This window comes from Schistocerca nitens, chromosome 1 (assembly GCF_023898315.1).
Source record: "Schistocerca nitens isolate TAMUIC-IGC-003100 chromosome 1, iqSchNite1.1, whole genome shotgun sequence".
NCBI lineage: Eukaryota > Metazoa > Arthropoda > Insecta > Orthoptera > Acrididae > Schistocerca > Schistocerca nitens.
The window spans coordinates 978,649,288-978,721,376 of NC_064614.1; the positions used below are offsets into that span (position 1 = coordinate 978,649,288).

Consider the following 72,089-nt stretch of genomic DNA (forward strand, 5'->3'; position numbering starts at 1 on the left):
ACTGGTCTGGGCCGCCATGTCTTCCAAAGGAATCATTGGCCCATTTTTCAGATCCTAAACGATTACTGCATCACGCTATCTGGACATTCTTCGTGAATTTGTGGCGGTACAAACTGCCTTAGACGTCACTGCGAACACCTCGTGGTTTATGCAAGATGGTGCCCGGCCACATCGCACGGCCGACGTCTTTAATTTCCTGAATGAATATTTCGATGATCGTGTGATTGCTTTGGGCTATCCGAAACATACAGGAGGGGGCGTGGATTGGCCTCCCTATTCGCTAGACATGAACCCCTGTGACTTCTTTCTGTGGGGACACTTGAAAGACCAGGTGTACCGCCAGAATCCAGAAACAATTGAACAGCTGAAGCAGTACATCTCATCTGCATGTGAAGCCATTCCTCCAGACACGTTGTCAAAGGTATCGGGTAATTTCATTCAGAGACTACGCCGTATTATTGCTACGCATGGTGGATATGTGGAAAATATCGTACTATAGAGTTTCCCAGACCGCAGCGCCATCTATTGTTGAAAATTGTAACTACTGTAATTTCGAAAGTTTGTCTGCCTGAAAAAGTACTGTTGTCCCAAGCATATTGCAACAAATGGTGTATTTCTATCGCTGCTCGTTTAGTTTTTATTGCCGTTTCAAATATACCGGTCATTTTTGAAACACCCTGTATGTTTTATAAGTTTTTTGTGCAAATAGCTTGTAAATCAAAGAACATTGTGCATTATGGACTAACCGATTGAGGCTGTGCAGAGTTTGAAACACTGGTCTCATATTGGGGAGGATGGAGTTTGCCCTGATCGCCGATCCGCATTCCGTAGATTTACTAAATGATTTCAGGCAAATGCTGAGATGCTTCCTTCAACAAGGCTACTGCCGACCACCTGCGATATCCTAATAAAATCACACTTTTATGTTGTATGTATATTTTGACCTCTTTATTTTCACTGTATTACGATGACAAATCTTGTATCATTGGGAGATGGTCCCTGGATGAAGAAACAAATTAAATCAGGAATAAAATGCTCATGGTGGCACAAGTGTTTCGAAGGACACCGTTCAGCGAACACTGTAGAACATGAGGTTCTGCAGCAGACGACCCCTACGTGTTGACCTAACGGTGTCGGTTATGATTGTAGTGGCCACAATATCATAGAGATTGGGCCGTGAATCTGTGAAAACGTGTAGCCTGGTCTGATGAAACACGCTTCTTGTTACGCCCATGATCGTGTCGGAATACGCTGTCATCCAGGAGATCGGCTGCTCGAAACTTCCACCACAAAATGGATGAAGGCCGGTGGGTGCAGTATTATGCTATGGGTCATATTCGCCTGTTTCTCCATGGAATCTGTGACAGCAGTCGAAGGTACAGTGACGGCTGTGGTTGATGTCTTGACCGTCTACTTAGCCTGATCTAAACCCGATGGAACACATCTGAGTTAGTATCAGGCGGCAACTTCGCACCCATAAACGACCGCCCTGCAGCTGCGCGACTTGTACATAAACATCTCGTGCCACATGCCTCTAGAAACCTAGCAAGAAATTGTAGAGTCTATGCTATGCAGAATCGCTGCTGTACTGCGTCTCAGAGTTGAACCAAAACGCTATTAAGCAGGTAGTCATTATTACTTCGGATCATCGGTGTATGGCATGGAAGCAAATGGAGTGTTATTTTACACATTTGTACTTCCGTATACAGGGTGTTACAAAAAGGTACGGCCAAACATTCATGAAACATTCCTCACACACAAATAAAGAAAAGATGTTATGTGGACATGTGTCCGGAAACGCTTAATTTCCACGTTAGAGCTCATTTTACTTTCGTCAGTATGTACTGTACTTCCTCGATTCACCGCCAGTTGGCCAAATTGAAGGAAGGTAATGTTGACTTCGGTGCTTGTGTTGACATGCAACTCATTGCTCTACAGTACTAGCATCAAGCACATCAGTACGTAGCATCAACAGGTTAGTGTTCACGAACATGGTTTTGCAGTCAGTGCCATGTTTACAAATGTGGAGTTGGCAGATGCCCATTTGATTTATGGATTAGCACGGGGCAATAGCCGTGGCGCGGTACGTTTGTATCGAGACAGATTTCCAGAACGAAGGTGTCCCGACAGGAAGACGTTCGAAGCAATTGATCAGCGTCTGAGGGAGCACGGAACATTCCAGCCTATGACTCACGACTGGAGAAGACCTAGAACGACGAGGACGCCTGCAATGGACGAGGCAATTCTTCGTCCAGTTGACGCAAACCCTAGTGTCAGCGTCAGAGAAGTTGCTGCTGTATAAGGTAACGTTGACCACGTCACTGTATGGAGAGTGCTACGGGAGAACCAGTTGTTTCCGTACCATGTACAGCGTGTGCAGGCACTATCAGCAGCTGATTGGCCTCCACGGGTACACTTCTGCGAATGGTTCATCCAACAACGTGTCAATCCTCATTTCAGTGCAAATGTTCTCTTTACGGATGAGGCTTCATTCCAACGTGATCAAATTGTAAATTTTCACAATCAACATGTGTGGGCTGACGAGAATCTGCACGCAACTGTGCACTCACGTCATCAACACAGATTTTCTGTGAACGTTTGGCCAGGCATTGTTGGTGATATCTTGATTGGGCCCCATGTTCTTCCACCTACGCTCAATGGAGCACGTTTTCATGATTTCATACGGGATACTCTACCTTTGCTGCTAGAACATGTGCCTTTACAAGTACGACACAACATGTGGAGCTCCTGCACATTTCAGTCGAAGTGTTCGAACGCTTCTCAACAACAAATTCGGTGACCGATGGTTTGGTAGACGTGGACCAATTCCATGGCCTCCACGCTCTCCTGACCTCAACCCTCCTGACTTTTATTTATGGGGGCATTTGAAAGCTCTTGTCTACGCAACCCCGGTACCAAATGTAGAGACTCTTCGTGCTCGTATTGTGGACGGCTGTGATACAATACGCCATTCTCCAGGGCTGCATCAGCGCATCAGGGATCCATGCGACGGAGGGTTGTTGCATGTATCCTCGCTAACGGAGGACATTTTGAACATTTCCTGTAACAAAGTGTTTGAAGTCACGCTGGTACGTTCTGTTGCTATGTGTTTTCATTCCATGATTAATGTGATTTGAAGAGAAGTAATAAAATGAGCTCTGACACGGAAAGTCAGCGTTTCCGGAGACATGTCCACATAACATATTTTCTTTCTTTGTGTGTGAGGAATGTTTCCTGAAAGTTTGGCCGTACCTTTATGTAACACCCTGTATGTAGAGGAGGAGAGGGAGCCGTGAGCCGTGCGTGGCTCATCTTCGTGCCGTATCTCATTTGAGATCCTGTTTTTACTGCACTACCACCTCGTTCAAATGGCTCTGAGCACTATGGGACTCAACTGCTGAGGTCATTAGTCCACTACCACCTCGTTATGTTAATTTCAATTACTGGTGTCACTGAGTTGCCGCCTTGCCTGCCCGTGATTGGCAGCAGTGGCGCTTATTGACATAAGCCCTGGAGTGTTATCGTGCTGACTGCTATTACTTCCCGATTGTCGTGTGTTCGGAGTTAGTCCGGATCTGCCTGGAGTTGGGCGGCTCCAGCAGTGCAGTTCGGACCTGGTAGTGTTTGACTTAGGACGCGGCAGAAGTTCAGTCGGGACGCGGCTGCCAGTGAGGTACGGACAGCCGTGACTCTCCCGACGGTTGCCGATGCGTATCACTTGATTGCGGACCACCTTGGTTGGTCGTCGGTCGGTCGTCTTGTCGGACGACTTGTATGTTGGCCGGCGATCGCTTATGGGTTCCCTGCGTGTACCGACTCGTCATTCGTCATTGTTATTGCACAGTCGCTGCCTGCTGTGTCCGTGCTGATGTGTGGCTGTCGGTCGGTCGGTGTGGATCAGCCAGGAAATCCGTGCGGCGTGGTGGGCCGGGCCCGCTGGCGGTCTCTACGCAGTGTCGGAGTGTGTGGGAGCTGCTCCGATTGCTACGAGGTTCGAGGTTCACCGACCCAGGATATCAAATTTGAGTGGTCATTTAATTACCGAAGCCAGACTGTTCACATTGTGCCGTTGGTTTTCATGGTTGGCTCTTGGGGGTATTCCCGTGAGCAACAGCGAGTGTTCGAGTTGGCAAAGGTTTGGCCACCAGCCGGTGGAGTTTAACTGTATTTTGGTTATTTGAAGTCCAATTGCACCAGCGGAATTTTCTGCCTTGTGGCCGTTAGCGTTCCGGTTACCTGCCCTGGCCGCTGACGTAAAATTCAGGCAGTGTCCTTAGCGCCGGCCGAAGTGGCCGAGCGGTTCTAGGCGATACAGTTTGGAACCGCGCGACCGCTACGTCGCAGGTTCGAATCCTGCCTCGGGCATGGGTGTGCGTGATGTTCTTAGGTTAGTTATGTTTAAGTAATTCTAAGTTCTAGGGGACTGATGACCTCAGCAATTAAGTCCCATAGTGCTCAGAGCCATTTTTTAGTGTCCTTAGCGTGTTGTCGCTGTCCAGCACGTGTGTGTAGTTTTGACATCTTTGGTTGTGGGTGGCTACGCCTTTTACGTTTTGGCTTTGCAGTTCCTTGTGCACTGGTCGGTGGAAAGCAAGTCGTCTTGTCGGTGGGTCCGTTGACTGTTTCTTGGTTGGGATTCCAGCGGATCGGATACAGTTGGGCCGACTACCTGTCTCCCTTAAGAGAACGTTAATATTTCAAGTGCACACCGACCCCCGGCAACTTTTGAGCACCGCTGGCTGTACTGCGTTTTCTTATTGGTGTTTGATTGCGTATTTTAATGGCTTATGGCCGATGGTTTGAATTCGTATGCTTTTAGTTGGGTTTTAAATAATGGGCCTTCAGCCGCTTTAAATTTAAATTGCTTACTTGTTAAATCTTAGATTGTTTGGGCCTTCAGCCTGTGTAAAATATTGTTTGAAGATAAAGATTTGGGCCTTCTGCCAACTAAAAATTATTTTAGTTGTTTTAAGTAATCGGCCTTCTGCCGTTTTTAAATTAAACTTGTTTGATTTTCAAGTGTTAGGTTTGTTGGGCCTTCAGCCAAGCTATAGAACTTACTTACGTGAGGCCTTTTACCTTCTAAATATTCTGTTTTGAGTCTGAATTTTAAGTTAATGGCTTTCAGCCGTTTTTAAATTTAAATGGTTGTGCCCTTAAGTCATAAATTAGTGTGGCCTATTCAGCCGATAACTAACAAGGGAACCTCCCCATCGAACCCCCCTCAGATTTAGTTATAAGTTGGCACAGTGGATAGGCCTTGAAAAACTGAACACAGATCAATCGAGAAAACGGGAAGAAGTTGTGTGGAACTATGAAAAAAATAAGCAAAATATACGAACTGGGTAGTCCATACGGAAGATAGGCAACATCAAGGATAGCGTGAGCTCAGGAGCGCCGTGGTCGCGTGGTTAGCGTGAGCAGTTGCGGAACGAGAGGTCATTGGTTCAAGTCTTCCCTCGAGTTAATAGTTTAATATTTTATTTTCAGACAATCATCACCACACGTACTGTTTATCAACAAATGTAAGAAATAATCATGAAAATGTTCGACAATTGTTCGATCCCTTAAGAAACTTTCCGATTCCATACAGTTCGGAAAATATTCATTGACCTTGTTATTGAAGTCGCGAGCTATATTTGCTGGATTCGTATTGCCCAAGGAATGCATCTCACGTATTTAATGCACTCTCATCCAAAGTAGCGAACAGTCAACTTCCAGCCAGGGAACCTCGTTAGCAGGAATACTCTCTCTTCCGTGCGCTGTAGTCGACTGACGTCGTGTGTTTCGATGTTTGTTTAGGTGTAGCGTCCCCATACTACGGCGCAGTTACCTAGCATCGGACGAACGGACGGACAGACAATAATCGTCTGAAAATGAAAAATTAAACTTTTCACTAGAGGGAAGACTTGAACCAAGGACCTCTCGTTCCGCAGCTGCTCACGCTAACCACGGGATCACAGCGCTCCTGAGCTCACATTATCCTTGATGTTGCCTGTCTTGCGCATGGACTACTCAGTTTGTATATTTTGCTTATTTTTTTCGTAGTTCCACACAACTTCTTCCTGTTTTCTCGATTGATCTGTGTTCAGTTTTTCAAGGCCTATCCACTGTGCCAACTTATAACTAAATCTGAGAGGGGTGCGATGAGGATGTTTCCTTGTAAGTTCAAAAGTTTTTGCTGTATTGTTTAAACAAGTAAATGAAGTTATATTCGTTTGAGTGTAGCTGACAGACCCCCTTTTGGCCCCTTTCCACAATTCCAACTACCTGTTCTGTCCTGCGGACTTAAGCAGGGCGTCTCAGGCCGGAAGGATTCGACTCGATTCTCGTCGCCTTTCCTTGGTCCAGAGAACTCCTCGGCCGGAAAGTTCAGCTTTATTTAGCTCCGAGGAGACCGCAGCCGGCCTCTAGCAGGCGTCGAAGGATATTAGTAGGGACAGAGGCTGAGGGACGGGTGGTTTCCGCTCTCGTTACGCTGTCCGCGTGAAGCGACTCGCGAGGCAGAGGCGGACCCGGCGCCGGCACCTGCGCAAGTGGGGCAGCAGGGGATGTGGCGCAGTGGAGCGCCGCAGCGCGCAGCCGCGGACGCGCGCGGCCAGTTCACTGGCAGAACCAGCCCGGGCCCCACGCCGGTGGCACACTTCGCCGCAGAGCCTCGCAGCCACCGGACGCTTCCCGCACGGCCGAGCACCGCGCACCCATCGCTCGCCACCTCTCCAAAGTCCGCTCGCGGGCTGAGGCGATACCGCACAGCAGTTCGCAAGGGTGCAAAACCGACTGTGACGGCTGAAAATTTACTCATTCCTGTTGTCGGTGTAGTCGTACTGGAATAAAATCTAGCTCTCCAATAAAAGGACAGTTTTGCATGAATCGATAAATTGATAACTGAACTGAACAGCGATTGCAGACTATAACCGTCTTGTCTCTTTCCCCTTTCCCTTTGTACTGCACCGACTGAATAACTGAAGTAAGGTACACCTGTCTTCAAGCTGTAGGTTGATATGAAGACTGCAGTGAGTTACTAGACATAATGCTAATGAAGGTGAAACGTTCTTGCCTTCCAGACCTGAGAACTGGTCCGTAATGTTATAGAAGAACCTACAGTTCAAAGAGGAACTGAAATCCGGGTTTTTTTTTTTTTTTTTTTTTTTTTTTTTTTTTTTTTTGCACATTCACAAGCAATTTTGTAGAGAACCTCACGTTAACTTCAGATGAAATGTTAGGACCACTGGTACTGAACCCCTTTGAACACTACATAGCTATCGTCACCTTCTGCTATTCGATGTGAATGTGACGATGGTTCTTCGAGACAAACGCAGCTTCTCCCTTTTTCCTATTTGCAAAGTGGTTCAGCATTAATGAGTTTGCTGATCTATATCTACATCTACATACATACTCCGCAATCCACCATACGGTGCGTGGCGAAGGGTACCTCGTACCACAACTAGCATCTTCTCCCCTGTTCCACTCCCAAACAGAACGAGGGAAAAATGACTGCCTATATGCCTCTGTACGAGCCCTAATCTCTCTTATCTTATCTTTGTGGTCCTTCCGCGAAATATAAGTTGGCGGCAGTAAAATTGTACTGCAGTCAGCCTCAAATGCTGGTTATCTTCATTTCCTCAGTAGCGATTCACGAAAAGAACGCCTCCTTTCCTCCAGAGACTCCCACCCGAGTTCCTTAAGTATTTCCGTAACAATCGCGTTATGATCAAACCTACCAGTAACAAATCCAGCAGTCTGCCTCTGAGGCCGGCCGGTGTGGCCGTGCGGTTCAGTCTGGAACCGCGTGACCGCTACGGTCGCAGGTTCGAATCCTGCCTCGGGCATGGATGTGTGTGCTGTCCTTACGTTAGTTAGGTTTAAGTAGTTCTAAGTTCTAGGGGACTGATGACCACAGATGTTAAGTCCCATAGTGCTCAGAGCCATTTGAACCATTTAGCCCGCCTCTGAATTGCTTCTATGTCCTCCCTCAATCCGACCTGAGAGGGATCCCAAACGCTCGAGCAGTACTCTTATGCTTTTAGACCTAAAAATTGGAAGCAACAATTCCCCAGTATCTTTCTCAGTTCTGACGACAACTACTTTGATTTGACAATAAAAAAGGTTAACCCTATGAAGTTATCCTGTAAAAATATGCGAATAAGCAAACGATAATTTCATCAGATGTGTAATAAACACAGGATATCAGTTATCTCAGTTGAACTCTTATGTTTGTTTTAAAAATATTTTCGTTGATTACGACAGAGGGATTTATCGGACTTCGCGCAACAAACGTTCATTTCGAAAGTTGTTAAGAAAATGGAGATTTACTGTACATTGTCCCCATGTTGAAGACTGCAGGAAGTGTACCTACTTGGAGTCATTATCTCATACAATGCAAGACATGGTGATTGACTACGTCGACCCGATTATGGTGAGCTTCAAAATATGAGCACAGTCGTCCTTATTAACAGACAAGCTACACGGAGACAAGTGAAACTCTCGTTTAATGATAGTCATACACGGAACGCTTGGAAGGTCGAACAGACATATTATTTCGTTGTTGGTATATGATAGTATAATGTCAACAAAAAATCTCCTCACAACAACGCATATTCGAAACCGTTGTTTCCTTCGGACACTGAACTTCGCGCTATAGATGAATAGAAACTGTAGTTTTCTCCGATTAAGCTTCCAGTTGATACTAGCTAATGTTAGAGTGTTAGCTAAATAAGAGTGTCTGCCATATACAAACGATATGTGAGATGTGTTGAATCAATGAGTGAAAATGGCTACGTTTTAATTGCATCGCGACGATGGACATCATTTTATGGTCTCATTGTGCCTTACCAATAACCAAATTTTCGAGAATTATAGTATTTCCTGACATGACAGAGATAGTATAGCATGGGTTTGAAGTATTCTGAACGATATGAACGAATCATTTGTCCATCATACAGGTCGAAACACGAAAGCGCGTTTGGAACATAAAGCGAGCCCATTGTTACCAGAATCTTCCAACGGAAGCAATGGGCGGCGGTCACGACAGTATGTACGTAATTACTTTTCTAAGCGTCTAGAAACTAGTGGAACCCACGTTACGTTGAAATATTGAGCTTTGGCGGACTAAAGAAGGTTCAAATCGTAATTAAATGCCTATGAATATTATCTTCATTTGAAGATAATACCTTCTAGGTGGTTAGGCTGCGCCAGTTTCTGTTTACACACCTGACGTTTCGACCTCTCTGTTGGGATATTCAGATTCTTATAGTGTCCCTGGTTAGCCAATACTATCATTTGATTTACTATAGGAGCTTTAGCTCTTAAAGATTACCATACAAGCGGTACTTGTCAAAATAATTCGCCACGAAATAATTCGCCTAAAAGTATTTGGCTCTTCACGTACTAAACACGACATTGTCTGCTTTTACTACTATGTATGTGCGTTGCAACTGACTATTGGCAGAGGATAACTGACACGGTACCATCGATTAAGTTCTCATCACCGTGCTATTCATGGATAAATTGTAGGATGAATGTTCTTTTGTACTGTACGGGTTAGAGACTGGAAAAGGCATTAGTGATCATTTCGCGATTATAAGATTTATGTCATACTGAATTTCATGACCACCAGACGTCGTTAGACTAATGTGTTAACTGATGACCAACTACGCTGTGTTCTACCAACTGCGATCATGAGTCACCTAGCTATACATCACTCCTATAAAGCTTTATGACAGACATAGAGCATCCTTCCTTCCTTTTTCCTGATTTTGATGTATTTCCCACAGTAAAGTGTATTGTTCATAGTCAACTCTTTTAAAAGTAGTCCTGCATAGTAGTAAAGGACCGTAAAAAGTCACAGTGCAGCAAGCTTCGACGCTGAAAATAATGTCATGTATATACCATAGCAGATAGCAACCAAGAAGCGAATTAATGGCATCTCATTTGTTTCCGACTATGTCATCCAATGTTCTAAATCTCTTTCTCTTTTAATCCAGTCTTTACCTCAGTACTAACTGTAGAATTAAGAATTTTGCCTATTTATAATGGATTATATTATACCTTTGAAGAACAGAACACTAACTATATGAGCGATGGAAGGTTTGAGTTTCAGCTTCCAGTCGTCTGCGACGGTGAAACTGGATTTTGGTGGAAGAAATTTCTAGTGTCCGCATCAAAGGAGACACTCAGTTGAACAGATTTACAGAAACCACTGACAATTTAAACCAGAAAGGTAGACGTTGATTTGAATCAAACCCATCCTGAATACGAGTTCAGTGCATCTACCACAGTCCAACTTCACTCCATACCTTTGTTTTCTCACCGAGACCGAAAATGAAGTTTTTGACAAAAATCACAGACACCCTGTCATCGTCACCTCTCTCAACACAATAAACATTGAAACTGTTTCATCTTTCCAGTTTAAGAATTATACAACACTCGTGTCTCAGGCACATTTAAACATCACCTTTTCATACAAAAAGTGATGTTACCTGGGAACAAATTCAATGTTAAAACTTCAAGTAAGAGTCATGGCAGTAGAATCAAGTAAGAGCAGGAACATGATAGATATAAAAGGAACATTAGACTTTTTGCCGTCTAAAAGTTGTTTTCATGTGACAGTACTAAAAGTAAACACACAGATTCTTCTGGTTTATCATATAATGCGGAGATGACTTTTGTTTTCCTCTTCTTGTTACAAATAATCAAGGCAGTTACATATCTGCCAAAAGTGCTTTATTTCAACGCATATTCTTTTATATCCAACGCACATTCCTCAACTGATAATACTGACTTAATTCAACAGAGCAACATTAAAGGTAAACTTTCGTAGGGAAAACACTGTTTCCCCACACTATAATTTACCGAGCGTTGTTTCTTTTGTTTAGTTACCTTGTAACTACAGTTTCTTCCTTTATGGAAAGTTAAAAAATGTTAATATTAATTACACACTTGGATTAAACTGTACAAAAATGTATTTTGATTAAAATAGTGGACACTGACTATTACATTGGTCCCTTCCTGAGAGATTTCACATTTGAAAGGCAAAGTTTTTTCTAGTAATAAATCTCACAATAAGAAGTATGTCCGGAATCATACATAATTAGATTCTTTTCAGTAATTATTACGGGAATAATTACTTTAGGAAAGCTAGAAAATTTTTAACGAGAGAGTGCTAACCTTGTATCACTTTGGTCAATAGGAGAACAACAGCTGGACACTGGAGTGTTTTACTGAACTGTTCTGACTTATATATAATAGTTGTGTCATTAGTTACAATTAAAATATAAATAACTTAAATTATAAATGATAAATTATGTTCATATAAATAGGAGCATTGTAATGATTTACATATAATGCGTGTAAAAAATGACGTGTCATAGTGGCATGAATAACATCAAACGAGATGGAAAAAATCTTAAAGAGGAAGCGCAAAGAATTCAAGTGCATCCAAAGATCGATGCACTTTCGTATTTTTTTCTTTTTTTGGAAAAATGACAGAAGTTCTTTTTTCTCGGTGATTAAAACAAAAGAAAGAATGAATTCTGGCAGCACGTAACAGAAGCGCTGTATATAACTATTATTAAGAGTCTGCAATATTGACTTACTGAATATCTCGCTTTTCTAACTTAAAGTAGAAAAGGTGTCAATGACACACAATTACGAATCATTTTGAAAAATGAGGTTGTGCTTAATTTTAGGATAGTCTTATATTAAATGACTGATCTGCCGTTAAGTCATTTTAAAGTCCATTAAAATGGCCTAACTGCAGGTAAAATGCTAAGACTCTTACAAAAGGTAGGGCAGTTGCAACAGGTCAGTTCAGTCTTTTCAGACCTAGGCCGAAAGGATTTCGCGTCTCACGACTGTAATCCTTTCAAGGAAGTCACGTTTCCGAAATGCTGGCGAGATACCTCCCGTGCTATCCGAGCAGCACACTTCCACGTTTCCCACACATCTCACTTCCCTATGAGTTCGTAAGGGATCTTGCTGACACCTCAACGTCGTAACTGAAATCTACGTTGAGTTACTCACTTCTTTCTAAGCTGCCAATGTTTTGCTTTTACAGTGAACTAAACTGGAGCTACAAACTGCTATGTACCCTGAGTTATTTAAAGAAAGAAAAACGCTGTATTTGTGGACACACCGCTAAATATCCCAAGAATTTTGCTTGCCCTGACCCTAACACTGTGTACCGTACGGACGGGAGCCCAAAAACTTGTTACCAAAGAAAGAAGTGAGTACTCAGCACAGAAAACCATCGCGAAACAGCTGAACACAGTCCGTCGCACTTGTGGTCGTCGTTGTAGTACCTGACTTACGGCGGAAGTGTTTTATTTTTATCCAGCAGAACCTTCAGTAGTGCACTCTCTTCTTGAGGTCACGTGTTCTTCAATTGCTGTAAAGTGCTCATTGCCAAACAATTCTCAATGAGGCTTTTCGTACAAGGCAGACGAGACTGGCGATGGTCCATTGTGTGAGGTGTAAAGTGGTCTGCAGATGGCTCGTCTTCCAGTTACGACGTTGCCGGTTTCCGGTGATGGACAGCGCGGTCGATTTACGCCCACAACGGCGCTGCCCCACTTGCTCACTGCATCAGAACCGGTGAGGTGGGCCAGCGGGTGGCGGAGACGTGGCGGCAGCGAGGCTGCGGTTACGCCTAGGAGCAGGCTAGAAGGGCTCAGTTGGGACAGGGGCCCGCGGCGACCTTGACGAATTCCGCGGCGTGCTCGAAGGGTCCCGCAGGTGCGGAGGGCCGGTGCAGGAAGGCGGACACGGAGGGCACGAAGCCCAGGCCGGACGAGCCGGCGCCGGCGCCGGCGCCCTTGCGGTCGATGGCGCGCACGCGCACGAACAGGAAGGCGGCGACCAGCGAGGCGACCACGAGCAGCAGCAGCAGCATCACCAGGCCGCCCACGAAGCTGGGCACCGACATGCAGATGTGCTCGCCGTCAGCCGCGCGCGGCGCCGCCTGGATCACCACCGTCTCGTTGGCTGTCGATCCCGAGCCGCCCAGAGCGAAGTTCACGTCTCCCGGAGCCACAACCTGAGACAGAGAACAAAATTATTGCCCAAATCACATCTTAAAGTGAAATATACGCATCACCATCGTCACCATCAGCGACCTTGCCGCAGTGGTTGCACCGGTTCCCGTGAGATCACCGAAGTTATGCGCTGTCGGGCGTGGTGGGCACTTGGATGGGTGACCATCCAGGCCGCCATGCGCTGTTGCCATTTTTCGGGGTGCACTCAGCCTCGTGATGCCAACTGAGGAGCTACTCGACCGAATAGTAGCGGTTTCGGTCAAGAATACCATCATAACGACCGGGAGAGCGGTGTGCTGACCCCACACCGCTCCTATCCGCGTCCTCCACGGAGGATGACACGGCGGTCGGATGGTCCCGGTAGGCCACTCATGGCCTGAAGACAGAGTGCTTTATCATCATCACCATGAGCATTATCACGAGGTGGTGGGCCTTTTGGTCTGTTCCGTCTCTTTCTAAACTGACCAGACCATCTATCGATTAGTGTTGCTTAAGATCTTTTGGCACTGGCTTTATATCGTTTTACTTTTTAGTGATCCTTGCATCTGGCATATGGCTTACGTGTCCTTTCCATCTTATCTGACACTGTTTTATTTTTGTCAGTTATGTTTTGCATGTTCACGTCAGCTGGAATTTCGTCAGATACTAATCAGACAAAAAGTTAGTCAATTACTACTTTGAATTAACAGTATGCTCAGACTACTGGCGGCTAGTTATCATGTCCTAACGTGCTACGGCACACTGTGAATACTGTACTAAAGTTATGCCATTTCTCTTTGGTTGCGAGCTGGAAATTGAACTAAGTTTACTCTGTTTCTGTTCGAACGCATTCCGGAACGCAAATAAAATGGACGAAAACATGTTTTGTAGCTTTCTGTCCACGATAATTAGAAACCAGTGTAGAGTCCTGAATTGTGGTCACCCGAACTGCAGTCAACGCAGAGAAAGCTACGCAGCTCTCTGTTTTCGGCTACACGTGCTCTGATGTGACGTCATTCATGCTGGCTCTAAGGCCTTGTGTAAGGTATTGTGCAAGCAATATGGCGAATTCTGTAGATGATCTGCTGAAATGACCCTTTTCAAAAAGCTTTGGAGGAAAATGTGAGAGTAAAGAGTTAGGTCGATCTACTCCAAATTTAAATCTGATAGGTTGAAGGCGTGGGTTCGGGCTCACTGATTTGGCTTAATCCGTGTGAGCAGGAACAAGTAGATGCCCTTTTCAAGGTCTTTGAATATTTCGCTAAGTGAGCCACAGAAAAAGTAAAACGCTCTCTAAGGATTTACAAGTAGAGTATGGTGGATTCTTGAGCAATACTTCATGTATTGGCGCCATTGTGCAGTGGTCAAATTCACTAACAGACAGTTTGTCGGCTCAGGCTCCATCCTCACTGATACAATTTTTTTGATCTTATTTTATCCCTCACAATGTTAAAATAGTAATTATAAAATTATTCTGTATAACGTAACCTTTTATTTGTTCTTTTAATTCAGTTTCAGCTTTTTATTATTCCTATGTACTTTTCAAAGTGTCTGTAACATAAAGCCTTTGAGATCTTTGGACTTTTTTTTGGTTAGTCATGCGAAGCTGGGACACGTTTTGTAAATGTGGATCACAGTGGGTGCTGTCTCAAAACTTATAATGGTTTTCATTAAACCGATAATTGCACAGTATTTGAATGGTGCACACGTAACACTACGAAATTTAGGAAGATACAACAGAAATGTTGGATGGAAGTATTGCTTAGGACCATCCATCACGTTAATTTTTGTGAAATTACGTGTTATTTGATCATTTTCCCTCACCGGTTCCGCAAACTACAAATGCCTTTTATATACTTAATGAGCTCTAAATAAATAAAATTAATATTTCTGTAGCACCAAACAGTTAACAACTACAAAGCGAGGCCTCAGAATGAAAGCTTGTAAGAAGCATCTGATGATGGAGTTTTAAAAAATCACAAACTGTTAATGGTTACAAGTAAATGTAAATATATTTTGTGAATAGAACCATCTAGACTATTAAATATATTTCTGTAGTTATAACGACGTTTCGGCCACTGCCATCATCAGATAAAAACTTAGAATGTGTTAAAACAATGTTCAGCGTCAATCAATAACATCTGTGCCTAAGTGGGACGTCAGCCATAGTAGAGGAATGGGCCGCTCACTAAGCAGCTGGTTTTATTGATATAAAATGAAATTGTTTTACAAGTTCTAAGTTTTGATCTGATTATGGCAACAGCCGAAACAACGCTATAAATACATAAATACAATGAGAGGACAAAAATCATGGGATAGAGATATGCACTTATACATATGACGGTATTATCGCGTACACAAGGCATAAAAGCGCACTCCATTAGCGGAGCTGTCATTTCTACTCAGGTGATTCATGCGAAATTGTTACCGACGTAATTGCGGCCGCGCTGTGGGAATTGAGACATCGAAGGCGAAATGGCAGTTGGAGCTAGCCGCATGGGATATTCCATTTCGGAAATTGTTAGGGAACCCAGTATTCGGAGATCCACAGTGTCAAGAGTGCGCCGAGAATAACAAATTTCAGGCATTACTTCTCATCCGAATAACACAGTGGCCGATGGCCTTCACTTAACGGCCGAGAGCAGAGGCGTTTGCATAGAGTTGTCAGTGCTAACAGACAGCAAAAACGAGTGAAATAACCGCTTGATATCAATTTGGGACGTTCGACGAGCGCACCCGTTAAGACGTTGAGGCGAAATTTGGCGTTAATGGGCTATGGCAGCAGACGACAGACGCGAGTGCCTCTGCTAACAGTACGACATCGCCTGCAGCGCCTTTCCTGGGATCGAGACTGTATCGGTTGGACTATAGACGAACGGAAAACCTTGGCCTGTCTCAGTCTCAGTTGGTAAGATCTGATGGTATGTTTCGAGAGTGGCGCAGGCTCCACGAAGCCACGGACCCAAGTTGTCCACAAGTCACTGTATAAACTGGTAGTGGCTCCATAATGGTGTGCTCCTTGTTTACATGGAGTGGACTAGGCCCTCTGGTCCAAATGAACCGATCATTGGCTGGAAATGTTCGGCTGCTTCGATACAGCCATTCATGAACTTCACGTTCCCAAACAACCATGGTATTTTTATGGATGACAATGCGCCAAGTCGTTGGCGTGATTGATTTGAAGAACATTCTGGACAATTCGAGTGAATGGTTTGCCCACCCATCGAGCATTCATAGTACATAATCTAAAGGTCAGTTCATGCAGAAAATCCTGCACCGAAAACATTTTCGCCATTATGGATGGCTATAGAGGGAGCATGGCTCAATATTTGTTTAGGGGACTTCAAACGACTTGTTGAGCCCACGCCACGTCGGGATGCTGCACTATGCAGGGCAAAAGGAGGATATTAGGAGGTATTCCATGAACGTTTGTCAGCTCAATGTATATTAAAGGATTAGAATATCCAGAATGATAACAGACTCAATAGCCATTTCACTGCCAATTTTTTTCGGACTGGAAGACGTTGATGTGTTATTATTATAATTAATGCCGTAGACAGAAGTAACAATAGGAAAAAATATTCCCCGCTGTTTTGTTTCGCGATACGGGGAGGGGATGCACTTACATGACATGAATATTCATAAGTGCCGCGCAGGGTTTCAAAAGTTGACCGTGCAATAATTACAAGACATACAGAAAACAGACACACACCTTTCCAAGGTTTCAAATCGAATTACAGGTGCTCAATGTAGGCTCCGTTTGTGACGGCGCAAAAGTCAATAATTGCGAGCCGTTCACTGACACGAATTGTTCGGGTGGGCGTGACAGCAGCCCGCTTTGCAAACCTGTTCATTGGGTTGCCTATTACAGACGCTAACTATTTCCCTGCGACAATTCGGAGCGGAGCAGGTGTTTACAGTGAAACTTGAAGACAGCGACAACCTGCAGGTGTAAGCTGTAATTGTAAGACTTCTGCAAGCCATTAGTAAGGGTTGGGTTGGGTTGTTTGGGGGAAGAGACCAAACAGCGAGGTCATCGGTCTCATCGGATTAGGGAAGGATGGGGAAGGAATCAACCCGTGCGCTTTCAAAGGAACCATCCCGGCATTTGCCTGGAGCGACTTAGGAAAATCACGGAAAACCTAAATGAGGATGGCCGGACGCGGGATTGAACCGTGTCCTCCCGAATGCGAGTCCAGTGTAAACCATTAGTAAGCTTCCCTTTACCAATGGGTTATCGATTCATAGCAATAACTTGCAGCAAATTCTCACTGGTTCTGTAATAACCTATCGTTTAAGACATACATCCCAGTGGTAGCGGAAGTGTTAAGGAAATGTATTTCCGTTATTGTTTTCATCGTACTTGTGAGTGGTTGCTGTGTTCAAGTCACAATCCTTTTCAATATGGGTGACACTGGTCGGAGGCAAATTGGGGGCGAGCGCACCTGTATGACGCGGCTGGTGTTGACGTCGAGCTCCTGGGTGGCGGCCCTGCGGCGACGCGCGCCGTGCAGCAGTTCCAGCTCGACGGAGCGCGGCCGGCCTCCGAGGGTGGCCAGGTTGCCCTCCAGCTCGTCGACGACGCTGCCCCCGGTGCCCTTCCTCTTGACGGTGGTGTAGGCGTTCTGGTAGCCGGGAGGCGGTGGCGGCGGCAGATGCACCTCGTTGTCGTTGGGCGCGGGCGACGACGGCGGCTGCTGGTTGCCGCCCGAATTGGGCTGCTGGTTGCCCGTGGTGGCCGGGTTGGACGTGGAGGAGGCGGGCGCACCCTGCTGGGCCGACGCCTGCGGCTGCGGCGCGGGCACCACGTCGGGCTTGGGCTCCGAGAAGGCGCCGGCCGGGCCGGAGGGGTGGCGCGGGTCGGGGAAGGCGGCGGCGGGCAGCCCGTACTCGCCCAGCGACGGCGGCAGCGGCGGCGGAGGACCGTACTCGGCGCCCGGCAGCGGCAGCGGCGCGCCGTACTCGGCGCCCAGCGACGGCGGGCCGTACTCTCCAGACAGGCCTCCGCCGCACTTGGGCTCGGGGCAGTTGTAGCGGCACACCTGCGGAACAACAACGTGTAGATGCAGACTTCCTGAAAGTTGTGTGAAACCGAGTAAACATACAACTCTTGGGGGAAAAAAAGGAGCAACAGGGGCTACCATACCAGTATCATGCACGTGTGATCGTCTCATGCTTTAAAATGTTCATGTCACTCTTGGTACTGATATTCCACATGGTCACACGATACACTAAAATTCTGTAGTCTGGTCAAAAGTATCTACATCTACATTTACGTTTATACTCCGCAAGCCACCCAACGGTGTGTGGCGGAGGGCACTTTACGTGCCACTGTCGTTATCTCCCTTTCCTGTTCCAGTCGCGTACGGTTCGCGGGAAGAACGACTGCCGGAAAGCCTCCGTGCGCGATCGAATCTCTCTAATTTTACATTAGTGATCGCCTCGGGAGGTGTAAGTAGGGGGAAGCAATATATTCGATACCTCATCCAGAAACGTACCCTCTCGAAACCTGGCGAGCAAGCTACACCGCGATGCAGAGCACCTCTCTTGCAGAGTCTGTCATTTGAGTTTGCTAAACTTCGCCGTAGCTCTATCACGCTTACCAAATAACCCTGTGACGAAACCCGCCGCTCTTCTATGGATCTTCTCTATCTCCTCTGTCAACTCGACCTGGTACGGATCCCACACTGATGAGCAATACTCAAGTATAGGTCGAACGTAAGCCACCTCATTTGTTGATGGACTACATTTTCTAAGAACTCTCCCAATGAATCTCAACCTGGCACCCGCCTTACCAACAATTAATTTTATATGATCATTCCACATCAAATCGTTCCGCACGCATACTCCCAGATATTTTACACCTGCTACCAGTGTTTGTTCCGCTATCATATAATCATACAATAAAGGATCTTTCTTTCTATGTATTCGCAAAACATTACATTTGTCTATGTTAAGTGTCAATTGCCACTCCCTGCACCAAGTGCCTATCCGCTGCAGATCTTCCTGCATTTCGCTGCAGTTTTCTAATGCTGCAACTTGTCTGTATACTACAGCATCATCCGCGAAAATCCGCATGGAACACATATTAGTGGACATTAATTTTTAGTGGGTCCATCCTTCTACTTTAAGACGGTTTGAATGCTTCTGGGGTCGTTTTAAGTGGGGTACCTGAATGCCTGTGGAAGAATGGCAGCCCATTCTTCTCACCAGCCGAAAACAGTGATGTTGGGCGCTGGGGTCTGGGGCGGAATCTAACCCATCCAAAAGGTGTTCCATCTGATTCTGGTCGGGACTCGGTGCAGGTCAGTCCATTTCAGGGATGGTACTGCCCAGAAGCCACTGGCTTAATGTTCAAATGTGTGTGAATTCCTAAGGGACCAAACTGCTGAGGTCATCGCTCCCTAGACTTACACACTACTTAAACTGACTTAAACTAACTTATGCTAAGAACAACACACACACACCCATGCCCGAGGGAGGTGATGATGATGATGATGATGATGTTTGGTTTGTGGGGCGCTCAACTGCGCGGTCATCAGCGCCCATACAAATTCCTAGCCTGTACACAGTCCAATTTAGCCACTTACACGATGGGAGCCCGACCCGAGGGAGGACTCGAATCTCCAGCTGGAGGGGCCGCGCTACCCGTGGTATAGCGTCTCAAACTTTACGGGCACCCCGCGCGGCCGCCACTGGCTTACAGATGCTGTTTTATGACGTGGTGCCTTGTCATCCTGGTTCAGACGGGTTTTCTATTGCTTATAGTACACAGTGCTGTAAAATGATCTCATATCCTTCCGAATTTAGTGTATTTACGAACACACCTTAACCATGAAAACACATCCATACCATAACATCACCACCTCTCTACTTCCTTGCTAACAGTACACGTGCTGCCAGGTCAAGCTCTCCAGGAATTCGCCAAACCCAAACGCTTCCACCGGATTGCCACAGGGTATAGCTTAATTCGCCACTCCACTCGTTTCGAGTCATTCTCTGTTAAGTAACGTTGCTCTACGCACTACCTCAGCCGTTGCTTAGCAGCGGATGAGGAACTGCTCCACCAGTGTGCCCCATTCTTTTGAACTCCCTGCGCAGTGTCTTTGTGCTAGCTGGACTGCTGGTGGTACTTTGGAATTCACAAGTGATTCCGCTGATTTAATGCGATTTATTACAACCACCCTGGATTGACCCTCTCCGTCATGAGGTCTGTCTAGTCTTGATTTAACTGTCGTTATTCATTCGGGTTTCCAACTCATAGTCACATCACCAACTGTCGATGTGGGCAGCTTTAAGCATTGTAATGTCTCCCATTTCTTTGTTACTCAGGTAGCAACCAGTGACTAATCTGCATTCGAAGCCACTAAGCTATCCTGTTTGTGTTGATGCTACTTCTCTACTGACAACACTTCTCACCTCCTTTTATAGTGGCGGGTTCGGCTCAGGTGACATCTAGTGGTGAATTCCGCATTGCATAAGGGTGCCCGAATAGTTTTGGTCAGATAGTATGTACAGGACGTCCCGTTTATCCCGACCATTCCGATTAGCAAGAGCCTTTTGTCCAAAAGCAAAATGGAAAATGTGTCAGCATTTGTTGTTTACCTACAAGGGAACATGAAACAGCATAATTACCCTTCCCGTAACTTTGTAATGAAGATCTGAGGAGCAGTACTTATTTTTAAACAGCACCCTATTTTTTTCGGTAATGTAGTTCCTCTCCTCAAGACGTGTTGAGAAACGTATCAGAGTTTACCATTCACGTAAACACGACATCATTAAACACGTAACACAAAATTTAATTTGACTCTCCTGTACTATCACACATTTCGCTGTCCGCGGTGATATAACTTGTCCAGTTGCTGGAGTCTACAATAAACATCGGAAAACGAAGAATTTGCAGTCCAGTCACTCAGTCAACCGTCTTCGGTTGAAGCTTTGTGTGAGTACATCGTACACCAACGAAGAGAATATACAAATACAACATATATAAAATTACTACAGTAATGTTCTATATATGCAGACTGCAGCGAAGAACCAAAATTTGTACCAAGGTCAGAATTCGATCCCGGGTTTCCTGCTCACTAGGCAGATGCACTAACCACTACGCCACCCTGGCACAGTGGATTTGCACAACTGCACAGACTATCCTAGCACGAATCCCTCCTCAGTCCAAATTCCCATTCACTCCTCAGCCCACTTGGTATTTCTTCTAAACTGGAACATCATTGCAGAGCTCTCCGACTACACTGGAATAGCACCTCAGCATCGAACGAAATGGGGGATCTTGCTGGAAACCCAGGCATAGCTGCTTTGATCAAATGAAACTGTATGGTTTCAGAGACATTTTCAAGTCCCAGTTTGGTCTGAGGAGGAAGTATGCTAGGATAGTCCGTGCAGTTGTGAAAAGCCACTGTTCCAGGATGGCGTAGCGCATCTGCCTAGTGGGCAGGAGAACGCTTTCGAATCCCGGCCTTGGTACAAGGTATATTGAGCGACGGGAAAACTGGCTGAACACTTCTCTACATGCCATAATCCCCCTTATATTATTCTCATGATCCCGGCGCAGATGTACGATGTTGGCACTGGCGCTCTCCGAATAAAGGTTCAATGAATTTATTTACCAATAGGGTTAGGCGAGAACTACGTCTTCTTCTTCTCCCAGGGATCGCCATTTAAGCTCCCCGAGTAATCTACGCTCAGTGTACGAACAGATTTTTTTCTACAGATGTCGGCACAATTTTGTCTCTAAAAGTGTTCCCATACCTCGGCAATGCCGTTCTAAAAACACCGAAAAAACTTTGAGTAAAAGTGTTACCCAGAAAGGGCTTGTTTTTGTTGTTATCGGAAGAAAATATTTTGCTTGCATAGTTTATGCACATGTGCACATGAAACGTTTGTAATGTTCAGGGAATCAGTAATAACAACTCTACAAAAGTAACATGTTATTAAGGGTATATTCGATTAAACTTGCAACAGATTTTCAAAAAGTCTGCCCTTCTGCCCTGAGGTTCATTACATGCTTGATACCTTCGCAAGAACGCCCGTCCTACACAACAGAATATGGAAATTTGTGATAAGTTCCTATGGGACCAAACTGCTGAAGTCATCGGTCGCTAGGGTTACTCACTATTTAATATAACGTAAACTAAGTTACGGTAAGGACAACAAACACACACATGCCCAATGGAGAACTCGAACTTCCGAACTTCCGACGGGGGGGGGGGGGGGGGGGAGCAGCTGCGCGAACCATGGCAAGGCGCCCTTAGACCGCATGGCTACCCCGCGCGCGGCAGTCGAGTATGTCACGACAGTGATTCACATTGCAAAACGTGCCACTTATTCAGGAAATAATCCCAGCCGTCGTGACAATTGAGTTAAGGCATACTGCTCTTGAGATACCTCAAAAAACATCGAAGCTTGTTAAAACAAACGAACGCGCTGATCACACAACTGGTCATGGTCGATCTATTCTACGTGCTAGAATTCGCCACTAATCTGCGCCACGTCATCGATGTTAAAACGTTCTGTGAACAGAGGTTGCAGTATACAACAAGCAGTACTGAAACCAGTACTGATTAATGTTTGTTTTTAATTTTTTTGCCTAATTTGCGAAACAGTTTCGTTATTTTGGCGTCCCAAGCGTTAATAAGACACCAGAGGACCTGAAGAATCACAAAATAAATGTAAACAGAGCCCAAACTCATGAATGAAATGACATAAGCTGTTTTGTCTTTAAAGGAAATACTCTCGAATTTACATATAATTGCAATTTATTTCACTGAAAACAAGACAATACAAACACAGCATTCCATCCTTAAGAAGACTATATTTCTGTGGCTGACTATTCTTAGGACAGGCACTTTCCTTGACACGCACGAAATAATTCTACAAGGAGTCTAAAGATTTGTTCATTGTTACCGTCCACTCGACTATACATTTTACGAACATTTGTTTAATATAATTACCTGTTCTTCAAAAGACTGCTCTATTGAAAAATTCTGCCGATTGTGGCTATAATGTAACAGAAATTGTCGGACAGGTTCACCTTGAGTTCGTTTCATTACGAAATCTGTGTTGTAGTTTTCTCTTCACCTACAGCTACGATGGCTTATCCGGACACTAAATAATGTAGGTATTTTACGCATTCATAAGCTGTATTGTTTCCAAGCACAATGAACAAAACGCCGTGTTATTGTGTAAATATACGACGTCTTTCTTCAGTATATCGTATCTTCTGCTGTTTGCTGTTTATTTCTTATTCTTACAAAGCAACGTTATTCTTCAGCAATCGTCTGTACCTAACAAGAAAATGGAAACTAAACAACACTGTAATGTGCTCATTCATCTCCCTTGTGATCTTTTGGATGTCCATAGTATGAAAATGCCATATCTTCTATTTGTTATTTGTACAATTAATTATGCTATAATTGCACAATGATCCCTTTTTTGCAAACCATGTTACAAATCGAAATAAACGGTACTATTTGCATTCAGTAGTGTAGCTTATTCCCTGTTTGGCGGGCTTCTATCGCAGTGTAAAATAAAAATGAGCAAGAGTGTCGCAACTGTATTTGTTAAACGGTGGATCGCCTATAAAAGTCCAGTTGTTAAACATTTCGCTACATGTCATAGTAAATCTGTATCGCTGCATATTATAGCTTTTACAGCTGTCGAAAGTGACTGAAATGGCAGCAGATACTGCCGTATTACCCACCTGTATGACGCACTGGAAGTGCACGTTCATGGAGTCAGGGAACTTGAATGCCTGGAAGTAGGCAAAGGAGACGACAGAGGCGGACGGGCCGAAGTTCTTGATTTTCTGGAAGCGCGACATGATCTTGGGCCTGACGACGCAGCCGTACTGATCCACCAGCTGGATGGGGGCGCGTTTGCCGTCGTGAGCCACGCAGTTGCGCACCAGCATGTCGAACTTATTCTCGTCGTCCTTGATGGCCAGCACCATCGTCATCGTCTGGCCGATTTTGACGATACCAGACACCTCTGATGCCCATGGGCCCTTTCCTACCTGGATCTGCATCCAGCACTGCAGATTGTCGCCCAGGAAGTTGGCTGTCACGGCGTGCAGCATATCAACCTACAAATACCACAAAACAATAAAAATCTGTACTACTATATAAAGACGAGGTGTTGTTTAACACTGTTACCAAAAATCCCTAAAAATGTTTGACCGATTTACTTCAAATTTTTACATGATATTCTACCAAACACTCCTATGGACATAGGCTACGTACATATATTTTTTAACGAACATTGTGCAGGTTTTCTGTTAGAACATAATGCGAAAAAGTAAATGTTGTGCTGTGCTATGAAAATGTGCGATCAGTTTTAACCACGATAGAAGGGCATTTAAACCACTTGACAGATTGTTTCTCCCACACATCTTCTCGTTCCTTATGTATAATTTTAAACAAAAATTGTATACTCAACACTGGACTGTTTTTTTTCTTTCTCTAACCCGTTTTAACAGAACACGGGAAAGTTTTATTTATGGCTTAGCGGCCTATGGTTACAGTAGTCCTACAGAAACAGAATCGTCCGAACCTTTGTAATCCCAAGCGTCCGCAGATTAAAACCATGCGAAATACTGTTACTGAAGCCACTATCCTTAAAGATACAGCAGCTACAGAAGTCTTTCTCATGCCCCATATATCAATGATAGCCAAGCAATTTATCCATTCATTTCAAGCGACTCAATCAAGAGTTCTTTAGCGATACCATTAAACAAGGTCAGAGAGAGGGAGGGAAATGGATGACTAGATGAACAGAAGAGGGGGGGGGGGGCGAGAAATTGATATAGAGAGGAGGAAGTAGGAGATGGACAGGGAGAAGTGTAGGAGGAGATGCAGTAAGAGAGGGGGATGAGGTAATGGACAGATAGAGGGTGGAGGAGGTGATATACAATGAGATTGGGGAGAAGGAGAAGATGGATAGAGAGATGGGGAGAGAAAGAGATTAGGACGTGTATCCAATTCCCATACATATTTAGCAACTGCAAAGCACTACCGCGTCCGCTAGTTCCTCACATAGGCTATACCGGAAGTTGAGACACCGAATCTCTCAGTCACGTAAAAGAATAACATTTGGTAAATTAGGTCAAAAGCGGATGTAGCCTGTAGAGATGCCCCTCGAAACAGCGGATTTTATTTTACCAACTACAGAATCATAGTGCTGTCTCAAGGAGCTTCACGTACCTGTATTGGTCACCAGTCTATGAAATGAAAAGAAATTTTTGGAAACCCAAACGTTCTTTTAGGGTTATATAGAGCTGCAACAGATTCATCCTTATCTCGAGAGATAAAAAATAGACCAAAACGATGACCTCATGGACTTTTTGAAATTCTGAAAGTAGTTGGGATAAAATACCTGGAGAAAAATTATTTACAACTTTTACAAAAACCATATTGCAGTTTGAGAGTCAAAGAACATGAAAGGGAATCTGATGTTGAGAATGGACAGGGTTGTAGCCTACGTCTAATGTCATTCAATTCGTAGATTGACTAAGCAGTAATGGAAACCAAGGAGAGAAAGGGAATTAAGTTTCAATGAGAAGAAATAGAAACTTTGAGATTGAGGATGACATAGAAATTCGGTCATAGACAGCAAAAGACGCTGAAGAGTAGTTTGTTGTTTCTTTACAGCACAAGAGCTGTTGAACGAAATGGACAATTTCTTAGAAAAGAGCAGTTGAACGGAATGGACAATGTCTTACAAAGAGGTTATAAGATGAACATCAACAAAAATAAAATGGAATGTACTTGCATTAAATCAGGGGATGCTGAGGTACTAATTAGGCTATGAAATTAGACATTAAAAGCAGTAGACGATTTTCGCTAATTGGGCAGCAAAATAACTGCTTATGGCAGAATTAGGGAGGATATAAAATGCAGATTGGCCACAGCAAAAAACGTATTTCTAAAAAAGACGAATTTATTATCATCTAATACAAATTTAAATGTTTTCAAGTCTTTTCTGAAAGCATCTGTCTGTAATGTGGCCTTGTGCAGAAGTGGAATGTGGACGACAAGCAGACCAGACAAGAAGACAATGGAAGCTTTTGAAATGTGCTGCTGCAGAATAATGCTAAGGTTGGATGGGTAGATAGAATAATTAAGGAAGAGGTAGAGCACAGAATTGGGGAAAACGGAAACTTAGGGTACAACTTAACTGAAATAAGGAATCATAGTGAGGACACATAATGAGTCATTAAGAAATCGTCAGTTCGATAATGGAGGTGAGTGTGGAGTGTAAGAAATTGTGGAGAGAGACCAAGAGATGAATACAGTAAACAGGTTTAAGTGGATGTTGGTTGCAGCAGTTATGAAGAGGCTTGCAGGGGACAGAGTAGCCTTATCAAACCAGTCATCGGACTGAAGACCGCAACAGCGGTGGAGTTTAGGTGAGTAACACCAGATCATATGGAGTAGCAGCACGAAGGGACATGTAAGCTGTAGACCGTAATGCATGGAAAAGTCTAGGTGAGACCTTTACCCAGCAGATGATAATAATGAACGTAGTGGTATGAGAGTGTCTCACAAACCAAAAAGTTGGTTGTATACTACCCTTCACGTTAATACAAGAGGGTATTGGCTTTGTAGAATATACATTATCATCCAGACAGTGGAAGTATATTTTGTTTTAGATCCCACGTTTCAGTGTTAGTTACGGTAGCCACTTGTTTCCTTCTTTTATATCTTTCTCTATTTATTCGCTTCCTTCCCGAAAAAGGTGCTCTAACAATAGTGATTCCAATCGAGACGGAAAGCTTAAGAAGACTACGAATGTTCCAAGAGTCACCCCACATTCTACAGCGAATGTGCGATTTGCCGCAAGATATGCCGATGCACAGCTTGAGAAGACTGCCGAACTGACCTGGAAGGGCCTGAAGGTGACGGCCTTCTCGTAGAAGTCGTACCACGTGCAGCGCAGCTTGCGCGCCTGGTCCCACACCTCCTGTACGTAAGGGTCGTACTGGATGATGATCGTGTTCTCGACGTAGCTGCCGCTGGGCGTCGGCCCACCGTAGCCGCCGCCGCCGTGGTTCGCCGAGGAGGACATGCCGCAGCTGTTGAGGAAGATCTCGAACGTGGCGCTCAGGTGGCCGGTGCCCGGCTTCAGGTGAACGCAATGAGGGTCGCTGTAGAAACCTGCGTCACAACACAAACTCCATCACATAACGGCTTTTGCGTGGTATACGCCCAAAGACTTCAAGAAGAATATAATAATTCCAATCCCAAAGAAAGCAGGTGTTGACAGATGTGAAAATTACCGGACAATCAGTTTAATAAGCCACAGCTGCAAAATACTAACACGAATTCTTTACAGACGAATGGAAAAACTAGTAGAAGCCGGCCTCGGGGAAGATCAGTTTGGATTCCGTAGAAATACTGGAACACGTGAGGCAATACTGACCTTACGACTTACCTTAGAAGAAAGATTAAGGAAAGGCAAACCTACGTCTCTAGCATTTGTAGACTTAGAGAAAGCTTTTGACAATGTTGACTGGAATACTCTCTTTCAAATTCTAAAGGTGGCAGGGGAAAAATACAGGGAGCGAAAGGCTATTTACAATTTGTACAGAAACCAGATGGCAGTTATAAGAGTCGAGGGACATGAAAGGGAAGCAGCGGTTGGGAAGGGAGTAAGACAGGGTTGTAGCCTCTCCCCGATGTTATTCAATCTGTATATTGAGCAAGCAGTAAAGGAAACAAAAGAAAAATTCGGAGTAGGTATTAAAATCCATGGAGAAGAAATAAAAACTTTGATGTTCGCCGATGACATTGTAATTCTGTCAGAGACAGCAAAGGACTTGGAAGAGCAGTTGAACGGAATGGATGGTGTCTTGAAGGGAGGATATAAGATGGACATCAACAAAAGCAAAACGAGGATAATGGAATGTAGTCGAATTAAGTCGGGTGATATTGAGGGTATTAGATTAGGAAATGAGACACTTAAAGTAGTAAAGGAGTTTTGCTATTTGGGGAGCAAAATAACCGATGACGGTCGAAGTAGAGAGGATATAAAATGTAGACTGGCAATGGCAAGGAAAGCGTTTCTGAAGAAGAGAAATATGTTAACATCGAGTATAGATTTAAGTGTCAGGAAGTCATTTCTGAAAGTATTTGTATGGAGTGTAGCCATGTATGGAAGTGAAACATGGACGGTAAATAGTTTGGACAAGAAGAGAATAGAAGCTTTCGAAATGTGGTGCTACAGAAGAATGCTGAAGATTAGATGGGTAGATCACATAACTAATGAGGAGGTACTGAAGAGGATTGGGGAGAAGAGGAGTTTGTGGCACAACTTGACCAGAAGAAGGGATCGTTTGGTAGGACATGTTCTGAGGCATCAAGGGATCACCAATTTAGTATTGGAGGGCATCGTGGAGGGTAAAAATCGTAGGGGGAGACCAAGAGATGAATACACTAAGCAGATTCAGAAGGATGTAGGTTGCAGTAGGTACTGGGAGATGAAGAAGCTTGCACAGGATAGAGTAGCATGGAGAGCTGCATCAAACCAGTCTCGGGACTGAAGACCACAACAAACAACGCCCAAAGAACATGGGGTTTTCAGTTTATTTTGTCGGTCTTTAATGAGTCAGTTCGTTCTGAACACAGCTGCTTCGTATAAAGCAGTTGACGACTGTTCTTGACTGTGTATCTAACGTATCTGCCGTTCGTAAGTAGGCAACAAATCGAAAAATTCCTCTCTTCACTAGGCACACAGGCCTTGGCAACACGAGGCTTACAAGAAGAGTGACTGCTGTACTCTGTGTCGTCTGTCCACAGTGTAAAGGGATCGAGTGCTTCGATTATATTGTGATATGGAACATGTGAACATGGAATTGGTTGTTTGCGGTGCCGCTTAATGTGTGTGTGTGTGTGTGTGTGTGTGTTCAAATGGCTCCAAGCACTATGGGACTTAACAGCTGAGGTCATCAGTCCCCTAGACTTAGAACTACTTAAACCTAACTAACCTAAGGACATTACACACATCCATGCCCGAGGCAGGATTCGAACCTGCGACTGTAGCAGGCTCGTGGTTCCGGACTGAAGCGTTAGAGCCGCTCGGCCACACCGGCCGGCTGTGTGTGTGTGTGCGTGTGTGTGTGTGTGTGTGTGTGTGTGTGTGTGTGTGCTTGCGTGCAAGGACATTTGATTTCATATTTACCGCTTGTCTTTTTATTTTACCTGCACTAGTCTGGATTATGAAATACTGCTTGGTTTCTAAAAAGCGGTTCCTTACGCTTCACTGTAAGTTACACTAAAAACATTTGCTCTCAGCTAGCATTTTATAAATACTGGTTGACTACATGACCGCTCTTTCCGAGCTATGTGGTGGAGTGGATTAACATTCGGTCAGAAACGGGGTTCGTTTTTCCAGTCAATTAACATGATTTATACTTTCCGTGATTTACGTAAACTTTTTACGACGAATGGCAAAATAGTTCCTCTGCACTACTTCAGCTGATTTCACTTTCTTCTCTTGCTCCTGTTTCATCAGAGTTTCCTCCCTGTCTCTAACGACCCAGTCGTCAATGTGACGTTAATAATTATTGTTTTAGAAACCACTATTCTCTTTGCATGCAACTAGATTTTTGTCTCATGTCAACGAAATAATTCTACAGTAAATACTAAACAATAGAATCCAGTTAATACGTTTTCTGTTCGCCACTGTGGTAGAAGCGATAGGAAACTCGGCTTCTTATAAAGTATAAGTACTAAATCAGTCACCTTTCTTTCAGCTTAACGTAATTTGCTCTTAAATACCTGCCGATATCAATAAGACAGACAGTTCATGTAGTGAAAAACGAATCGACCTCATAAACATATGAAGATTTATAGATTTTATTTTCCAAAGACAGTAGAAGTCTTCTACGAGCCGGCCGCGGTGGTCTCGCGGTTCTAGGCGCGCAGTCCGGAACCGTGCGATTGCTACGGTCGCAGGTTCGAATCCTGCCTCGGGCATGGATGTGTGTGATGTCCTTAGGTTAGTTAGGTTTAAGTAGTTCTAAGTTCTAGGGGACTAATGACCACAGCAGTTGAGTCCCATAGTGCTCAGAGCCATTCTTCTACGAAATTTGTGTACCGTATGTGGATTAACCAAATGAGGTCTAAGTGTGGACTACAACTTCCAGTTCCCCTTTCTAACTATGAGTTGCAGGTCAAGCTAACCAAAAGCAGCATCCATCACTACCAACTGCGTGTGCTACTGAAGGTAGCTTCATACGCGATCGACTGTCGGAGAACCAGGGCTTAGTCGTTTATTTGAAAATGAACTGTCAGCACCTTCAAACTGATATGAACCTCTTCAGTAGTTGATTATTATTTTTACTTGTTTCACTCACGTCCTAAGCAGAATTACAGTATGAAACGAATGTGACATTATCGGAATGTTCGTAACTCACGGATTGATAATCACATCTATTATTGTAAAAGCGTGTCCAGAATAAAATTTCAGTATATATTGTTGCTTGATAGCTAAGTGTATTTATGTTACCTACAAATCGAAATGTTCAGGGTTCAATCTTCGATTGTTGGTTGTATTTTATCTGTCATTTATCGCTTCTTTCGTGTCGGGCAGTGATCTGTGTTTGTGCAAATGACAAGTTGCACCGAGCATGAACCTGTACGTCACCTTTTACAACCGGACAGATAAGTCGGTTTAGAGAAAGAAGAAAGGCATGGGTATACCATCTCCAAGAGAGCCTACCTAGTAAAGCACCGATGTATTGATATCAACCTATCAGTTCAAATAGCTTTGTTGTTGCTCTAAATTTCGATATATTTTGCTTAAGATGGCAATTTCCATTTTGTTCTTTTTAAGTACTTCCATGAAATGCACTTTTACATTAGAATTACAGCCGTTTTGGATTTTTTTATTTTTTTTATTTTTTTGCTTATTGCATCAGTGAATTTATAAAAGCTGTCATCACGATTCTGGCAGAGTCGCTCAGTGGTAGCTCACTCTCCACATATGGTTTGGCGCCAGTTCTCGACCAGCACATAGCCTATAATCGGACATAGTTTCCTTAGTCATAAACTTAAATGTTATTTAGAAAGCCTCAGAAGTAAAATGCGTTAGGCTCTTGGTGACATAAATTCCAAATAGCTTGTCTGAGGTAAACACTTGTTGGGAGTCAAACTGTTTTTTCGTATAGTACCGTTACCCCGGCTTCTCGCCTTTACCGAGTCGGCCACTTTCACCAGAGGTGCTCGGGAAAGCCGGGAGGCCAAATGCCTGTCCGAAACAACTCTCCGGACACTGTACAAGAGGGCCGCGCTAAATGAGATGTAAGCGGAACACGGCTGCGTTAAAGGCCTATGCAAGCAACTTTCGAAACATCACCGACAAATCCGACATTTAGTAGGTCGACAAAGTTTTAAGAACGTTAAACTCAAATAAGATTCAGGAATGCGCCGTGAAAGCTCTGTCTCGGCGACCTCTCTCGTTTCCTGTAATCATAGCCAAAGAGTCACCATCCATAACAACTGAGAAACAAGTTAAAAATTATGCCTTTCACTAATAAATGTGTCTTTATCGCAATACGAAAAAATCACTGAGTAAAGAGCAGTGCAAAATTAAGCACAACCGTATGGTTCATTTGACAATCTTGTCGTCCGTAACCGAACCGAAGCGATACAAGATATGCACGCGTCGCAAATCTGGCCCAAATAATAATACAAGTTCGAATTCGGAATAAAGGTAACGTTTGATACAGTATCTTAGTTTCATTCTTTAAACCTCCAGCGCACCAAGTTCATTTTATTACGATACAATTTGTAGATGTTGTCCTCTGCAATCTATAGCAAGGATAGAAGTAATTTTTTGCTAACTGGTCGTTCAATTGTCTTCCTCTCTGCAGAGATGGAGACAATACCATAGAGTACAGTTCTCGTTCATCAGCCAACAGAATTAGAGGCGTTTATGTAAAACTCTTACATCTTGCCATTAACCGATATTACTATCGGCATAATTATTTCAGTATCATTAATGTATGAGAACATGTCTAGTCCTACAGTACTCAAGTGAAAAGGTAAATTGAACTCTTCATCTGTTAATTATTTATCAGAACTAATCATCTAGAATTCTGCGTTTTCAGAGCAAACTGAATGTAGCAAAGCAAGTAAAGAGTCACGTTCTAGTGTTTCTCCGCATTTAAGGGGTGACATAGTAACCGGCAAACGATGTAAGTCAGCCCGCCACATAAAGTATAATAATAATTTTTTGTCATTGTTTCTTGCTGAGGAACATTATAAGTGGCGATCTCTAGAAAGGACGCATGGATACATTATCTCCAACAGACCTTCAGCCATCAATTAGCTATTACAGTAATTTTAGTTATTTACAGTGGACATATTTTGTTGTTGGGCATATAACTAATCTATTTTGTACATGTACAACGCGGATCTGAACGAGGACCAGGAATATAGAAGCCAGAAATCGAAGACCAAAATCCAAAGAACTAGCCCGCCTGGATTCGACACGCAAACTGAGAAAACTTTTTATCTCTATCCTAACAAATTCTAGATTGAGTGAAACTTTTCTTTTAGCTACGTTGAGCTTTAGAACTAGTTGTAGTGCCTAGAATTTAATTATATGTTGTAATTTGCATATTCCCGTGAGCTTAGCGCTTACGTTACATTCTTGTCACTGGCACTGTGAGATTGCCTTTTTTTCTATATAAATTTGATCAGCCGTTGTTGCATGCAACTAGCAGTCACAACCAACCTTCTTCCATTTGAGCTCATTAAGTGCCTTAATACCAGAAAGAAATAAGTTCTATTAATTTTCGTGAATTTACGAGCATTTCAATTTTGCTGTCGACTTACGCGGTCGCTGTGGCTCTAGATTTGGTGAAGTGGATTCACCAGCTTTCAAACCTGAAGCTACACCTAAAAGCGCATCTGTGCCGGTATTCATGTAATTTATTCATATATGTGCGAAGTATTGTTTTCAAACCTTGTAACTTACAACTGATCGTTAACTGAAAAACTTTAAACCGTAAAATGTAAATGTATGAAATGTAAAAACGTAGCATCTGTCATTTTGTGATACGTGGGTATAAATTTTCACAGATAATCTTTGATGGTTCAGCTTACCGGTTCACTCACTCTGTCAAAGCAATGTAAATAATGTAAATCTGAAGAAGTTAAATTTAAACGTAGGTCTAAACGAAACTAATTGTTAATTTCGTCCTATGTTGGGGATAATATAGTATTTCAGTTTAATTTTTACGCTTCCAGCGTAGCAAATTCATTTCATTAAGATATAATGTGAAAATGTTGTTCTGTGCGATCTGCAACAAGGAAACGATGTAGTTTTTCTCTCAGGTTGTTCACTTGTCTTTCTCTCTACGGAGGTGACCATAGAGGGGAATTCTCGTTTATCAGCTGAGCATATGGTTCCGAACGTCACTGCGCAGAATTCGAGAACTAAGTTAGTTCTACCAGGGGCAGCACTTTCGTGAAAATTCTTTTAAAGCGGGAACAGTAGAACGTGTGTCTAGTGTCTAGAAATGTACATGAAATTAGCGATATCTAAACGACAACGTCTAAAAATAAGAAAAGATTGGCGTTACTTGCACATAGAGAGAAATGTTTAGCCTATTAAAATGAAATCGGTTAATTTCAACAATAGCTAGAGCAAATTAAACTGTCCACATGGATAAAAAGTGTAAGCATCATTGCCCTCACAGGGGATGAGTCTCGGTGCTGCCCATTTCCATTAACAGCAGGGTTGGCATCCGTATGATCACAGTCCGTTACAGCTCTCACCAAACTTCGAATGATAATGTTATCAGAGGTAATTACTTTGAAAGGTAAAAACAGTATTTTGCATTTATTTTCGTTTTATTTGTTTTATGACATCATCCACACACTTTTTAGACTCTTCATTTCTTCAGTAACAATAAAATTACCTCATAGAAAATCTGATAGTCTATAACAAGTCATTTCCCAGCCACGTGAGTGAGCTATGACCTTGACTGTTGTGTATACCAGAGCCAGTTTCTAGTATCCAGGGAAAGGAGGCTTTTGTCCACTTGGAGATGATGGGACAGTCTTTCGGTAATCCTTCTGAATACATGGTGGTCGGAGCCTAATAGGATCGCATTCCGTAGCGACATGTGTTTTCCAGCATCTCTAGGAAAGGATGTTTTTAAAATCCTGGCAGGAAGTAGACCCTTCCAGAGAAATGCTTCGTGGTAACTTGAACATCCTTCTCGCTCTTTTTAATTGTCATCCTTATTTCATTTTTGATGTAGATCGTTGGCAGATATTGATAGAAGCTAGCTATGAACGCATAGTGGTGTACGTTTCCCAATCCAGTAGGCGCATAGTAGATATTTTCTGGAAATAGCTATGCTATTACAATGCATTCATTTGTGTAGGTGCGGTGGCAGTTTGAGCCCTGTCTCGCACGCCAAATCGAGGCATACGACCTTATTTACACTGAGTTAACTGTGGTTTACATCGTGGTTACCGCACGCATAGAAACGAGCTGGTGCATCACATGGAACAAACTCCTCATGACTTGCGATCGCAGCGCTTAACAGGCCAGTTTTCAACTGCATTTGCCTCACAAACTACACAATTTGTTTACGAAAATGGACGGGAGTAAAATTTCTACCTTTGCTCTATTAAAACACCCATTTCCTCCCTTGTCCATATGCTAGTCATGTAGTTTTGTATGTACTATTCATAAATAAAATTTTCAATATCCATTGACATTTTGTAAGGCAAGGAGGAATATTTCATATCCATTTAGCAAGGACGACGGCTTGTAAAAATTTCATTGTAAACAGTGCGATACAAATTTATAATAGTCTTCCTCCTAATATAAAAGTTATTTCGTCGTTCTGTCTTTATTGCAAAGCCCTAACGCCATTCTGACGACATCAAGGCCCTATTCAAAAACAGGATCTTTCGAACATGTGCAATACAAGACTTGAACCAAGAAAGTGCAAAAATATCTTAAAGCTAGTAGTGCAAGCTCTCTTGTACATAAAGTAAAAAAAAAAAAAAAAACTCATTTATTTACTGCATTCTCAACACTGAAGTTGAAAAAGTTTTTCCGAGACAACTCCTATTCCGTAGGAGAACTGTTTCTATTTTTGTAATGTGTAAAAAGGCGGTAGATTGGGATTAATACCTTATATCTGCACTTTAAAAAGTTTAAATGATCAGTAAGTAGCCATATTTAAATATGACCACATGAAATGAATTTAAAATGACGCGCACCACATCATTACAATAGTTCGTACAAATGATCCATGGAAGCCGGCTGTTGTGGCCGAGCGGTTCTAAGCGCTTCAGTCCGGAACCACACGGCTGCTACGGTCGCAGGTTCGAATCCTGCCTCGGACATGGATGTCTGTGATGTCCTGAGGTTAGTTAGGTTTAAGTAGTTCTAAGTCTAGGGGACTGATGACGTAAGATGTTAAGTCCCATAGCGCTTAGAGCCATTTGAACCATTTTTGTACGCAATAGAACGTTATTCATCTTGATGAAAAGCAAGCGTTTCCTGTTATAACTGATACGTGCGAAAGTTGTTAAGCAATAATAGAAACAAGTCTGATATAAGCTCAAGGAAGTATTGAAGCCATGTTTGTCATTTTTTTAAATTTTGTCTTTTTTGAGTTATTCTTTCTCGAACACTACATGATAACCCTGTCCTTGTTTTAGTTTTACTACAACATCCCTCTGTTTCGCGTTGCAAATGAACAGTCTTAGAATAACACTTAAATTCATAATGACAATTGTAATTTTGCTGTAAATATTGGTTATTTTTAAGTAACAGACAGGAAGGTAATTATGTAAAACAAAAATGTTCCGTAGGTTACGCAACCATATCCACACTCAGTTTCTAGACAGTTAAACACTTCAAGGATCTAGAGGAATCTGCTATGACGCTGATCATATATGCAAACAAAGAGATCAAAGTGAGGTAACGACTGGTAGATATACAACACACCTAACATACAGGTAATGCGATTACGATCTTAACCGAGGAAAGCTAATAGGGAAACTAGCATGTTACGTTATGTTATGTTATGTTAACCGGGGACCTAGAAACGATGGACAGGCTCCATCCCCGCCGCAGTCACAGTGGTCCGCAATCCCACGACGACTATCGCATTCCACTTCACCCCTCCGCCGCCCCACACCGAACCCAGGGTTATTGTGCGGTTCGGCCCCCGGTGGACCCCCCAGGGAACTTCTCACACCAGACGAGTGTAACCCCTATATTTGCGTGGTAGAGTAATGGTGGTGTATGCGTACGTGGAGAACTTGTCTGCGTAGCAATCGCCGACATAGTGTAGCTGAGGTGGAATAAAGGGAACCAACCAGTATTCGCCGAGGCTGATGGAAAACCGCCTAAAAACCATCCACAGGCTGGCCGGCTCACCCGACCTCGACACAAATTCGCCGGGCGGATTCGTGCCGGGGACCGGCGCTCCTTCCCGCCCGGAAAGCAGTGCGTTAGACCGCAAGGCCAACCGGGCGGGCGAAACTAGCATAGTCTACACTTATTTATGATAGTCTACGGTAGCATGCGGTAGTTTTACTACTTTATGCGGCAATATCTCTTTAGAGTCATTTCGTTAATTCTGAGGTCTGTGAAACAGTAAAACATGTGACATATCAGAAAGATCAGTGGGCAGTGCTTACCTTTAGAGAAGATCATGCCGTAGAAGGGCCTGTCGAACTCGATGTTGACGCGCATGTGCGTCTTCTCGCACTGCACCTGGAGGTGCTTGATCTGCGGCATGTCGGGCGTGGCGAGCGGCCAGGGGTCGTCGGGCCCGGGCAGGCCCGGCAGTGGGGGCGGCGCGCCGTAGCCCGGCCCGGGCAGCCCTGGGAGCGGGGGCGGAGGCCCGTAGACGGCGCGGTGCTCCAGCGGCAGCGACGCCGAGTCCACCTCGCCGCGCGACGGAGCCGCCTGCAACACACGGGCCGTGTCTCCGCGCCTCAGTCTCGCAGCCTCTGCACGCCACACCTACCTTCCTCAACCTCTTCAACCCCTTCTTAGGATGATTAGTGGAAAAGCAAGGTAGCATAGCGGGATAAATTCAAGCAGCTACGAATCACAAACCGAACGTTACTTATATCTAAGCGAAAGAGGGCCAGTCTTAATGGGCTACACCAATGAACGAGCAAATAAAAGATGGTTAACAGATTGGACAGGTAGTGATCCTACACTCTGTATTCGGGGTGAGCGTGATGTTGATTCCTCTCCTGTCGGTATGAATGATCGTCTTGCACTGATCGGAAACAACAGGACATCGCGGTGAAACTAATTAGTGTTGGCCAGGAACCTTACAACCGAGCTCCCTGTACAGTTTCAACAGACCAAGAAGCCAAGTTCTTGGATACGGGTCATACTTCCAGAACCAAGCTCAGTTACTGTGATCAACTAGCTCCGAACCTAAAACTGAATATATGGTCCAAAGAGCAGACGTCATTACAGTGCCAGACGAGAATGACCGTATTCTCTCTGCACAGTACATACATTTGGAGGAAAGAAAGGTTATAACTTAGTGTACCATCGACACTAAACTGAACAAGAATAAGAAATTAACAGGGGAATTGCCTTAAGGAACCATTCTAGAACTGGTCTGAAATGATTTGTGGAAAGCAGGTTACATTGCCAAGGATTTGAAACCTCCTCCTCCCAAACACAAGATCGGTAGCTCAACCACTGCACCTACTTATCTCATACCCGACACGAGTGTCACTATCAACTACAATTTTCACGGCACGGCGATTAAGGAACGTTGAAGCTAGTGTCTGCGCACGGAGATAGGTGGCGTACAATCACAGGACGCGTTGATACCCGACGATGGGCGGACGCGGTGGTCTTGAAAAGCATTAATTCGATGTACAAATCTTGCTAGCAGACTACAACTAAGGTCGTCATGGCACTATCGCATGGCAAATATTTACGTGGTTTGAACTGGAGCCATATCTCCTTACAGATCATCACTCAAGAATTTGTCGACCAGCCATGTTCCCCATTCGATCGCATGCAATACCAGAAGGCATATGAGAACAGGAAGACAATAGATCGCCCAGTCACTCTAAACAAAGTGCTTGATGAATACTCCACGGACATTATGGCAATCGCCAGTGCACTGCAGTGAACTCCACCTCTCATTCACGCAGCTCGTCAGTGAGCATTACCAGACTGATTGCCTCTTGCACTCCCCTCCTCGCCCCTCTACATTCCCGTTAAGTCTTCTCTCCAAGGAAAAATTCTCGGCAGTACTGGTGACTGAACACGGGTTCTTTGGATGTCAATCAGATATAATGACCGTCCAGCTTTGGAGGTGGGCAGACATAAGTATTTCAATTCTTCTCATAGTAATACTATGAGAGATCTGTCAGTCGTCAACTTTAATCGCTTACAAACGTCAATTTCGAAGTATCACGTACATCAATTTTTCGATTAACTATGTTCGTGTATGTCTAAGAAGTGCGTGTCAGCATGCCATTGGACACGTGTTGTCGTTAAATGATTTTGTGTTGTAATGAGGACGAATTTTTATGTTTACATTGTCTGTAAATGAACAACAGATATTTAGCGCGATGTGATGAGGTTGTATGAACATACACTATTTTCGTAGCACTCACATGTGACAGCAACCAATTAATTTTAGCTTTCAGTTGTGTGACTGTTCGTTGAAGCCATTGTCAGTGTTGTCAAACCTGAACTGTCACGCGTGGTAAAGTTCTGTTTCCTACACTCATAACAGTCCGAGCCTCCCGCCTTGACGTCTCGTTAAGGATTTGGGCCGTGGCCTTATATTTTAATGGAGGAGGATTTGCAGCTGTCGGCATGGGATTAGGAGAGGCAAAAGGCGTCTCTGGTGACAGCGACTCTCGCGGATTGGGAATGGAGAGGAGGGAAGCTAGATTTCTCGTGTTACAGGAAACGAGATCATGGCGCCGCAGCCGGACGCTGGGGGAAGGCGAGGCGATCGCCTTTTCCGCAACGCGGCCTGACCTCGAAACAGGGACGTTACCAGCGGCAAAATATGGCGCCATAAAGCGGCGGCTACTGCTCGGCCCGTGTCACTGCCGCGGCGGCCGATTTACGCGTAGCGCAGCTGCCGTAATAACATGCGAGCGCTTTTACGTTCCCCAACAGTGGCCGGCAGGTGCTATTAAGGTTTCAGTGTCGCCGCTCTCGTTCTAAAGAAATGGGAAGGTCTGTGGAGCAGCGCTGCCGCCCCAATGTCCAATCGGTGGCAAAGATGTTTCTCAGCGCTGCGTTTCTTGCTGTGGAGTGAAGTTGTATTTCTAGGTAACCTGGCAACGGGCTGCCATTTTTAAACACGATCGAAAGGGTGGGTCGATCAGATCTATAATCTCATGCAAAGCATCTTTATTACGTCAAGTTTCCGCAATCTTTATTACGTTGTTGGACAGAAATTTGTGAAAAGGACACAGACTTCCTGTATTTCTGTCAAATTCTCTTTCTATGGAGTCGTGAATGACAGCCATTTGAGAGGGTAGTCCGTGCCCAAGCGAGATACCGCTGCATCTTCAATGGGCTCGGTTTCTATGCTGACGATACATTAACAGCTTCGTAAAATTAAAACTTCAGATACGTTAAGCGATGGAACGAATATTTCGATTTTTTATTCTATCGAGTGTTCTGTAAACAAAATTTAAGAACATACCCATGTTTGTCATCTAAATGCCTTTCGAAATATGGACGATGGAGATAATGAAAGACAGTCGATAAAACAATTAAAAACAACTGCGATAGGAGAGAACTACGGTCGCACACTGAACATAAAATCCTACACTTTGTATTTTGTGTGTAAGCTCATTTCTATCAGAGATTCAACCGCCTTCGAATGGAACTATATTTCTGTCCTTTGTTTCGTGTTCTCCTACCTGTAATAACGACCGAGCTTGTTGGTGCTGTGGTTAAAGCACTGAACTCATATTCGAGAGGATCAGGATTCAGTATTCCATTGCCTGCGCGGCCATCATGATACAAATGTTCCGGCGTTTCCATAAATCAGTTCAGGAAAATGCTAGCACGGTTTTTTCAAGGTTGAATTTCTCGACGTCTTCCTTCAATTTTCTGTGCATATTCTAAATTACCTCGATATCTTCAGAGCGCTAAACTCTATCCTGTGCGCCTGAATTCTGTTTCCGCTTCAATTATTCTCGCTTCTCTTCCTTGTGCTGGTAGTAATGACGTTAGAAAGTGGTAGTGACATGCAGGACGGTATCGTGTTAAACAGCGGCGATACTTATCAGGCACACTTACCATCTGGCATTCACCCAGTTGCGTCCGTTAGCAGGGGGACTAAAAAGTGGGTGCAGTAATATTCCTCCGGAATGTCTCATATTATATTAAGGGAATTAATGCTCGGCACACCTGAAGCTAGCAAGACGACATAACTTCGGCAGTTAACGCTGGAGCCAGAACGTAACCTAAATAAATCGTTGCCGGTTCTTCGGACATTATAGCCGACTTCAGTTGACACTTACGACTGTTCTTTCACACGCACTAAACTTCAAAGTCAACCTACTCAAGTAGTTAAATACTTTACTTATACACAAGCCATCAACTCTGACTTTATGGCTGTGGTTTTTCTCAAATTTTGTGGCATGAGTTCACAAGAGAAAATAATTTTTGATGGTATACAAGTCGAAAGTGATTTCGTACTACTGCTCAAGGCTTAATATGGTGATACGGCTTCTTGAATTGTCAAAAATACCAATGATACATCATATCCACAAGATGAATGTCACTCAAACGAAGATGTCATGACACAGTTAGATCTTGTGTGGAATTCGGTTCTCGGTTTAGAGATTCGAAAAAATGATGTTACTTGATGCCATGAATTTATTCATAGTGTATCCTCGATTCGTTTGTCATTCAAGGCACGACTACTTTCTTTCGCTATTTCCGCAGGACATCTATGTTAGTCATTTCTCGTTCGATGTACTTCATGAATTTTAAGAAAATATGAAACAAACAAAAAGTGTCTTGATAGTTGATCACTACTGGTATATTGCACTTTGAGAAGCTTATAGACAGTCCTTATTGCGTCGAAATGTAAATTACGTGACTAGTTTTCATACATCCATCTAGAGAGTAATAAAGGCGACGGCGGTGCAGAATGGTTATCCAATATTAATGTGTCCTACGGCCTACACCTACATCTACACCTATACTCTACGAACCACTGTAAACTGCAGGGCAGAGGGTAACCCTACTGTACCTGTTATTAGGGCTTTTTCTCGTACCATTGACGTACCGAGCGCAGGAAAAATGGTTGTTTAAATATCTCTGTGCGTGCTGCGATTAATCTGTTCTTATCTTCAGTGTGCCTCTGGAAGCAGCATGCAGCAGACTGTAGTATATTCCTAGAGTCGTCATTTCAAGCCAGTTCTTGAAACTTCGTTAGTAGACTTCTTGGGGATAGTTTCCGTATTTCTTCAACAGTCTGCCAGCTCAGTTCTTTCAGCGTCTCAATGACAGTCTCCGATGGGTCAAACCAACAATCAGCGTTATTAGATTATAGCTGTTTTTAAAAGCTGTTCGTCTAAAAAGCGTAGTTCAAAAAGTAGATGGAACAAATTCAAGTATCACTCCTAAATTTACTCTGCCAATTTATCTTATGTGGTCGTGTCATGTAAGATATCTAGTAAGAAATGACATAAAACAAGCTGCATTCCTCAAGAGAAAAGCAACAGGGATACAGGAATGTTCCGAATGTATTCTTGCACTCATTACAACTTTCGTGTACAACGCGTAAGGCGAAGATAAGGAAAATCAGAACGCATATATAAGCATAAAGAGAAAGTTGGTGTTACGTACTATTAAATCAGTCTCCGAACCGTGGTATTCCATAATTGTGTTTAGATTTACACGTTTGTATTCCACTGATACTAGCACACCATTATCAAATCAACACGTATGTTTCAGTGAGTGCAGATACCGCTGTCAGACACTTCTGAGTGTCATTCAAATAGATACAGGAGTACAGTCTTTACGTAGCATCAGAGATGAGTCATAGAAGGACAAAGAGACACGGGATATTTCCTCAGTGGCCATACCTAATCTTGACGTTTCTGACGATTTAGTTGCCTAGATTTGTCGCATATAATCAACACAGCGTGGATTCAGGAGAGGACCAACTCGTCCTCATTATCATTTGACCGGATTTGCACTGGTGCTAGCATCAGATTTCTAGCAGCTACTTGATAGTTGATGACACATACTGGGTAACGGCAGGAAAGCAAAGTTGGTACTCAGCCTAGAGATTCAGGGAGAATGGGGGCAGTTTCGGCGCTGGAGGTTTATCTACGCTGGAAAAAAATGTGTAGTTTCTCACGGTATACTTAGGTCCTAATCCGTGGCTTGAGTGGAATGGGCACGACCAAGCAGCCTCGCTACGCAGACAGGCCGATGCGTGTGATCACATCTGCGGCCACTGTTTTTTCCCCCTGGAACGCCGCGGGCGCTGCTCTAGGCGATGCTCTGTTCTTGAGGAGTGCGGCCGCGTCATTCCCACGTGACACTTGCTGGCCAGGTTGGGTCGGGCCGCTCCCAGAACCCGCCTCGCGTTCCCAAGACCAGGTGGCGTCCGAGACACCAGTAGGCAAACACGTCACTTATCTTTCGTGCCTTCAAACAGCTTGTATCCTCCGCTTATCAGTGACACTTGTGTTTCCTCATTTCCGTGACTCAACTAATCCACATCTCCCCCCCCCCCCCCCCCCGGTCGTGCAAACGAGCAACTGACTGCACATCTTTTTCTTGTAAGTCTTGCTCGTTACGTACACAGAGTAGTTGTGCATTTTGGAAGCGAGTGAATTAAATTTCGTTTCGATTGTCATTGCAACCGTCTTACCTCATGGACTAATCTCACAGGACAAAATATCAGTCGCGCCCTTAAAAGAGCGCATTAGTCACCTTCGAATGTGACTGTGTAAAACTTGTTCCAGGCGGTTGTATAATCCTCAACAGCCGAATAGCTCATGGCCGCGAAGATTTATGTGCGTGTGTGTTTTAGTCGGCTGCATGAGCGCAGTAAGATGGATTGACTTGGAAACGTGATAGAATGGCAGAAAATGTTATCGTGTTTAGATGTGCCCACAACAACACCGTGAATGAAGGTGTCTGATTTGTTGATGTATCAAAGCGTATTGTCCAATTTGTATACGAAGCATAATGTCCCACACGCAGTCACATAAGAGTCACGCCTTGTCTATGACAATCAGTTTCAAAACCGATAGGAACTGATGGTGCCAGTGAATGCACGTCTGTCTCCAAGAGATTCGGAGCGAACATTACGATGGAAACAGCATTCATTGGACATTTGGAGGCGTGTATCTAGCAAAATTTCCATTACTGACAGCAGCACATTAACTTCTTCAATGGGCCAAACACCACTAAAACTGGACAGTCGTTGACTGGAGACGCTTGGTGTGGTCCGACAAGTAAATATTTTGTATCTGTTCAAATGATGCGCGCTGGCGACTCCACTGACGATCCAGTGAGGCGTTTAACCTGCAGTGTGTGAGTGGAGTAGTTGGGTCGGATTTTGTGATACTTGGGAGCGATTTTCTTGCCATGACTTGGAATCAGACATTCGGGTTTCCATGAACACGAACTAGCCTATTTCAGCATTGTCGGTGACCAAGTCTTCTACATCTTCTTGATGAGTGTGCTGTGGACACACTTGCTGTAGAAGATAACAACAACCGTGGTCATAGGGCGATAAACAGACACGTCTGGTATGATGAATGCTCAGGCATCCTATCGCACTTCTACCGGCTCGCTTAATAGCACGATCTAAATCCCACTGGAAACGTCTGAGACTATCTGTAAAAACGGGTGAAACGTAGCAATCAACATCCCAGCAGTCTGGTAGTTCTACGAGATCTCTAACATCAAAGATCGGCTTCAAGTGGATATGGAACATCTTAAGAAACTTGTGCAGTTTCTTCCTCGCCGAAGTGAGGCCCTTATTAAGGCTATGTCACATTTTAGTAGCATGGAGGTGACAAATGAAATGTCAGATGTTCATACCACTCCAATAAAACCGTGTTCTTTACTAAATTCCCTAAAGAACAGAAGTAACTGACGTTTCGATGGTGTTTCAGTGGCCTTCCTCAAGACGTAGATTGTTTTTCCTGGATGTAGAGAATTCAGCATAATGCAGCCTATTGTGTCTAAGAAATTCTCGTGAAAAACGGCAGAGTTGCCAGTTATCTTTGGTATTTTATATCATGATGAGGCGGTACATCTATGGATTTACAAAGGCATGGCATTATTAGCTGGGAAACCTTTTAGGGTTCAGCAGCTGCCTAAATCGAGAGGTACTACTACTTGAAATAAAAAAGTCTTGGTTGCAAATTGTTTTTATCCATTTATTGGCAATGACACGTTTCATCCTTGTGAGCCATCTTCAGATTGACGTAGGAAGTAATGTGGTGAGATAACAATTTGTAAATTTGTGGTAAGGTCTTATGGGACCAAACTGCGGAGGTCATCGGTCCCTACGCCTACACACTAGTTAATCTAACTAATTTACGCTATGGGCAACACACACACCATGCCCGAGGGAGGACCGTGACAAGGCGCCTTAGACCGTACGGCTACCCCCCGCGGCGTTGAGCTAACATCTGTCCTTTAATGCCAGCATGTGGCATTAAGATAAAAATTATTAGGAAACATCGTCCTGGCGTCATCTTTAATGCCATACGCTGGCTTTAAACTACGGATGTTGTCTCACCACTTTATCTCTTAAGTTAATATGAAAGTACCCCACAAATGCGAGACGCGTCATTGCCAATAAATAGATAAAAACAATTTGCAACCCAGACTGCCTCATTTCAAGAAATATATAATCGGTTGCTTTACCAGATTGTTTTTCCTGGATGTAGAGAATTCATCATAATGCAGCCTACTGTGTCTAAGAAATTCTCGTGAAAAACGCCAGAGTTGCCAGTTATTTTATGTATTTTATATCATGATGAGGCGGTACATCTATGGATTTACAAAGGCGTGTCATTATTAGCTGGGAAACCTTATAGGGTTCAGCTACCTAAATCGAGAAGTACTATTAATTGAAATAAATTTTAATGATATTGCTTTTCGTTAGCAGAGCGTGTTTTGCGCCGTAATTGTAACCGTTTCGGGTAGCTGCCTGTGATGATTCCCTGTAGAGTGTAGTGTTGTTTTGATGACTATGAGAGGCGTATCACCTACTCGTCATGCATAGCACCAGTAAGATGTCGAGCTTACCGTTTTCACCCAACGGGCGGATAACCATCAACAGTGTGGTAAGTCCTCACACTACCTGAAATACGTCTGAGAGGTTCAAAATCCGAGCTTGGTGATTTACGAGTCTATTCTCCTTGTCGGCCAACTACTGAAAATGAAAATTTCTTCCTTGTGCAGGCTGCCTCATGATCGAGGACCGCTGCACTAGCTTACTTTATCCACCTCTAATACTTAGGTTCTCAATTTTATTTTAGAGTTCTTAATACAGATTTGATGACGGAAAAGAAGTCGTTTACAATACCCTGTCAAGAACGTAAGTGCTCTTCTGTTGGCCTCGGCTGTACATGTGCTTTGAGCCGGCCGAAGTGGCCGTGCGGTTAAAGGCGCTGCAGTCTGGAACCGCAAGACCGCTACGGTCGCAGGTTCGAATCCTGCCTCGGGCATGGATGTTTGTGATGTCCTTAGGTTAGTTAGGTTTAACTAGTTCTAAGTTCTAGGGGACTAATGACCTCAGCAGTTGAGTCCCATAGTGCTCAGAGCCATTTTTTACATGTGCTTCTGGCGAATCGGTGTAAAATTATACCTCCAGTGTCTACGACCAGAGGTAATTACAGTAGGAATCCGGTCCAACGTTCGCGGCTTAGCTCGCGTTTCGATGGACGCAGCAAGCGGTGCTGTCAGCGAAAGCTGCTCCACGCTGGGATGCGGGCGCCTCTATACGCCAACTGGGTCGCCCAGGACGCGCTGGGAACAGCGCGCTTAGAACTGTGAGTGCTCCTCCTCCTTGCAATAGTTCAAAGAACTCAGCTTCCACACTTCGTCATACGTCATAGCGAGCATTACCGTAAACGTTTGATTCAGCTTGCACTCCTGAACGACGCTTAGCGGCGCTCTCCACATAACTTTACTACCGCAGTTTCCGTTATTCACATGTCTTTCGATTACATCATTCTTTTCTTCTCCACTTCCTGCGAAAACATTCTCCTACTTTTACGATACCCCTTGCAATCTGACTCCTCCGTTTACAGTGATACTGTAAGTTTCTACAAATTTGATCAACAATCATATTAGCCTCCAATTCAACAAGTTAAACATAAAATTCATTAAAGAATCGTTTCCTGCCCCAATAAACTCTTTTTCGGTACTGAGTGCAGTGCAATGTGTGAGTGTAATTTTAATTTACGTCATATAGGAGAGGAAAAACAGAGCATCACACTGTTAATCGTTCTTCGTAGTCGATACACTAACGTCTAACTATGGATGCTTACTTCCCTATGTACGTACAGTAAGTGATGTGACTTTATCTTTGCAACCTCTAGATAAGGGACATGCATGGAATTACATACATTCCTAGTTATCCCTTGAACATTATGAAATTTTTACCAGGCAGTTGCCGTTTTTCTTACAATTCGTATTATTAACTATCATTGTTCATCTGCTTTATAGGAATATTTTCGTGTACTTGAATACTACATCATGTTGTGTTATAGACAAACATTGCGGACGCTGTATAGGTACCGGTCTACATAAAAACTTGACGACGCACTCACATAACTACAGAAGTTCTATTGAAGACATCAAAGTTCACGAAAAGCTACACTGTCGCAATGTTAGGCGAATTAACGAAACTTACAATCATTTTAGAAGAATTATAACTCTGCTAATTCACCGCTCATGTATTTACAGATTTAAACACTACTCCCGAGTATGTGTTATAAGTATTCTTCAGCGCTACCTCCTGTTATATATCATCAACTCTCTTGCAATCCATCAGCTATTGGACACTTGATTAACTCACAAACGAAATTACCGCGTCATTTAGTTTGATTTCCTCACACATTATAATTATTTGTATTTCATGACGTTATTGGATCCAGTTAAATCCGTGAGTGGTCGGTCTTTGCATTTCCGCCCAGAAGCAAGATAACGTAACGAAGCTGAAATAATATTAACAGGGACAAAAGAATCAAATAATAACATCCAATTTTATTTCCACAGAATAGTCTGAAAAGCGATATGATTAAGGAATAGCTCCATTATTAAGCAGCTGTTTTAATTCATGTCCTTTAATAGTCATGTTCAGATTATGGCCACAGCAGCAAAACGTTATCGGTATTTCCAGGAATTTGTCTTGTCCTTTAGAAACGATATCGGAATTAGCCTTCAATAGATAAATCCTTTGTTCCTTCGGCACATTCAGTGACACACAGGAATAGGACAAGAATTTCTTTAAGCAGGTGCCCGCATTTCTGAAGTGAGACACATACATCCATTGTTTTCTTAGGAAATGAAAACAAACCATTCCCTCGAACACATTTCTTTTATTCTACATCTACTTGCTGTTGGGTACAACAAGGTGTCTGTGTACGTGCCATTAATGTCACATTTTCTGGGTTGTAACCAGGTACAATACGCACTTCGCAAAAAGTTTTGTTATTAGTTAAACTCGAGACTTTTTCCAGTTACTATTGTTAAGCAATATTTACATCAAATGAAGATTGAAGCCCCGTGTTGGGTGTGCACTTTGTGAGATACAAATTGTTTTAAATCTATATTTGCTCATAGTTATTGCTCATCTTCATTAGCTTAACAGACCCGTAAATTACGCGTTTTCACAGTGTAAGAGCTATTTTTTAGTTTTAGAGTTTTACTAGTAGCAGTTAGGGAACAAAATAAACCTGAAACGTCATTCCTTGCAAATGTAAGCTGGAATATATGCAGGTCGACGTCTATTTACTACGAACAGTGGAACCCGTCTTACGTCTGTTGTTGGAAAACAGTCCTCTTAATTTCGTGTAGCATTCACACTGTTCTATGCGTACTTATGTTTTAATTTTTCCGATTATGTTCGTACTTATAAACTTATATGAAGATTTCAACTAAATAAACGTGCTTTCGTTGAAAAAACTCAAATCGTTTTCAAACGACATGATGCACTCATCGCTAAAGTGTTTGTTCAATTCGCGGTAGATAATAATTTCCTGAAACGTAATGTCTTTTTTATCAGAGAAATATATGTGAGGCGTGAAGTCTGGAGTAACCAGAAACCCCAGGGGGTAGCCCACGTTATCAACGGGCCTCACACTTTCCCTCTTGGCCAACGCGCGTGATGTAATGTGGAAAGCGTACCCCTATGCACGCTTTGCCGTCTTTCATCACTCTGCACACGCTGTCTTATGCGTTAATGTGAACCATAATAGCGCTCGCATAGTAATAAGAATTGTACAAACACTTCAGCGATGAGTGCATCATTTTTCCAATTTAGGCACAGGCATAAGCTGACATCGAAGTCTGTTCCCTGCGATGTAATTGTATACAAATAACGCAGAGTTATTGGTCTACGAGTATCTTCTGTTTGACACACTAAGTTCTGGGGTAGTTTAGAGTACACCTAATAAGAATAGTCGAAATACAAGTATGTACAGAAATAAAAATGACAACTGTAATAGAAGGAATACGTCTAGTTAACATCTATTATAAATAGTATCGCCAATCTTTCGATTGGTAGTTGCCATCCACCACTTCCAAATTTGGGCAGATTTATTGACTTCTGCGCACCTCTTACACTAAACTCCCTCAAAAATCTTTGTCAGAGGTTGCCATCAATCTTCTCCAGCGACCATTCCGCTCTCTCTCCCTAGTGCTCTGTCGAGCGAAAAGTAAGGAGATTTCAGTATATAGCCTGCGAACCTGTCGTGGCTTCTGTCGGGTACAATACACTTCGTAGAGCTCCAATTTTTGCTTATATCATCTCATTTCAAATATGGCAAATTAAGTTTTAACTCATACGGCACCATATTTCAAACTCTGTTGGTTTCTTAAGCTTTTGTATCTACATATACCGTACATTCTGTGAACACTCCCAACAAATCCCAATCATATATTCACTTTCCCTGTTAGCGAGATTCATGTTTCTGGTCATTTTCGTGTCGTTACGTAGTATTAGCCCAAGGATTCAAAAACTTTGACCGTTTCTTTTCTTTGCACCACTTCTTTAGAATGATATTCTCGAAGCACAGTTCCAGAAGCTTGCTCATTTGGAGCCAAGTGTTTGATGCAAGTGGATGTCTCTTGCTGGAAAATTTTCTTCGTTTGGTCCAGACTTTGCCTACTGTCATAATGTTGTTCTGTGATTATTTTTTTGTTACGGTTCTTTTTTCTAAACAATCATTCTTTAATTCCCCTCATCCCCCTTCTCCTGTGTTGACGTACAGTAACATTATTTATATCAGCAAAACATAGCCCTGCTCTGCTTTGTCATTTATTGAAAGTGGAAACAGATCGAATAATTTAGTCAAATCGCATTTTATTTACAAAATGCTATTTTCTTTCCAGAGATGCTGATCTGCCCAAATTGAAGACATCGTTCACTAACACTGATCTTAGCAGCCCTTTTCAAATAGTGATAATTTCGTGTGAGTCAATAGCCGGGTGCAAGTCTCTCAACTGGACATCACTTCGGCGATTTGCTTGTCTCTAATGTACCCCAGTTATCCAGCCGGAGATACAGATCCTCAGGTTTAAAGTAGAATCCGAACCACGTTTCGTCACTGGCGACCCTTCACATCTTTGAGAAATGAAGGCCAGGGTAGAGGCAGCCCGAAAATTCCCGTAGTTAGACCACGATTCAGTCTCGCGACCTCTCGGATTTCCAGGCACAAACTTTATCATTAGACCACCAGGCTGGACTCTATTTCAAATAAAAGAAAATAACGCAAAGAATTTAATTTTAAATTTCATTATTCCCGGCGGGGTCAGGGATTTTCTCTGCCTCGTGATGACTGGGTGTTGTGTGATGTCCTTAGGTTAGGTAGGTTTAAGTAGTTCTAAGTTCTAGGGGACTGGTGACCATAGATGTTAAGTCCCATAGTGCTCAGAGCCAGCCAAATTTCATTGTGCTAGAACAGGGCAGTAACTATCCTGACGTTTTAGTCTGAAGCAAACACAAAGACTGTAGCCCCGAGGAGGAAAATGTTACGGGGCGCGGCCACGACAACAAGCGCTGCTCGTTCTGCAGGGAGGAGCACAGCGTGCTGGGTGGATGTTACGAGCCGGCAGCGTGCCTCCTACGGCCCCTTAACCGGCCGCTTCACGCTCCACATGTTCCCCAGGGCCACCTCTGTAACACATCGCGACATCAGGACGTAACATCGCCAGCGGTGCCCTGCCTACAGCGCTAACCGTCATGCATGAGTTGCACGAAAATATGAAAATACGGCGAGAAATGCATGCTAGAACGTAAACACAGATGCTAACCCAGCCTGCAGATGCCGCTGTTGTATTGACCACGAACGGTACCTGTGCTACGTACTCAATACGTTACAAGTGTCAAGTCATGGTCAGAACAGTGTTCTGTGTAGTTGTGAGTGCGTTACGTCGGAGCTAAGAGAATTCGAAATTGGGAAAATTGTCGGTGCTCGTATGGTGTATGCTTCCGTAACCAGTGTAGAGAAAAAGTTTTGTTTTTCAAGAGGTACTGCATACCGCATACAAGGAAAGCGGAAGAACATCATCCGGTAAGTCGCAACGCGTGTGTGTTGAGTGTTAAAGCAGACGGTCATTGAACGGAATTGTGAGGAAAAATAAGAGGACGCCAGCTGCAAAAGTCACTGCAGAACTGAATGTCGCATCAGAAGAACAGAAAGGGATCTCCGGAACGGAGAACTGCCAGGCGAGATGAAATTACAAACCACATATCATTAATTTAATTGCCCGTAACAGGAAAATGAGGGGCCGAAGCCATAAAACAAGGACTGCGGAGCAATGGAAGGAAGTAATTTGGTCGTATGAGTCTTGTTTCACACTGTTTCCATCTCCTGGCCGAGTTTACATCCCAAGACTGAAACATGGCAGGGGTTCCGTGGTGATTTGGGCAGCTACATCGTGATATTCCACGGGCCCTATGCTTACTCTGCTAAGTCTCGTTACTGTTAAGGATTGAGTGACTATTTTGGCTGATCAGGTCCATCCCATTCTACAGTGTTCTTTCCCGAATGGTGATGATATGTTCCAAGAAGACAGAGCCCACATTCACACAGCTCGGATCACACAGAACTGGTTTTGTGAGCTCGAGAATTAATTGTCGCTTCTGCTCTGGCTACTGCAGTCACCAGATCTCAATATTACTGAGCCTTTGTGGCCAAAACGGTGCGTGATCGCTATCCACCTACATCATCGTTTTCTGAACTTGCCCTTACTTCGCAAACAAATGGCATGAAATTTCCATAAAAAACCATAAAGAACATGGCAATGTGTTGTGTTTCTGGTGTTTCCATATTTTTGTCCACCACTTGTATCCTCTGTTTACTCATCCTGCAGTCCCCGTCCTTTATGACTGTACGCTAAAATCAGACCTCACCACATTAAGGGCCACCTAACATCAATAACTACGACTTTCTCTCAGATGTTTCGCTCATGCTCCAATTCGTGCAACAATTTGTGAGGACATGAAATGGTATGATCACGCAGGCTCAGTCGCCGGTAAAGCATATGGCAGACTTCGGTTCATTGCTATGACACTGGAAAAATTCAGTCCACCAAGGAGATTGCTTACAATACACTCGTGCGACGTATCGCAGAATATTATTGATGAGTGTGGGACCCTTATACCTCTATCAATGTGATTACTCTGCAGTCCATACTCAAGTGTCTTGCAAAGTTTGTACTGAACCGCTTCCAGACCATTTCTCTAATTTTCCACTATCGAATGGCACGTGGGCAAAGTAAATAACTAAATCTTTACTTGTGATTTACTTTATCGTCATTGTCATTTTTCCCTATTGACTCCAAAACGGTTTTTACGGAGAATGCTCATTAAACATTCACTCGCCGAATATACCTTGCGTTGAATAATGGGCTATAACACGTTGATCTTTTTTTTTTATCTTTTCAAAACATTTGATTGTGTAGATCACGTAACTCTCCCAGAAAAACTTAGAATTTATATAGTTGATGGTTTTACAAACGACTGGTTTGAATCATACTTAACAAACACAATACAAAAAGTTACGCTGAATAATTCAAAAAAATTGGAAGAAGAGAAAATGGCACTGACTAAGAAGAAATCACGAGAGGAGTGCCACAAGGTCCGTTTTTGGTTCCACTCCTATTGTGAATGATCTTCCACTTAACATTCATCAAGCAGAATTGGTACTTTTTGCAGACGATACTCATGTTGATTTATAATTCCCATTACAGATAAATCAATAGAAGAGACGGTCAATATTGCTTTTCAAAGAATTATTAAGTAGTTCTGTGAAAATAGACTCTCCATAAATTTTGAGGAAACACACAGTTTTCGGTTCTGTACAACAAACAGAATTAGACCAAGAACTGTGTTGCATATAACAGGAGTAAGTAAACAGGGTAGAATGCTCCAGATTTTTGTAGGTGCATCCTGATGAAAACTTGAATTGGAAAAAGCATATTACTAAGCTGCTAAACCAATTATGTTCAGTTACTTTTGCTTTTCATATAACTGCTAGTCTTCGAAATAAACTAATCACCTTCCTAACATATTTTGCATAATGTCTTATGGAATAATTCTGAGGATAACTCATCACTTAGAAATAAATTACTGATTACAGAAGAGTCAGCAGTAAGAATAACATGAGGCGCTCACCTGCAGTCATCTTTATGGAGTTAAGACGTTTTAACTATACCTTCACAACATATATATTACCTAATGAAATTCGACGTATACAGTTCATCATCATGGGAGAAGGTTAGTGATGTTCACACCTACGGTACTAGAAGAAAAAAAATGAGCTTTATTATTCGTTATTAAAGCTACCAGTGGCACAAAAAGGAGATCAATACGCAGCAACAGAACTGTTTGATCATTCGCCCAACAGTACACAATGTTTGACAGGTATCAAAGCAAGTTTAAAATCTAAACGAAAATAATTTCTTTTGGACGACTCCTTCTATACCATAGACGACTTTTCATTTAAAAAAATAGTAACCTGTAAAAAATACACTAGTTTTTAAGTGTATGTTCATTAATGTTAAAAATAATCATGTATTCGTGTTCTATAAACCAACCCATTACATTTCATTTCGATAAAAAAATTGTTCTAATGAGCCTTGTAACATGTAACTAACTGTAGATGGGACTCAAAAACTTTTTGACAGTCGAGGGATAAAGTTGCGGATTGAAATTTCGTGAAAAATATGCTGCAACGAGCTTGTTTGTAATTTCTGTAACTCTCTGTCCTCTAGCTGCCCCTCTTTTATCTCTCTCGGTGAGTTCTGTGAGTACTGTGTGGTAAAGATTCCATACTGCACAACAGTACGCCAGAAGAGCACTGGTTAACGTAGTGTAGGTAATCTCTTTAGTAGAATTGTTGCACCTCCTCTTCTACCAATAAAACACAGTCTCTGATTCACCTTCCCGTCAACATTTTCTGTGTGATGGCTTCAGTTTTAAAAAATGGTTCAAATGGCTCTGAGCACTATGGGACTCAACTGCTGTGGTCATAAGTCCCCTAGAACTTAGAACTACTTAAACCTAACTAACCTAAGGACAGCACACAACACCCAGCCATCACGAGGCAGAGAAAATCCCTGACCCCGCCGGGAATCGAACCCGGGAACCCGGGCGTGGGAAGCGAGAACGCTACCGCACGACCACGAGATGCGGGCGCTTCAGTTTTAGTTCTTAATTTTAATCGCCAGGTATTTTGCTGAATCGACAGTATTTAAATTTGTGTGACTAATCGTGTAAATGAAATTTACTGGATTTTTTAGGACTCATATGGAGGGCCTCACACATTTTCTTGTTCAGGATTAACTGCCACTTTTCGCACTATACAAATATCTGGACTAAATCATTTTATAATTCGGTCTTATCTTCTGATGACTTCAGTAGACGGTAAAAGACAGCATCATTTGCAAATAATCCGAGAGGGCTGCTCACACTATCTCATAAATTGCTTAAGAACACCAGAGTGTCTATAACGCTTGCATGGAGCCTACATTTATTTCGGTTTCACTAGATGACTTCCCGTCAGTTACTACCAGAAAGGACTAAGAGGGAATACTGAACGTGTACAAAGAAGGGTAGATCGAATGGTAAAAGGTTTGCTTAACCCATGAGGTAGCATAACGGATGAACCGACGGACGGGTGAAGACAGGTGTCAACTATCCCCGTGAAAACCTACCTACAGTTTCAAGAGTCAGTATTAAAGGAAAGGTCTAGAAGTATACTAGGGGCTCATAGGGGCCCTAGAGACGGCAAAGATAAGACGAAATCAGTCACAGCTCTGACAGTAAGTAGTCATTCTCCCCGGGCTCAGTACACAAATGGATCGGGAAGAAATTCTTAGAGATGCTACGATGGGAAATATAGCATGAAATGCAGTGCAGAGCATATTGTAGAGTATATATGTAGATTCGTTAGTATATTTTTTCGAGATACACATATACTCGTCTGAATCGGCTACCAGACCCCTTACCTCCCAATCCGCAAATTTCAGCATAGCGTTAAGGAAACCATTATGGAGATCATTCAACACAGGCATCGTAACGCCAGAACTCACCATCATATGAATCACACTTTTGTAGTTACTTAATACTTAGACCGAATTCGTTACTAAATTGTGTGCGTCCTTTCTACTGGTCTAATCCTTTTTTTTAATTCCACTTTTACATGTATATATTCTGACTAATCCTCCAGAGTGGGAACAAATAGATAAGGAGAAGGAGGATGCAAAACGTGTGTCACTGATGATAATTCACCATCGGTTGGAATCCAAGGGTCGATTTTTAGCGTTGGATGTAATGTAGGACGAATTAATCAACGCTACAAAAATATCTCTGCTAGTATCTGTACCTTCTAAACACTACTAAAGCAGTCTGTTACAGAGAATCGGAGTCAGAGTAAATTTTGTGCAGCATTGATACAGAGTTGAGTGACGTAGCTGGCGAATTTTTTGTTTAAATTGTGACATAATAAAGTAATAATTATTTTCTCTTTTTCTCGAACTTAAAGGCATATTATTATACCACAGAGTCGTTACGATTTCTGGCTCTTTCATATTATAAATGATAATTTAAGTTTGCGGTTTAACTGTCACTGCGAAATGTCAAGAAAAGTGGAAAAATAATGGAAAAAATATTTCTTTTTGGTGCCCCGTTTGCGCGCAACAGAAGCCTTCTCACAGAAAATATTCTACATCTACATCTACATGTGCACTCTGCAAACCACCGTGAGGTGCACGGCAGAGGATACGTAACAATATACCAGTTATTAAGGTTTCTTCCTTTTCCATTCGCTTATGGAGCGCGGGAAGAATGATTGATTGAATTCCCCTATGCGTATAGTAATTATCCTAATCTTATCCACATGATCCCTACTTGAGCGATACGTAGGGGGTTCTAGGATAGTGCTAGAGTAATCATTTAAAGCCGTTTCTTGAAAATTTGGTAATAGATTTTCTGGACATATTTACATCTATCTCCAAGAGTCTTCCAGTTCAGTTCCTTCACTATCTCTAAGACACTCCCACGGATTAAACAAACATGTGATCATTTGTGCTGCCCTTCTCTGTATACATTCAATATCCCCTGTTACATCTACCTAGTACGGGTCCCACACACTTGAGCAATATTCTAGAACCGGTCGCACGAGTGATTTGTAAGCAATCTTTTTTGTAGACTTATTGCATTTCCCCAGTACTCTACCAATAAACCCTGATTTACCCACGACTAAACCGACGTGATTATTCCATTTCTTATTGCTACAAAGAGCTACACCCAGATATTTGTATGAGTTGACCGATTCCAACAGTGACTGGTTGATATTATAGTCATAGGATACTACTTTGTTTTCCTTTTTGTGAAGTGCAAAATTTTTCATTTCTGACCATTTAAAGAAAGTTGCCAGTCTCTGCACCACTTTGAAATCTTATCAAGATCTGGCTGAATATTTACGCAGTTTCTTTCCGATATGACTTAATTACAGATAACTGCATCATCTGCAAAAAGCCTGATTTTACTTTTTGTATTGTATGCAAAGTCACCAATCTACAACACGAACGGAAAGGACTCCAACACACTTCACTGGGGCACACCCGAAGTTACTTTTACACGTGACTATAACTGTCCATCCAACATAACATGTTGCATCCTCCCTACCAAAACGTTCTTACTCCAGTCACAAATTTCACTTGATACCCCATACGATCGTACTTCTGACAATAAGCATAGGTGTGCTACTGAGTCAAATACTTTCCGGAAGTCAGGAATTACAGCATCTGACTGTCTCCCTTGACCCAAAGCTTTGAGTATATCATTTGAGAAAAGTACGAGTTGTGTTTCACATGATCGATGTGTTCGAAATCCATGCTGGTTGAAAATGAGAAGGTCATTCTGTTCAACGTTTTTCATTGTATTTGAGCTCAGAGTATGTTCTAAGATTCTACAACAAATCGATTTCAAGGATATTGGATGGTAGTTTTGTGGGTCACTTCTACTACCCTTCTTGTACGCGGGTGTGACCTGTGCCTTTTTCCAAGAACTGAGGACGGTGTTTTGTTCGAGGAATCTACGATAGATTATAGTTAAAAGAGGGGCTAACTCAGCCGCAAATTCAGTATAGAATCTGACAAGGATTCCATCGTGCTCTGGAGCTTTATTCAGTTTTGACGATTTCAGATGTTTCTCAACACTACTGACACCAATACGTATTTCATTCATCTTTTCAATGGTACGAGGATTAAATTGGGGGAATTCTCCTGGGTTTTCCTTTGTAAAGGAACATTTGAAAACTTTGTTAAGCATTTCATCTTTTGCTTTGCTACCCACAATTTTGTTTCTGTCTCATTCACTAAGGACTGGACATTAACTTTGGTGCTATTAACAGCCTTCACATACGACCAGAATTTCTTTGCGTTCTGTGAAAGATTACTTGACAATGTTCTGCTACGGTTGTCACTGAAGACATCACGCATTGCTGTCTTGACAGCCAAATGCGTTTCATCCAGCATTTCTCTATCTACAGTCTATGCTGTCTTTTACACCTATTATGCAGTAGTCATTTCATTCAGCATTTCTCTATCTATAGCCTATGCTTTGTTTTACACCTATTATACAGTAATCTCAGTTTCTTTAGAAGTTTATGTACAGCGACGCGACTGTATATCATTGAGGTTCCCTCTGATTATGAACTTTCTTATTGGATACATGTCTATCCAGTATATGGTCAACTGTTCTTTCAAACCTGAGCCAGAGTTCCCCCACGAATCTCCTGCCCTGTGCTGAAAGTTTCAAGTTCCTCATTGAGATATGACGCTACTGATTTTTTATCTAGTTCACTGAAGTTGTCTTTCGTGCTTTCGTACCCATTGTTGCCACAACCATGTCATGGTCCTGATACCAGTTTCAATTTGGACGTCCTCTGTGAGTTGAGGTCTATTTGTTGCCATTAGATCCAATCCATTTCCATCATGAGTGGCGTTCCTATCTCTTCTAGGTAGCTTTCAGACAAGGCATTTAGTAAAGTTTCACAAGATGTCTCATCACGCCAACCACTAACAAAACTATAATTTTACCAATTAATTGTTGGATGATCGAAGTCTCCATCGATTGTTACAGTATGACTGGGGAACTTACGTACAAGTGAACTGCGGTTTTCTCTAAAGCTTTCTGTTGCATCAGAAGATGAGTCTGGTGGGCGATGGGAGGCACTATTGAATATTTCTGGTTACATAGTCTTAGGCTCGTAGTGAGAATCTCTGTGGAGGGAGTTTCCATCACTGTGAGAAACTGTCGTACAGAATTCGAAAGTGTCAGGAAGAGATAAGACACATCATTCTTGAAATTCCCATGTCAAAAGTTAAGAATCAACATAGTTGTCGGGCGACTGTGGAGCTCAGCCAGAACTCACAAACAAAACGTGGATTATTAGCGTTACGTGCTGACATGTCAAGGCAGAAAACGATTGGCTGGTGTAATTAAGCATCATTGAGTCTACTGATCAGTGTTTATTTTCAGTAAAGACTGAGCACGGAACGGTATAGCACGTAATTCGATCTACACTCTACAGTGTTCGTGAGTTTAGTACTCAGAACTTCCTTGAAGGTTGGTTATCAAGCCCTGTTCGTTGGACAGCGCATTCACTTGATCTGACTGAGTTCGACCTGTACGCCATGCGAAACGTGTAAAAAGCCTTATTAAAAGATACCACTGGCGTTTAAAACGGATTTCTTGCAAGGATTATTAAAAGTTCTGATGCTGTCCAAACTAAGTCAGAGTTCTTAGAACGGATGGAGATGAATTCATAGCAATGCCTACATCGAAACCAGAAGCAGAACTTTCATCGATTTGTCTAAATTTAAGTATAGTCTGTTACTGGTCGCATAAACTGAAGTATCATTTCGTGCTGGCCGTGTGCAAGTATTTTGTGTTATAATTTTTGGATGAGGAGTGTCCATACCAATATTCCGAATATAATTTCTTCTTCTTCGGTATCCCTTAAAACCAAATGAGATGGTACAATGATTAGGGTGCAGGAAGAGCAGTCCGAATGGGAAAGGTTTAAATTCCCGTCGACTTACTGCAGTTTAGGTTTTACAAGGGTAACTTCAACGAATGCCATAATGGTTATTTAACGACATTAGGACTGATTCCCCAACCTGGTCTTCATCTCCAACACCTTCCTTCTTGTGGAACGATCATTTCTGTGCCCTACAGAGAGGAGGAAGATTTTCAGGGCGATGTGACTGCTCACTTTTTATCGTCCGTAGCTACAGTTCCAGTAGATTTCCTGCACTATGACTGACCATAAGAATGACATCGGGTAGTTTCAAATTTGATAAAGATGATTTGATGTACGCGGATGGAATATATAGCTAAGGAACCTAGCTTATAAAGTACTTGTAAAATGTAAAGACATGTATAAAACAGTATGAAGCCCGTATACTAACTAAAAGCATGACATGAAAAGAAACCTAAAATGCTAAACATCTGCACAAAATTCTCAAAAACCAAAGTACCACCAGAAGACAGTGTTGAAGAAAGTGTTAGTAAAGAAGAGAGAGACAGAGGTAGAAAGCGTGCGGGGAATGCAGAAAAGCAAGCTACATACTGCACAAAGGGCAACGGGATGTAACAGGAATCTTTCTGCGATAAATCCTCATTATTAAAGGAAAGAAGAAAGGAGGCTTTCGCAAGGTAACTCAGGTACTGTCAGCGGCTGAAATATTCTATAAAATCTATCACGTGTGATGCAGTAACGTAGAGGATATTTACAGAATTACGTAAGGGGAGTTTTAAAACGTGTAGCGAGCGACCACAATTTTTTCTTTCCGAATACTCCACAAGGAAGCGAGAACGGAAATGGAATACGAATTGGTGATAACTCTCCAAAAAGTGCTGTCTTTAATAAGCATTTAATTCCGGCTACTCTTTAAGGGCCGGTCAGAGTGGCCGAGCGGTTCTAGGCGCTACAGTCTGGAACCGCGTGACAGCTACGGTCGCAGGTTCGAATCCATGCCTCGGGCATGGATGTGTGTGATGTTCTTAGGTTAGTTAGGTTTAAGTAGTTATAAGTTCTAGGGGACTGATGACCTCAGAAGTTAAGTCCCATAGTGCTCAGAGCCATTTGAACCATTTGAACTCTCTAAGGACCGGTTTGTTTTCCTTAGAATTTTTAGCCGGGGCATTACGAATGTGTTATTATACCTCTTATGAAACACCGATGGTGATGAAAAAGTTTGTAACAATGGTTTTTGTATGCACACAAGCTTTTTGCTGGCAGTTTAGTATGACCGTTACTTCTATCAGTGCTTCCTTCACGTGAAAAAAAGTGTAGTGTGAATGAACTTTACACAAAACGGTAGGTTCCACTGCAATTGATTGAGTGAAATGGTTGTTACATTGAACGAGTATAAGGACATGCCGTCCTCAATAGAAAAGGTTTATTTGAGCACTTTGGGGGTCAGAGCACTCTTCAGGTTGCACTCCTTCTTCAGGCCACAACTGGCCCATCGGGACCACCCGACCGCCGTGTCATCCTCAGTTGAGGATGAGGTTAGGAGGGGCGTGTGGTCAGCACATCGCCCTCCCGGTGGTTTTCTTTGACCGGAGTCGCTACTATTCGGTCTAGTAGCTCATCACGAGGCTGAGTGCACCTCAAAAAATGGCAACAGCGCATGCCGGCTGGATGGTCACCCATCCAAATGCCGGCCACGCCCGACAGCGCTTAACTTCGATGATGTCACGGGAACCGGTGTATCCACTGCGGCAAGGCCGTTGCCTACTCTGCAGGTATTACAGGTGTACTTGATAGTAACAGTTTGAAACTTACTAGATGGACTGGCATCTGTGTTGTAATTTGGATGGGATTTTGAAGACCCATTAATTGTGTTAGATCAGTATTCTGTTGAGCAGTGCAGCTTTTTGTGTGTAGTTTGGGAGATGTTCCGCAGGTGGCGAAAGCTTTTCGGATCCATCCTATTTCTCCAGGAGTGTGTGCCGACGAGTGTGAGGGTGTGCCACGTGTGCAGGATGGGCCAGCCAGTGGGCGTGGTTAGTGCAGCGGACAGAGCCCGAAGACGGCCGTACCTGTAGCAGCAGGGCGAGGGCGAGGGCGAGCAGCAGGCAGCACGCCGGGGCCGGGGAGAGGCGCCGCGTCCGCTCCATGGCCAGTCACGGGCTGAAACAGCAGCGCACGCCTCTGTCACACTACAGCTCTGCAGCAGCCGCAGCCTGTAATAAATCTAGCGCTTAGCGAGCACAGAAAAATTTCTTAGTCTTGTAACATCCTGCGAAACACAGTACAACTTGACATAAGACATTCCGACAAGTTATATGTAAACTTCCTGGCAGATTAAAACCGTGTGCCGGACCGAGACTCGAACTTGGGTCCTTTGCCTTTCGCGGGAAAGTGCTCTACCAACTGAGCTACCCAAGCAGACACAAGCCCCGTCCTCAAAGCTTTACTTCTGCCAATGCCTCGTCTCCTGGCAGAAGTAAAGCTGTGAGGACAGGGCGTGAGTCGTGCTTGGGTAGCTCAGTTGGTAGAGCACTTGCCCGCGAAAGGCAAAGGTCCCGAGTTCGAGTCTCGGTCCGGCTAGCCGGCACGGTAACTCAGCGTGTTCGGTCAGAGGGTTAGCTGCCCTATGTAATAAAAAAAAAAAACTGAGTTAATGGATCAGCGACGAACTAAAACGGATGTCTTGTTACATCCACCCCCGAGCAGATGCAACGAACGAAAACGAACAAAATGAGATTACAAAAAAAAAAAAGTTGGTACAGCACTTGCCCGCAAAAGGCAAAGGTCCTGAGTTCGAGTCTCGGTCCGGCACACAGTTTTAATCTGCCAGGAAGTTTCACATCAGCGCACTCTCCGCTGCAGAGATAAAATCTCATTCTGGAAGCTATATATATATTTTTCTCATATCTCTATTTCCGAACATGTGTCGATGACCTTTTAATTGGACAATCATTCTAGCCTTTCTGTGGAGAAACTAAATCAGTACTGAGATTTGAGGATGGAAATCACGCCCGATCTAAAAGTTCGACTCTTTCTCCGCTGCCACTAAGTGGACTGTTTCTCTCTCGCTTTTCATTCGTTCAATCGTTCTTTCCTTAACAAACAGAATACAAGGTTATTTGGTAGACGTGATACCGTTACGGAGATGTTTAGCAAACTCAAGTGGCAGATCTGCAAGAGAGGCGCTCTGCATCGCGGTGTAGCTTGCTGTCCAGGTTTCGAGAGGGTGCATTTCTGGATGAGGTATCGAATATATTGCTTCCCCCAACTTATACCTCCCGAGGAGGTCACGAATGTAAAATTAGATTCGAGCGCGCACCGAGGCTTTCCGGCAGTCGTTCTTCCCGCGAACCATACGCGACTGGAACAAGAAAGGGAGGTAATGACAGTGGCACGTAAAGTGCCATCCGCCACACACCGTTGGGTGGCTTGCGGAGTGTAGATGTAGATGTAGACAGGTATTAAAATCACCCCTATGCCCCAAAGCACACTAGCGAGTAATACCACCTTGTACTTTCGGAAATAAGCAGTTTTTAAGACGTATTGTGGGTTTAAACAAGTATCCTCTGTTTATGCTACCACAACATTCTTAAATAGGTGTAGTTTGAGCCTGCATTTACCTATCATGTCATAAAAAGAACGATTGTGCCTTTGCTGATGCCGTAAAACATCTTAAAACGCTATAGTCCCGATACCAAGTCCAACTACATTATTTTAGGTTTTAGTTCAATGTTTAAGTCACATGTTACTACGGATTTTCGTAAGTCGATTTCAATTAGAAGGGATCTTGAGATTTCACTCCCGATCTCCGATGAGATCGTAAGGGAGAGCGTGCGTTGTTGGATACAGCTCTTGCTGCGCAGAAGTCAAGCAGACGTGAGTGAAACACTCTGAGATCTACTCATTGCATAGTAAAAGGATTCTCTTCCCACTGCCACAGTTATTATAAGTGTATACGAATATGTATCCGTAAACAAGATGCATGTCATCTTTCAGTAACAGTGAGCAGTTGGAACGCCTGCAACTCAAGTGGCATCATTGAGAGCAAGTTGGAGAAACCTAATGATAAATTAATCCTATGTGAGTATAACGCGCCACAAATTTGTCTCCAAGTTCCATCCGTTTTGCTTTCAGCTATACAGATTTATATCGGATGAAATTCTATTGTCTTCCCTACACTGACGTAGTCAATCGGATTAGAAACTGGAAAACTTTCAGCTCAGTTAACGAACACTAAGAGATATTGGTCACATATCTGCGAAACATTAATGAGTACAGTACACTTTCAACGGCCTGGTTAACCGACAGGTGCTGTGTCCTAAAAGAAACAGGAGCTTAGTAATGTTTTCTTGACCATGCAGTCAGTCTAGAATGAAACGACTACTCATTCCCTGACAGTTTACTTTCGGATAATCTACCAGACATTTATGCAACGAAATCTTTAGCATTTTTTGTATCACATTCATTACTTTACAGCAGTTAATTTTACATCATAATTCTCATGACGGATAAAAACAAACGGCCTGTGGCCTTCAGACCGAAACCCTGGCTCTTCCTGGTAGAGGTGTACCACATGAGACTTCCGAAGACGTCTCACAAATTCAGTCTATAAGTACTTTTCTCTTGTTCTATAGAGTGAATTTGATGCTCTCTTGCCATACATACAGAACGAGTCTCCTTTTGGTTCGTCAGCTGTATCACAACGAAAGTAGAAATCCAAATCCGGATTTTTCAAACATTATGTTACCAGACGTAAAATTAGTTTGTCAACCCTTTAAAGTTCAGCACCGTTATAATCGCCAGCGTTTCGTTTAATGAAGCAAGCTGTCGCCATATTCAGTCGTTGGTAGACTGTAGAACTAAAATCTGGGATCTGATTAATTTCAGCGTACGCGTATTTGATACATCATTGGCACTTATCTGAGGATATTTGTCGAAAACATGACAATAGCTTCGAAAGTTTTCTTCAGTGCAATAAAATGTTAGTACATTCGAAATTATAATCAGCAATCCCTTATTTGGAGAAACCACGCTATAATTTGCTACAGAAATGTTCATCTCTTCATCTCTCAGCTTCACATAAAATCCTAGTATTCTAGATATATTTAAAGCATTGGGCCTGAAAATTTTAAAATAACGTTAATTTTTCTGACGTAGATGTGTCGAGGAAGTTTTGAATCTCTTACAGAAAATCATTTTATGGCTGTGAAATGCCAACAGCAGTAAAATCGTGTAAGAAGAAATTTGCAAACAACTAACATTTTCTAACACATAAGTAAAATAGAAGTTATGCCTCCAGGTAAATGTGTCAAACGAGGAGCTGTTTGGTAAAACAGAAGAAGCAATAGGTTTTTCGATAAACGTCAGTATAAAGGGTAAAAAGGCTAAGAAGCTAAGAGTCCCATAGATTTTGAGATGATTACAGACAAAATTACGAACTCTGATTAGTCAAGGGAAACGTGTTAGCATTCGACTGACGTAATTTATGGAAGTCACAGGAAACCTAAATCTGGATCTCTAGTTGGTAATTTGACTCTTATCCGTTTTCAGAAATAAGGCCACTGTCTTACCCACGGCAAGAACGATGTATATATTGTAAGGAGAGGAACATATAGTACCGGTGGGAGTGGCCGAGAGGTTCTAGGCGCTACAGTCTGGAACCGCGCGACCGCTACGGTCGCAGGTTCGATTCCTGCCTCGGGCATGGATGTGTGTGATGTCCTTAGGTTAGGTTTAAGTAGTTCTAAGTTCTAGGGGACTGATGACCTCAGAAGTTAAGTCCCATAGTGCTCAGAGCCATTTGAACATGTAGTGGTAAATATGCTAAGGCAACCTATAATGGCTGATGTGAAACTGAAAGGAGTTTAGAAGAAAGTTGTAGACACAAACACGTGAAACAGTTCTCAGGGACGTCTGCTGTTGTAAGTATCTACTGAAGTAAAATATGGCATTAGCTAGAAGACAAACAGTCTAACGACTGACGCCTAGAACAAAATGTAAAATTTTCAAAACAAATTCGATGTTCTGGCACCGACTGACGTACAGAAGGAAATTTTCACTCAAAACAGGTCAGATAAATTATTTTCGAAAGGACGGGGTGATTTATTTTTGTCTTTGATCCGCTACTAAGTTCTTTCATAATTCACTTGTAGATCCCTCATCGACTGACGTATCTGCGTTTCTTCCCACAAGCAATATGATCGTAAAAGGCGACGACGCTCGAAATAATGTAACACGTATTAGGACTGCCACAGAATCTTTCACATGTAGCACTGATGCTGCAGTAACGGCCTGTTAGTCCACACAAGTGCACGGCCGAGACGTAGAGACGGCTCGACGTCCACGTGGCTGCACTGCAACCGCGAACACGCGAGTAATAAAGAACATTGCCTGGTAATGCGAGTTCCGTTGGCGTCCGTCGGCGACTGTGCGGCGGTCCGGCGGGCGCTGAGCGGAGCTGCGTGAGGGCACTGGAGACGCACGCGGAATACGCGCGCGCGCGCGCTGGGCCGGTGTCAGCTGTGTCGGCGTGCCGCGGCCGCTGCGAAGACGCGCGCAGACTGGCGCCGCAGAGGCCGCGCGCGCCCGCCGCCGCCGCTGACCCACTGAGCGGCCCCCACCCCAGCCCGAGCCCGTGACCGCCGCTGCGACGGCACCCTCGCGAAGAAAGTGAACACAGCCCGCGCACCTGATGGACACTCCGTCTCTGACACGTCCCAATCCCAACGTACAAGATACGTCTAGAAAGGTCGGTAACTGAGCCAATACCGAAATGGTAACGCGTTTACTGGTCGCGGAGGTCATTGTGAACGCCAAAGCCAGTTTCTGCTAGCATATGAAAGGTTCGCCTCCCTGCAAATCGATTAAACAGGTTGCGATAAGGACTACCAGGCTGGTATAAGAACCACTGAATTTCCCATGGTTCAAATGGTTCAAATGGCTCTAAGCAATGTGGGACTTAACATCTGAGGTCATCAGTCCCCTAGACTTAGAACTACACTACTGGCCGTTAAAACTGCTACACCACGACGTGCTACAGACGCGAAATTTAACCGACAGGAAGAAGATGCTGTGATATCCAAATGATTAGCTTTTCAGAGCATTCACACAAGGTTGGCGACGCTGGCGACACCTATAACGTCCTGACATGAGGAAAGTTTCCAACCGATTTCTCGTACACAAACACCAGTTGACCGGCGTTGCCTGGTAAAACGTTGTTGTGATGCCTCGTGTAAGGAGGAGAAATGCGTACCATCACGTTTCCGACTGATAAAGGTCGGATTGTAGCCTATCGCGATTACGGTTTATCCTATCGCGACATTGCTGCTCGCGTTGGTCGAGATCCAATGACTGTTAGCAGAATTTGGAATCGGAGGGTTCAGGAGGGTAATACGGAACGCCGTGCTGGATCCCAACGGCCTCGTATCACTAGCAGCCGAGATGACAGGCATCTTATCCGCATGGCTGTAACGGATCGTGAAGCCACGTCTCGATCCCTGATTCAACAGATGGGGACGTTTGCAAGACAACAACCATCTGCACTAAGAGTTCGACGACGTTTGCAGCAGCACGGACTATCAGCGCGGAGACCGTGGCTGCGGTTACCCTTGACGCTGCATCACAGACAGGAGCGCCTGCGATGGTGAACTTAGCGACGAACCTGGGTGCACGAATGGCGAAACGTCAATTTTTCGGATGAATCCAGGTTCTGTTTACAGCATCACGATGGTCGCATCCGTGTTTGCTGACATCGCGGTGAACGCAAATTGGAAGCGTTTATTCGTCATCGCCATACTGGCGTATGACCCGGCGTGATGGTATGGGGTGCCTTTGGTTACACGTCTCGGTCACCTCTTGTTCGCATTGACGGCACTTTGAAGAGTGGACGTTACATTTCAGATGTGTTACGACTTGTGGCTTTACCCTTCATTCGATCCCTGCGAATCAGCAGGATAATGCACGGCCGCATGTTGCAGGTCCTGTACGGGCCTTTCTGGATACAGAAAATGTTCGACTGCTGCCCTGGCCAGCACATTCTCCGGATCTCTCACCAACTGAAAGCGTCTGTTCAATGGTGGCCGAGCAACTGGCTCGTTACAATACGCCAGTCACTACTCTTGATGAACTGTGCTATCGTGTTGAAGCTGCATGGGCAGCTGTACCTAGACACGCCATCCAAGCTGTGTTTGACTCAATTCCCAGGCGTATCAAGGCCATTATTACGGCCAGAGGTGGTTGTTCTGGGTACTGATTTCTCAGGATCTATGCACCCAAATTGCGTCAAAAAGTAATCACATGTCAGTTCTAGTATAATATATTTGTCATTGAATACCTATTTATCATCTGCATTTCTTCTTGGTGAAGCAATTTTAATGGCCAGTAGTGTACTTAAACCTAACTAACCTAAGGACATCACACACAGCCATCCCCGAGGCAGGATTCGAACTTGTGACCGTAGCAGCAGCGCGGTTCCGGACTGAAGCGCCTGTAACCGCTCGGTCACAGCGGCCGGCGACTTTCCCATGAATGCGAAGTGTTTGATTCGAGAGCATTAGAGAGTCCTGTGTTCTGATATTTAGTGATCAACACACTTTTTCTTCCAGCACAGGACACTGAGAGAGTTGGTAAATGCGTTTCCCATATGCAGGTATTCGGTGCTGTGCGATTGTCCAGTGTTTTAAAGTAAGAGTGTGTATATAAGGGGTGTGCACATGGTTGGTAGAAAGAGACCTGTATCAAATCGTGGAGGTGGTAATCGATAAAAGTACCGGACTTGGTGAGGCTTACTGAAGCCAGTAGATTCTATTTGTTTCCGTCGAAACATAAATTCAGATGTTTTCGTGTACGTTCGAGCCAACTGACTTTGAATAGCGTTTCTTTTTTGTTTTTGTGGAGACTGTTCGCTAGAGTTATAAGCAAACAGTTCGATGCGGTGTATCAACTGTTGGCGATGTACGTCTTTCAGTCGAGTGATCGGATCTGTGGAATCTTTCTAAAAGTAATTACGTACCTAAAAGGATTTTAAGTTGGTTGGTTGATTGGTTGATTCGTGGATGCTAGGGCACCAAATAGCGAGGGCATCGGCCACAGATTTTTAGTTACTGACTTAGGTGTAGTGAAAAGTTAAACCCTGGCTACTAAACTAAATCGAGGCTACTAACCTTTATTTACGCCGATGTTATAGATGTAGTAGTGCAGCGGATTAATCCAGGCCCGATAGTGAACGTTCAGAGTAAATCGGCGGAGCAGTACGTCGACTAATTTGCCCCGAGCGCCGCATATCACCAAAAGTGCGATTCTAGTACCGCGAACCGGTGTCACAAGTCGCACGGCAGTCTACTTCGGCCCGTCCTTGACATTCCGCTAATATAACTGCACGCAACCTGTCCCGTGGTGCATCTCTAATCACCCGACAGGGGAGACGCCAAAGCGACGCGAGACTTGGTTGCTCCTAATCGTCGCACCATAAAAGAAAATGGATTCTGAACGCGGTATCTAATCCGATTTGGCGTCACGCTACGAGTGCCCGGGGCATCGTTTCAGTTTGGAAACAGGTACATCGCATTGCGTTAGTGAGCATCAAACACGTAAATTTGATGTAGATTGTCCGTTGCGATCAGTCGGATATTCTGAATGTGAAAGCTGTTGACAAACGTCTCAAGAACAGACAGTAATTAATAATTTCACTACAAAAAACTGAGATCTCAATAGTGAAAAAAACCTGTCTCGCAAATAGAAAGTGAAAACTGGGTTTTCAATGACACGCTTTATCAATAGATTACTACCAAGATACAGCCGATATCGAGAAATATACCTTTGGTAAAGCTGGTTGTTAATAACAGTACATCGCTATTCGTAGATTTCTGGAAAAGTAAAGTCTAAAAACATAATTCAGTATCACAGAATGCAGTGATCAGTTGACCACACTAGACACGTATGTTGTTTAAGTCAGAATATGATAAAATGATTACTTGTGAGAGCACGTTAGAGAATCGAGTGGTATTTTGATAGAAGTTCCACTTAATTTCCAGTACACATTCAAGAAAAAGAGAGTAGTATTAAATTAATAGGCAAAATCGTATGAACTGAAAAGAGTCATAACGATTATATTCATTTCTTGTTAGATATCATTCCACGCTGGTAAACCATACACTTGTAGAATAAAGTGCACGAATAAATTTCTGGAGTCATGTCGATAAGCGGTTGTTTTTCTACGAGTATGTTTTAGAATGGCTTAGGCGCTGCAAGTAAGGTACAATTTGCTGTCGTAAATACACCAGTCCCATACGCCTTTGCCCGAAATTGGCGTCTAATGTGCGATGACCCGCAAAAAAACCATGTAAAAAATAATTGCATTTACAGTTCTATCGACCAGTTCTGGTTCACAGAAGAAGTTTTAAAAATCGTTTTCCTTTTCGAAGTTAACAGAAGCTACTAACAGGAGCGTTTATCATGTTGATTCCAGACACACAAACAATTGCACTTACTTACAATGTAACTGTACTGAATTTATAATGAGTGGTGGCCGTTCATTAGATGTGCGTGAAAACGGTTTCATTATGTCGGCGTCTTGAAAACGCAATTTTCACCTTAGTGCGACCGGTGCTGTCTTCTGTCAGTTCACTCGCAATTCCTATTACAGTCACAAAACAAGTCTCAGTACAAGTATTTTTACCCAGAACTGATTCACGTTTTTGTTAATATTACGTTTTCAATTAAAACTAATCACAAAAGTCATAGAGTTATCATCAAATATTACCGTGAGCTCTGAACAGTATTGCAATCCTTCTAAAACTCGGCATATACAAAAAAAATCGAATTGTTGCAGCATTTAACTTCCACTGGGCATTCAGGCGTGCTCTCCAAAATAATTTACTGACAGATTAAAACATTGCCGCGGCGGGACCCCAATACACAGCTCAACAATTCGCACTGCAACGGAAATAACGAGATGGCTCAGCATCCATTGTTAAGATTTTAGGAATATAATTCATGATCGTGTATCGATTCACTGCTATAAATACCGATATGAATGAAAGTAGTTCTTTTGTCCACCTGGTGCTTCACAGGGAAATACAAGAACGCTTAACAGGTTACTTTCCCTCTTTGCAATGTTTGCTGCGAGCAGTGAAATCAGTTCTCGAAGGGCTCTAGAAAATGTCAGCAGCGCTCAATTTAGCCTAATTTCCGATGTCTGGCTGGAGATTTTCGGCGAAAACATGTGAATAACCAAGTTGTTTATATGTATCAGTACAATGGAAAGAAAGCGCAAATATTAACTGATGGATGTCTACCATTCATCTTATTGTCATCAAGTTCTCTGTGCTCACAAATACTTGCTCTCAGAAACTAGTCTGTTCGCAACCTTGCACTCTCTTGCTCAACTTTAATGTTATGCTACCCCCCCCCCCCCCCCCCAAAAAAAAAAAATCCCCTCTTTCTTTCAGTCACCCAACGAGGTAAACTCGATTATGTAGCTTAGCAAATGGACCATACTGTTGGTCCCGGCGCTCCACAACTGATAATGAGGTAAGTAATATTATTTCGAATAAGGGCATTGCTAAATAGCTAAGAGACACGAGTAGAGAAATGCGGCAGTCTTTGAAGTCAGGAGATTTTATTGTCTGTGCTGTATGTGCAGACCAAATAACTCACGAACTCGTGGCATTGTTGCTTGTGCGATTGCTCCATCCATACTGTCATTCATCATCTGGTAATTGATCCAGAGATTGATTAACCGAAAACTATTTTAGAGGCAGTTTTATTTGGACCACTCTGTTTTTTTCTTTATTTTTTCCCTTCTGTTCTCGCCGACAGCAAGTCTTACGACGAGTTTTTAATTTTGAATAGATTGGAGGGCACGAAGCGGTATGTGAGAGGGAAGAGAAGGAAACGTTGTAGCTGTTAACAATGGCGAGCTTTGCTTCAAGCCCCATAAAAAATAATCGCTAGTCTGTATTTCACCAACTGCAGATTTTTGCAACCTGTCTTCTATCCCCTAAAGTAACTGCAAAATCAAAGCAGCTCTAAGGATAGCCTCTTCGTAACTAGTACAGAAATTTATCAATTAATCATCTTCATTACGGTATTTTTATGTATGGAACCATCGTTGACTTCCTCATAGATAAGAGCTCAACACGTTACTTAACGGGGAGAAATCGGGATATGTAAAGATGTTATGGGACCAATACTATTTACAATACACAGTGTGTTGGCGGTATAAGTGCCCACATTTCTGCTGATGACTGAACAAAGTGTACTGAACAATGATACATCAGTATTTACTTCATTTGCACACTAATAATTATAGCTATTACGAGTAGTATATTTTCCGGTTGGCTGGTACCTCCAAGTAGGGTGGCACAAGCAAACCATGAATGTTCGTTTCCCCTTGGACAGCAGGTCAGGTATTCAAGCGTGGAAAACGGGTAATCTACACTGACGGTCATAGTCCACTTCGTAGCGCAGTTACAACCACGCAGGAAACATCAGGTAGTAAACTACACGATGTTTTCGCGGGACGACTATTAGATCCTAGGAAAAAACAACGAACACTTTGTGGTGGGTACATATTAAGGTATCTTTTATTAAAATATCTGTGCCTATACCCCTAACACACTGCGTATAAATGATCATGTAGTTAACGTCTGAAGCTACAAGAGGCTGAAACGCCAGAAGAGTGTAGCGAAAGGCAGTCAAACCTGTCGAGAGTCGTTGATTGGTGCAAGACCTGGTCGGTGACCATGAAAGTAAATAAATGTAACGTACTGTCCATAAACAGGCGAAGAGATTCATTGCTGTTCGATTACGCTACTGGCGAAGCGCTATTGGAAACGGTAAGAACTGCAAAGTACGTATGAGTATCATCCAGATCAAATTAAAAGTAGGAAAAGTGGACGCCAGGTTTGGATTTATCCGAATTCATTCAACAAACAGTTGACTAACGAAACGCCTATCAGGTTGCGTTAATAGAACAGATGCAGAATATACGAGGAAGAGCGACGCATTTCGTTATGCATTGCTTAGAAAAGGCGAGAGCATCACGAGTATGTTGAAAAAACTCCATTGGCAGCCGCTAAAAGAGAGGCGTCGAGCACGCCATAAGGTTTTACTACGTGTTTGAATTCCCAAGGGACCAAACTGCTGAGGTCATCGGTCCTTAGACTTACGCACTGCTTAAACTAACATGCTAAGAACAACACACACTCCCATGCCAGAGGGAGGACTCGAACCTCCGGCAAGAGGGGCAACGCAATCCGTGACATGGCGCCCCAAACCGCGCGGCCACTCCGCATGG

General features: G+C 43.3%; 1 protein-coding gene across 1 annotated transcript; it reads right to left on the reverse strand.

The window, feature by feature from the left end:
• Positions 1–11,567: 11,567 nt before the first annotated feature.
• Positions 11,568–37,095, reverse strand: LOC126216472 (cuticlin-4-like). Its single transcript, XM_049942107.1, has 6 exons — positions 37,039–37,095; positions 36,707–36,977; positions 26,907–27,181; positions 23,731–24,111; positions 17,459–18,055; positions 11,568–13,036 (listed from the first exon to the last, which is right to left on the reverse strand). The coding sequence occupies exons 1-6, from the start codon at positions 37,093–37,095 to the stop codon at positions 12,671–12,673; spliced, it is 1,947 nt and encodes a 648-aa protein (XP_049798064.1). The 3' UTR covers positions 11,568–12,670.
• Between the last annotated feature and the right edge of the window lie 34,994 nt (positions 37,096–72,089).

Excerpts from the sequence above, each read along its gene's own strand:
- LOC126216472 (XM_049942107.1), bottom strand. The coding sequence starts at position 37,095 with ATGCTACCTTGCTTTTCCACTAATCATCCTAAGAAGGGGTTGAAGAGG. Across the intron at positions 36,978-37,038 it reads GGTTGAAGAGGTTGAGGAAG|GCGGCTCCGTCGCGCGGCGA; the intron begins GTAGGTGTGGCG and ends CGTGTGTTGCAG. Across the intron at positions 13,037-17,458 it reads ACACCAGCCGCGTCATACAG|GTTGTGGCTCCGGGAGACGT; the intron begins GTGCGCTCGCCC and ends TCTCTGTCTCAG.